General features: G+C 45.9%; 3 protein-coding genes across 4 annotated transcripts in view; all 3 read left to right on the top strand.

Moving 5' to 3' along the window:
* Window positions 1-15,622, top strand: part of LOC133123350 (sodium/potassium-transporting ATPase subunit alpha-1) — a 25,685-nt gene extending 10,063 nt beyond the window's left edge. For both annotated transcript variants that reach the window (XM_061233741.1, XM_061233740.1), the window contains exons 4-22: window positions 1,598-1,801; window positions 1,889-2,002; window positions 3,169-3,303; window positions 3,399-3,516; window positions 3,778-4,046; window positions 4,710-5,018; window positions 5,299-5,433; window positions 5,963-6,155; window positions 6,807-6,982; window positions 7,075-7,211; window positions 8,130-8,280; window positions 8,561-8,729; window positions 8,822-8,976; window positions 9,070-9,193; window positions 9,298-9,443; window positions 9,539-9,669; window positions 9,950-10,051; window positions 14,478-14,569; window positions 15,439-15,622. In XM_061233741.1, coding sequence (XP_061089725.1) covers window positions 1,598-1,801; window positions 1,889-2,002; window positions 3,169-3,303; window positions 3,399-3,516; window positions 3,778-4,046; window positions 4,710-5,018; window positions 5,299-5,433; window positions 5,963-6,155; window positions 6,807-6,982; window positions 7,075-7,211; window positions 8,130-8,280; window positions 8,561-8,729; window positions 8,822-8,976; window positions 9,070-9,193; window positions 9,298-9,443; window positions 9,539-9,669; window positions 9,950-10,051; window positions 14,478-14,569; window positions 15,439-15,467 — 2,889 coding nt within the window. In that variant the 3' untranslated portion in view covers window positions 15,468-15,622. The remainder of the gene's footprint in view (window positions 1-1,597; window positions 1,802-1,888; window positions 2,003-3,168; window positions 3,304-3,398; window positions 3,517-3,777; window positions 4,047-4,709; window positions 5,019-5,298; window positions 5,434-5,962; window positions 6,156-6,806; window positions 6,983-7,074; window positions 7,212-8,129; window positions 8,281-8,560; window positions 8,730-8,821; window positions 8,977-9,069; window positions 9,194-9,297; window positions 9,444-9,538; window positions 9,670-9,949; window positions 10,052-14,477; window positions 14,570-15,438) is intronic.
* Window positions 15,623-21,911: 6,289 nt separating this feature from the next.
* Window positions 21,912-45,507, top strand: LOC133123699 (sodium/potassium-transporting ATPase subunit alpha-1-like). Its single transcript, XM_061234177.1, has 21 exons — window positions 21,912-21,938; window positions 29,131-29,241; window positions 29,699-29,758; window positions 35,398-35,445; window positions 35,580-35,714; window positions 35,810-35,927; window positions 36,159-36,427; window positions 36,732-37,040; window positions 37,321-37,455; window positions 37,985-38,177; window positions 38,839-39,014; window positions 39,095-39,231; window positions 39,887-40,037; window positions 40,337-40,505; window positions 40,598-40,752; window positions 40,846-40,969; window positions 41,074-41,219; window positions 41,315-41,445; window positions 41,726-41,827; window positions 43,333-43,424; window positions 45,324-45,507. Exons 1-21 carry the CDS (start codon window positions 21,927-21,929, stop codon window positions 45,350-45,352), a joined length of 2,802 nt encoding a protein of 933 aa, XP_061090161.1. The 5' UTR covers window positions 21,912-21,926; the 3' UTR covers window positions 45,353-45,507.
* Window positions 45,508-51,300: 5,793 nt separating this feature from the next.
* On the top strand, window positions 51,301-67,093 carry LOC133123311 (sodium/potassium-transporting ATPase subunit alpha-1-like). The gene is made up of 22 exons (XM_061233668.1): window positions 51,301-51,452; window positions 56,821-56,931; window positions 57,395-57,454; window positions 58,775-58,978; window positions 59,182-59,295; window positions 60,004-60,138; window positions 60,234-60,351; window positions 60,583-60,851; window positions 61,174-61,482; window positions 62,642-62,776; window positions 62,870-63,062; window positions 63,333-63,508; window positions 63,601-63,737; window positions 64,086-64,236; window positions 64,722-64,890; window positions 64,983-65,137; window positions 65,231-65,354; window positions 65,459-65,604; window positions 65,700-65,830; window positions 65,923-66,024; window positions 66,329-66,420; window positions 66,532-67,093. Exons 1-22 carry the CDS (start codon window positions 51,441-51,443, stop codon window positions 66,558-66,560), a joined length of 3,072 nt encoding a protein of 1,023 aa, XP_061089652.1. The 5' UTR covers window positions 51,301-51,440; the 3' UTR covers window positions 66,561-67,093.
* Window positions 67,094-70,700: the final 3,607 nt, after the last annotated feature.

Here is a 70,700-nt window from a genome sequence, read left to right as displayed (position 1 = left end):
CAGATCTAAACAGACTCAATGAGTTCAATATGTCATACTAGGCCAATGTGGAGGCTTTGGTCTCTCCAGATCTAGCTCCAGTGAACTTTCCTAGCATACTCGATGACAGATTTAAAAATGTCCTTCTCTATGTACCTCAAGGCCTATGTACCTGTGCCAGGACATTCAGAGCAGTTAGGAGTAGCTGCTGCAGGGAAACTTACTGAAACTCACCGAAGATAATGCCTTTCAACCGCATTTCCCTAGCAAATTTACTTTATACATTTTAATCTACATCTCTACTGTAGCAATGTTTTCATCCAAGTGTATCTTTGTTAGGTCTAGTAGACCAATGAGCACCCGCCCTAGAAACCACCTGACCACCTGAGAGCAGAGACCTGGAAGAACAGAACAGGGAAAGCCCACATTAGATTATAGAGTATAGGTTCTGCAGCAAAGCCAGAACAAGGAAACTGCACATTAGATTATAGAGTATAGGTTCTGCAGCAAAGCCAGAACAAGGAAACTGCACATTAGATTATAGAGTATAGGTTCTGCAGCAAAGCCAGAACAAGGAAACTGCACTTTAGATTATAGAGTATAGGTTCTGCAGCAAAGCCAGAACAAGGAAACTGCACTTTAGATTATAGAGTATAGGTTCTGCAGCAAAGCCAGAACAAGGAAACTGCACTTTAGATTATAGAGTATAGGTTCTGCAGCAAAGCCAGAACAAGGAAACTGCACTTTAGATTATAGAGTATAGGTTCTGCAGCAAAGCCGCAGTGTATAACGTGTGAGAACATTCATTTTGGTACAAGTGCACAATAGATCAATTCCATAATGAATTGAATCCAAAATTATTTTGTTTCATGACAGGAAAGGTTTTATGTTGTAATCGATATCCATTACAGATGGCAATGAGCCATTTAATTTGTGAATCCAGGAGGTTTTAATTTGTAATGAAACATTTTCAATAAAATCACCACATCTCCTTGGAGTTTTCACGAAATTGTGAAATGTTCAACACCAAACCATCTGAAACCATCCATGAACTTGAGTCCCTTACCCTGGATCCTAATACTGCTCCTTCTGTCTTAAGACAACTAAATAACAGGATCATAGTCATAGATCACACTCTCCATAGAGCATGTGACACATCCCACGGATTATAATTCAATTATAGTAACAGAGATATTACATTACTGCGTGAAATCATTACTTCTAATTTAAGGAATGAGTCTGGAAAATGTTTTCTAAAACATCTGTTTGTTCTTTCAAACAGAAATGATAGAATGTGTTCCTTGCTGTAAAATCCAGCTATGACCAGTTTAAATTGACCAGCTTCCAGCTGTTTCAAAACCTAGCTTGAGCTGGTCAAACCATGTTGAGCATGGAGCTGGGCTGAACTGGTCAATCATCTACCACCTGTTTCAAAACCTCCCTTTTAAGCAGGGCTGTGCAGAGAAGCAGAACTGTCTCATTGGAGCAGTTAATCATATATTCAATCATATGAATCGCTTTAAAGGAAATGAAAGTTGGGAATGGTTTTGAAATAGTGTTTTTTTGCAGCTCAATACCCAACAGCCACTGGTTATGCCAACATTGTCTCCTGTTTTAGGGACTGTCTTCCTCGCGCGCTGCGGAGATCCTGGCGCGCGACGGTCCGAACGCCCTGACCCCTCCGCCCACCACCCCAGAATGGGTGAAGTTCTGCAGGCAGCTGTTTGGTGGCTTCTCCATGCTGCTGTGGATAGGAGCCATCCTCTGCTTCCTGGCCTATGGCATCCAGGCTGCCGCAGAAGATGAGCCGGCCAACGACAATGTGAGATAAAGGATCAGATGCCACCTTTTTTCTGTCTGCTTTATTTATTTTAGTAAGGCCTCATTAACTGTACGCACCTGTGTGCAGCTGTACCTGGGTGTGGTGCTTTCCGCTGTCGTCATCATCACCGGCTGCTTCTCCTACTACCAAGAAGCCAAGAGCTCCAGGATCATGGACTCCTTCAAGAACCTTGTCCCTCAGGTAAGAAAAAAGGATTTGGTTTTGCACAGCAGGTTTTAACAGTTCAAATTAGTATGAACAGACAACCAGAAATCTCCCTGGCATTGATGATGTATCACTGATCCACATTAGTCATACTATAAGGGCGGATGATTATTCCTTAGTGTCGTAGTAAACAGATTTGTTTGATACTCTGATGAGAAAAGTAAATACAAATTAGCTTTTCCCCTTTGTGGGTGCACTTACCTGTGAAAATACCTGCACGTATTTATACTGTATGTTCATGACAGACCACAAAATCTCCTTAATATCCAACCTAGTTTAATATCATGCCTTTGCTTCTTAGCAATTTAATTTCCATTTGCTCTGTATCATTTGTCTTCAACTTTTATGAGGGTGTGTCTAAGGTCCACTGCTTCTAAGTAGCATTCTTTATGCAATCATGGTAGTTTTTATTTTGGCCAGAATTCTACTTTAAATTCAACGGGGCGACATGGCTCAGGCAGTAAGAGCAGTCGTCTGGCAGTCAGAGGGTTGCCGGTTCGATCCTCCGCCCAGGCTGTGTCAAAGTGTCCCTGAGCAAGACACCAAACCCCCAACACCCCCAACCCCTCACCGACTCCACAAGTGCTAACTACCCCCTCCCCAACACCCACAACCCCTCACCGACTCCACAAGCGCTAACTACCCCCTCCCCAACACCCACAACCCCTCACCGATTCCACAAGCGCTAACTACCCCCTCCCCAACACCCCCAACCCCTCACTGATTCCACAAGCGCTAACTACCCCCTCCCCAACACCCACAACCCCTCACCGACTCCACAAGCGCTAATTACCCCCTCCCCAACACCCACAACCCCTCACCGACTCCACAAGCGCTAACTACCCCCTCCCCAACACCCACAACCCCTCACCGATTCCACAAGCGCTAACTACCCCCTCCCCAACACCCCCAACCCCTCACTGATTCCACAAGCGCTAACTACCCCCTCCCCAACACCCCCAACCCCTCACCAACTCCACAAGCGCTAAATACCCCCTGGGTCAAAAATCGCTGCCCTCACCCCCCCGGCCCAGCCGAGGGAAGCAAAAAGGCCAGAGCCTTGCCTGTGCTAAGATTGCAGTTTCCGTCTTCAGAGTGTATTTTTGCTGAATGGTCTTGTTGTTGTCGATTGCCTCTGCTAGCAAGCGCTGGTTATCCGTGACGGTGAGAAGAACAGCATCAATGCTGAGGATGTGGTAGTAGGAGATCTAGTGGAAGTGAAGGGAGGGGACAGGATCCCAGCTGATCTGCGCATCATCTCTGCACACGGATGCAAGGTGAGACCTCCATACTCCTCTCGAAGGATCCCCAGCCCTTCAGCAGAGCCCCATGCTCAGTGTAGGGCTCACGGTGCTTTCTGTCTGTCCCACAGGTGGACAACTCCTCCCTGACTGGAGAATCAGAACCCCAGACTCGCTCCCCTGATTTCTCCAACGATAACCCCCTGGAGACCAGGAACATCGCCTTCTTCTCCACAAACTGTGTTGAAGGTAAAGGAGAACTCTTAGGGGCACAAAGTGGCAGGTTTATAGAAGACTTCCTACACACCAGGAAGTACTTAATTATGTCTTTGCAAACAAAAAACTGAGTGGGTTTTTTAAAGATGCCAAAGTTAAGCAAAAAATATTTTTTAGCTGGCAAAAATAGTGCCTGGAGAAAAAAAAACAAAACTGAATGATCTTTGATTTATAGGCTGGGAAACCTCAAAGCAAATCTTTTTCAAAAATCATGCTATGTGTTCCTCCTGCCAGGCACTGCCCGTGGTGTTGTGATCAATACCGGTGATCGCACAGTGATGGGACGAATTGCTACACTCGCCTCCAGCTTGGAAGTGGGACGCACACCCATCTCCATCGAGATCGAGCACTTCATCCACATCATCACGGGCGTGGCTGTCTTCCTGGGCGTGTCGTTCTTCATCCTGTCCCTCATCCTGGGATACGCCTGGCTGGAAGCCGTCATCTTCCTCATCGGAATCATCGTCGCCAACGTGCCCGAGGGACTGCTGGCCACTGTTACTGTGAGTATAAAAATTTACTGAAATTAAAGTTGAGTGCTGGGAATGCCAGGGTCTATACCAGGGTTATTGAGGGCCAGCGTGTCATACTGCCTGATCATTATTAAGTGAAATCAGGTTGTGTAGTGTGTCTGGAGCAAACATCTGCAGCCACTGCAGGCTTGGTCTATGCCAGTGTAAAGTGTGTTTTCTGGGTCCAAGCGCAGAAGAACATTTCCTAAAGTACAGAATAAATCACAGAGTGACATAAAGGCCTGCTTGGTTTCAGAAGAGTCATGCAGCAGAAGTGGAGTGGAAGGCATTTTAGAGTACAATGCAACTTCCTGAATATGACTAATGTGGTTAATGTAGAAGAATTACTATTGTTAAGGAGGGGCATGACTCCAATAAACCAGATTATGTTGTCAGTTGCTGAACGAATTCCAGGCAAAAGGTCACACACAGATACAGTAACTAGAGGACTGAATGAAAGGTAACTGTTGTCTTTCATACAGGTCACTTTTATTTATCCGTAGCATAATGCACAGAACACAGCCGACTCCAGGTGATGATATTCCAGTGGAAGGTGGCTGATACTTTAGTCCTAGTTATGGAGTATGAAATAACAAACCTGGAGGGTGTTGATGCAGCAGTGGATCAGAGCGGTGTCCTTTGCCCCTTCCTCAGGTGTGTCTGACACTGACTGCCAAGCGCATGGCCAAGAAGAACTGCCTGGTGAAGAACCTGGAGGCTGTGGAGACCCTGGGCTCCACCTCCACCATCTGCTCCGATAAGACCGGCACCCTGACCCAGAACCGCATGACCGTGGCCCACATGTGGTTCGACAACCAGATCCACGAGGCCGACACCACCGAGAACCAGAGCGGAACCTCGTTCGACAGGAGCTCTGCCACCTGGGCGGCTCTGGCCCGTATCGCCGGCCTGTGCAACCGAGCCGTCTTCCTGGCTGAACAAAGCCACGTGCCCATCCTCAAGGTCTGTCCTGCTGGATCTGTTCATAACCCCAGTCCTCTTCATAACCCCCATCCCATTCATGACCCCATAAGTCCTAGTCATAACCCCAGTCATACGCATTGCCCAATTCTATTCATGAACCCTCATCCTATTCATAACCCCAGTCCTCTCCATAACCTCATTCATAACCCCAGTTCCATTCATTGCCCAAGTCTTATTTCTTACCTGACCTGGATGGAGGTGCAGGTGAGAGACAGACTAATTCCCAGGCTTATGGCTCCTCCCCTTTTCTCCTTCACAGAGAGATGTTGCAGGAGACGCCTCTGAGTCCGCCCTGCTGAAGTGTATTGAGCTGTGCTGTGGCTCTGTGCAGGAGATGAGAGAGAAGCATTCCAAGATTTCAGAAATCCCTTTCAACTCCACCAACAAGTACCAGGTACATGCGTAATGGGAGGAGATCAGCTGTAGCTTCGGACTCCTAGCCCACACTGCACAACAGTAAATATAATTATACCATAGAGCAAAAGATCCAGGCTCCCAGCGAAGGGCACAAGCCTGTTACTGCTTCTCAAGAGTTGACTCCAGACTGTAACAGACATTCACATCCTAACTCATGTCTCTGAACCCATGGACCATACAGTGAGGTAAAGATTATAGTGAACGAATTGAGTTATCCTTTTACAAACAACCATTTCAAATTGTATCACACTTCCATAGGCTAGCGTTTAAGTCAGGAAGAACAAAGCTAATTTGTGTATGAATTTAGAATGGTGATTAAACTTGTCCTGGACTACCTGAGATATGTTGAATGATTAAACAGTTTAATGAACATGTACCAAATCCAATCAAAATCAGGTATTCACCCAGACGATAGTATGCATTTTTGTATCCCCCTTTACATGGAAAAGGTTAAAATCAACAGAAATCAGAATCTAGATTTGATCATCTCTTTGTCTTCCTCGTAGCTGTCCATCCACAAGAACTCTAACACCGCAGAGACTAAGCACCTCCTGGTGATGAAAGGTGCTCCAGAGAGGATTCTGGACCGCTGTTCCACGATCATGATCCACGGCAAAGAGCAGCCCCTGGATGATGAGATGAAGGATGCCTTCCAGAACTCCTATGTGGAGCTGGGAGGCCTGGGAGAGAGAGTGCTGGGTGAGACAAGATCCCATGATCCAATGGGACAAACCATCTAAACATCTATTCTGGCCCTTGAAGCAGTTTTGTTCAACTATAAACCATTTTAAACAGTTCAATAGTTGCCATTTAACACACGACTCCTCTTTTTACAATATTATATTAGAAGACAACTGCTTTTGCTCAAAATACAGAATCTTACCACATACATGAAGATTGTAAAAAGCTTGTGAAATTTTAAATCTGGAGCAAAGAATACAGTATGGCTGGGAATGTGGTCACACATTCCTCTCGTGATAGCCGAGCAAAAACACCCGATGACCACCCACATTCTACGACACTTATTCAATTCTTTAAAAAATGTAGTGATGAAAGTACTTAAATTAAAATGCCATACTTGGAACATGGAGGCATTCCAGACTGTTGACATTTAGAAAAAAGTAAATGAAAGGTTACAGGTAAAAGAACAAAGAAGTGATACCTTGTGATACTTAGCTGTAATGTATACAGAATTTGCAAGGGAATTGTTTGGTTAGAGACGTGGATATTGCACATTTAACATGAAAGAAAACATTTTTGTAAGTCCCCTCAGTGAGTAATTTAGGGTTTCTTGGGAAAAAACACCTTGTTTCTAGATCTCATGAAGTTCTCCTTCTGTCTGCTGTGCAGGATTTTGTCAGTTCTTCCTCCCGGATGACCAGTTTGCTGACGACTTCCAGTTTGACACGGACGAGGTCAACTTCCCCACGGAGAACCTGTGCTTCATTGGGCTCATGTCCATGATCGACCCGCCCCGTGCAGCTGTGCCCGACGCTGTGGGCAAGTGCAGAAGCGCTGGAATTAAGGTGTGTCCATCGCCTTCTCCCTAACACGGCCAACAGGCAAACTAAAGCAGTGCTCAACACCATAAACTCAACTTTCTCTTCCCTTATTTCAGGTTATCATGGTAACTGGTGATCATCCAATCACTGCCAAGGCCATCGCCAAGGGTGTGGGTATCATCTCTGAGGGCAACGAGACCGTAGAAGACATTGCTGCTCGTCTGAACATCCCAGTTACTGAAGTCAACCCTAGGTATGAATATACCACTTACTGAAGTCAACCCCAGGTATGAACATACCACTTACTGAAGTCAACCCCAGGTATGAACATACCACTTATTGAAGTAGGGCAGCCTGTAGTGTAGTGGTTAGGGTAAATAACTGAGACTCGCAAGGTCGGTGGTTCTAATCCCGGTGTAGCCACAATAAGATCCGCACAGCCATTGGGCCCTTGAGCAAGGCCCTTAACCCTGCATTGCTCCAGGGGAGGATTGTCTCCTGCTTAGTCTAATCAACTGTACGTCGCTCTGGATAAGAGCGTCTGCCAAATGCCAATAATGCAATGTAATGTAATTAAGTCAACCCAAGGTATCATGTGATGAGTAGATTAGTCCAGTAAAACACCACATTTGAGAAAGAAGAACATCGGATGAGAAAGCCAGAGATGTCAGTTAGGAGGAATCAGAGATTATTTCTTTGGTCAGTCATGAGATCAAAACAGTACAAGATCAAAAATCTAAATCGCAAAAAAACACTTTCATATGTGTGTAAGGTCAGGGCACGGTTTCAGCATGTGTTCATGAGCTCTAGGGCTGTGCATTGAGGTGCTGGGTGTTGGCACTCTCCCTAAGGGTAGACAACAGGAAATGAAGGGTATTAACCATGATTTACAATGAAGTGAATAATATATCCTGGGGAGGTGCAATCCACTGCCCTGGTTTAGGTCAGTATGAACCAAATCCTCTTAGGAAATTCAGAGGGGAAAAAAAGACAGGTCGTGCCGGGACATTCCCTAGTACTCCCGCCATTCCTGGGAGGACCTTGCCCAGGATCAGGCATGTGACCTGCCTGGCTGTCCGCCATTCTTACAAGTATGACGGGCATTAGCAGGGTTTGGCTGAATGAAGGATTGTGGAGTCAGGAGTGAGACTTTATGCTTCCTTCTCTGCAGAGACGCCAAGGCTTGCGTGGTCCACGGTGGAGACCTGAAGGATCTGACCCCAGAACAGCTAGATGATATTCTGAAGCACCACACTGAGATTGTGTTCGCCAGAACCTCACCTCAACAGAAGCTCATCATTGTGGAAGGCTGCCAGAGACAGGTAATGATGATAATAATAATATTAATCATCAGCATCATCAATCAAACAAATCACCTCTGCCACCACCAATCGTTTTGTGACAATCTTATATTATTTGAGAAAATGTTTTCTCCAAAAAAACAAACATATGCCGTAAATAATGAGAATTTCAATGGTATTCATTGTGTTCTAGAAGTGAATGTAGTAATTTATTGTAAAAAATCTGTAATTTTGATTTGAAAAGCTAACGGCATTATGACGACTCATGTGTGTGTGTGTGTGTGTGTGTGTTTAAACTCAGGGTGCCATCGTGGCTGTGACTGGCGATGGTGTAAACGACTCCCCCGCTCTGAAGAAGGCTGACATCGGTGTTGCTATGGGCATCGCTGGATCCGACGTCTCCAAGCAAGCCGCCGACATGATCCTCCTGGACGACAACTTTGCCTCAATCGTGACGGGAGTGGAAGAAGGTAAACGCACCTTGCTCACTCTGGCGCCATTTTAACAGCCGGTTTCTCCAGAGCACACCATAATGTTGGGCCTCTGTGAATGTTCCCTCCAGGCCGTCTGATCTTCGACAACCTGAAGAAATCCATCGCCTACACCCTGACCAGCAATATTCCCGAGATATCCCCCTTCCTCCTGTTCATTATCGCCAACATCCCCCTGCCCCTTGGCACAGTCACCATCCTCTGTATCGACTTGGGCACTGACATGGTAGGAGCACCAACCGTTCTGCTGGAGATTCATTCACTCAAGATGTGGTGTGAGTTTGACTGCTAACACTGGACTCCTCTTATGATCTGCAAGGTCCCGGCTATTTCACTGGCTTATGAAGCAGCTGAGAGTGACATCATGAAGAGACAGCCCAGAAATCCCAAAACAGATAAGCTGGTGAACGAGAGGCTGATCAGCATTGCCTATGGTCAGATCGGTAAGAGTCCAGGCTTTTTAGTTTAGTCAGGTGTTGAGTGAGAGGGTGGATGTATGTTGGTTTTGTGGAGGTCTCTGAGCTCCTCATGCTCTCCATCTCCCCAGGAATGATGCAGGCTACTGCCGGGTTCTTCACCTACTTTGTCATCCTCGCTGAGAATGGCTTCCTACCCTCCACGCTGCTAGGAATCCGTGTGAAATGGGACGACAAGTACGTCAACGACCTGGAGGACAGCTACGGCCAGCAGTGGGTCAGTACACAGCACCAGGGACCTCAGAAAGACAACAGTGAGCAGAATCTAAGTTGAATGAAAAACTAAACCACTCTCTCTTTCTTGTATCTCAGACATACGAGCAGAGAAAGATTGTGGAATACACCTGCCACACTGCTTTCTTCGCCAGCATCGTGATTGTGCAGTGGGCTGACTTGATCATCTGCAAGACCAGGAGGAACTCCATCATCCAACAGGGGATGAAGTAAGTAGGACAAGCAGTAACTCCCTCATCTATCTCACCATGCCCCTGTCTGCTTAGCCCTGATTGGTGTGACAGGATTTCCTGATTTATTTTGAGCATGTTTGTGGAGCACCACCCTATGTGTTTGAAATGCACATCTCTATGTTCATGTCTTGTTATTTCAGTTTAGCACCAAATAAAAAAAAACATTATGTTTTCCTGTATGTTAATCTCAGCTGGAGAATTGTGTGTATTCAGAGATTTACATGAAGTTAAAATGTGTATATTTTTCCCACTTCAGGAATAAAATCCTCATCTTTGGGCTGTTTGAAGAAACCGCCCTGGCAGCCTTCCTGTCGTACTGCCCAGGAATGGACATCGCTCTGAGGATGTACCCTCTCAAGTGAGTCCTGCCTCTCCCTATAAGCCAATCAGCATACAGGAGAAGGGTCAGGGCTTGGTCTTACGAGCCAATGAGAAAGCAGGAGAAGGGTCAGGGCTTGGTCTTACGAGCCAATGAGAAAGCAGGAGAAGGGTCAGGGCTTGGTCTTACGAGCCAATGAGAAAGCAGGAGAAGGGTCAGGGCTTGGTCTTACGAGGCAATCAGCATGCTCAGGTTTGGCCTCATTGCAGTAGAAGGTCAAATATCCAATAGGCGTGCAAATGTGTGATCAGTCTAGGAATTACAGCCCTTTTTATACACAGTCTCCCCTAAACATAATTGGACACGTTAGCTAACTCTGAAATAAGTGTGTCATGCTTGTCAGGCCTGTACTGTATCCTGTTGGTTTCTGGGGCTTTTTGCCTTCAGTTCACTCTTCATCAATGAAATGGATGAATTGTTCAAATGGTTCATGATTCATAGTGTTATTGTCCTGCTGCAAGGTGGTAAATTTTCAAGCAATTAGTTGTATTTGAGCAAATAAGATGAAATATACTTCAGAATACATCCTCATGCTGCTATCAGCTGCTACGTGATCAACAAGGAGACAATAAGTCAATAGGTCCCAGGGGCTCCATGTTTCACAGAGGTGGTATGCTTTGGATCATGGGCAGTTCTTTCTTTCTCTATACTTAGAGAACCACATGGTAATCCTGTGCCTTCCCCTACTCCCTCCTCATCTTCACTTTCCTCTTTCCATCACAGTGGTTCATGCTGATACTTGTCTCATCTGTCCATAAGACACTGTTCCAGGGCTCGACAGTTTTTTAAATGTAGTGTTTAGTTTAACTCTAATTGGGCCATTCTGTTCTTGAGGCTTAACAGTGTTTTGCATCTTGCGGTGAACCCTCTGAGGTTATGCTGGCCTAATCCTCTCTTTATGGTAGCCTGTCACATCTATGCGTACATCCTGGAGAATGTTCTTCATCGGTTTAACAGTTGAAAAGGGTTTTTCTGCTGGGTAGCTCACTCCGTAGAAGCACCATTGTGGCACTTGAGTGAGCACTATGGTGTCGGATCAATCCACGCTATGCCGACTGTGGCCGCAACCTCAGGGGAGCAGTGTGCAATGTAATGACTTCACTCAGGAGAGCAGTGTGTAGTGACTTCACTCAGGAGAGCAGTGTGTAATGACTTCACTCAGGAGAGCAGTGTGTAATGTAGTGACTTCACTCAGGGGAGCAGTGTGTAATGACTTCACTCAGGAGAGCAGTGTGTAGTGACTTCACTCAGGAGAGCAGTGTGTAGTGACTTCACTCAGGAGAGCAGTGTGTAGTGACTTCACTCAGGAGAGCAGTGTGTAATGACTTCACTCAGGGGAGCAGTGTGTAGTGACTTCACTCAGGAGAGCAGTGTGTAATGACTTCACTCAGGAGAGCAGTGTGTAATGTAGTGACTTCACTCAGGAGAGCAGTGTGTAATGACTTCACTCAGGAGAGCAGTGTGTAATGACTTCACTCAGGAGAGCAGTGTGTAATGACTTCACTCAGGGGAGCAGTGTGTAGTGACTTCACTCAGGGGAGCAGTGTGTAATGACTTCACTCAGGGGAGCAGTGTGTAATGACTTCACTCAGGAGAGCAGTGTGTAATGACTTCACTCAGGGGAGCAGTGTGTAATGACTTCACTCAGGGGAGCAGTGTGTAATGACTTCACTCAGGGGAGCAGTGTGTAATGTAGTGACTTCACTCAGGAGAGCAGTGTGTAATGTAGTGACTTCGCTCAGGGGAGCAGTGTGTAATGTAGTGACTTCACTCAGGGGAGCAGTGTGTAATGACTTCACTCAGGAGAGCAGTGTGTAATGACTTCACTCAGGGGAGCAGTGTGTAATGACTTCACTCAGGGGAGCAGTGTGTAATGACTTCACTCAGGGGAGCAGTGTGTAATGACTTCACTCAGGGGAGCAGTGTGTAATGACTTCACTCAGGGGAGCAGTGTGTAATGACTTCACTCAGGGGAGCAGTGTGTAATGACTTCACTCAGGGGAGCAGTGTGTAATGTAGTGACTTCACTCAGGAGAGCAGTGTGTAATGACTTCACTCAGGGGAGCAGTGTGTAATGACTTCACTCAGGAGAGCAGTGTGTAATGTAGTGAATTCACTCAGGAGAGCAGTGTGTAATGTAGTGAATTCACTCAGGAGAGCAGTGTGTAATGACTTCACTCAGGGGAGCAGTGTGTAATGTAGTGACTTCACTCAGGAGAGCAGTGTGTAATGACTTCACTCAGGAGAGCAGTGTGTAATGTAGTGAATTCACTCAGGAGAGCAGTGTGTAATGACTTCACTCAGGGGAGCAGTGTGTAGTGACTTCACTCAGGAGAGCAGTGTGTAATGACTTCACTCAGGAGAGCAGTGTGTAATGTAGTGACTTCACTCAGGGGAGCAGTGTGTAATGACTTCACTCAGGAGAGCAGTGTGTAGTGACTTCACTCAGGAGAGCAGTGTGTAGTGACTTCACTCAGGGGAGCAGTGTGTAGTGACTTCACTCAGGAGAGCAGTGTGTAATGACTTCACTCAGGAGAGCAGTGTGTAATGACTTCACTCAGGAGAGCAGTGTGTAATGTAGTGACTTCACTCAGGGGAGCAGTGTGTAATGACTTCACTCAGGAGAGCAGTGTGTAATGTAGTGACTTCACTCAGGGGAGCAGTGTGTAATGACTTCACTCAGGAGAGCAGTGTGTAGTGAATTCACTCAGGAGAGCAGTGTGTAGTGACTTCACTCAGGGGAGCAGTGTGTAGTGACTTCACTCAGGAGAGCAGTGTGTAATGTAGTGACTTCACTCAGGAGAGCAGTGTGTAATGACTTCACTCAGGAGAGCAGTGTGTAGTGACTTCACTCAGGGGAGCAGTGTGTAGTGACTTCACTCAGGAGAGCAGTGTGTAATGACTTCACTCAGGGGAGCAGTGTGTAGTGACTTCACTCAGGAGAGCAGTGTGTAGTGACTTCACTCAGGGGAGCAGTGTGTAGTGACTTCACTCAGGGGAGCAGTGTGTAATGACTTCACTCAGGGGAGCAGTGTGTAATGTAGTGACTTCACTCAGGAGAGCAGTGTGTAGTGACTTCACTCAGGAGAGCAGTGTGTAATGACTTCACTCAGGGGAGCAGTGTGTAATGTAGTGACTTCACTCAGGGGAGCAGTGTGTAATGACTTCACTCAGGAGAGCAGTGTGTAATGACTTCACTCAGGAGAGCAGTGTGTAATGACTTCACTCAGGAGAGCAGTGTGTAATGACTTCACTCAGGGGAGCAGTGTGTAATGACTTCACTCAGAAGAGCAGTGTGTAATGTAGTGACTTCACTCAGGAGAGCAGTGTGTAGTGACTTCACTCAGGGGAGCAGTGTGTAATGACTTCACTCAGGGGAGCAGTGTGTAATGACTTCACTCAGGGGAGCAGTGTGTAGTGACTTCACTCAGGAGAGCAGTGTGTAATGTAGTGACTTCACTCAGACTTCACTGTCTGAGCTACTCCTGCTGGCCATCCAGGCGCCTGTTGTTTGGTTACCTGCATGAATGGGTTTAATCAGGTCCTTCTGTGTGTGCTAGGTTTGCAACTATGGTGTGAAGAGAAGCTGTTGGTGACAGGCATGTGTTCTGGAGGAGGCAGCAGGGTCCGATATCAGCCAGCTTGCACATAGCTTGTGAATTGGACTTTGCAGATTTGGGTGGCATTGGAGAGATATATATATATAATATAAAAGGCTGTTTTTCTTCACAATTCAGAGTATTCATTGGTCGTCCACTACTTCTGCAGTCTACCAGGTTGTTTGTAATTGCTGAGCTCACCAGTGTGCCTAGGAGTGCGCCACACATTTGATTGTGGCACACCCAATGTTTTGCCGATGTCTACATTTCAGCCTCATTGGGGTCTCATTGGCATTAAGATTTATTTGGTCCTCATGTTGAGAGACTCCAGCAACAGACTCCAAATGCAAAGGCCACACCTACAATCAGCTCTCGGGCTCTTGTTCGCTTTCTGGTGCTAATGATGCAAAGTTGCAGCTGTGCAGCCAGTTGTCCCATTACTATTGCTCCCCTAAAATGGGGGTCTACGTAAAAAATCTATGCAATATTTCCTACGCAGATCACCTGATATGGATGTGAATACCCTCAAATTTAAACTGACAGTTTGCATTTTCAGCTCATATTCATTGTTTTATTTAGAATTGCTGGAGTACAGAGCCAAAACAACAAAATGTGGCATTGGATTTAACTGTATATTCGGGAAGTACTGGTGATCTAATGACTAATGGCAGCTGTAGTCCTGTGCAACTTTATAATAACTTCATGCATTTCTAATCATGATTATTTGATTTCCTGATGGATGACATGATTATTTGTTTGTGTTTTTTGAATGTATGCTGAATGGCTGGATACGTTTTGTGTTTTAGGCCCTCATGGTGGTTCTGTGCCTTCCCCTACTCTCTGCTCATCTTCCTGTACGATGAAGCCCGGAGATTCATCCTGCGGCGCAATCCGGACGGTAAGCTGCTGAGATTCCATCCACCGATCCGCACACAATCGAGATCAGCTGATCCGCACACAATCGAGATCAGCTGATCCGCACACAATCGACATCAGCTGATCCGCACACAATCGAGATCAGCTGATCCGCACACAATCGAGATCAGCTGATCCGCACACAATCGAGATCAGCTGATCCGCATACGATAGAGGTCATACATCAGCTGATCCGCACACGATAGAGATCATACATCAGCCAATCCACATACGATAGAGATCAGCTGATCCGCATACGATAGAGATCAGCAACACAGAGATTTTTGAGACAGTAGCTAACCCGTATACACACTGTCTGTAGAGCTTTTATTCCCAAAGCAGAACTGCTGTCTGGCTATGCACCTTATGCTTATACACACACACACACACACACACACACACACACACACACCCCGCTTCACACAAAAGCATCACTGTGCTTCCATGTGGTTTTTTTTGTGTAGTTTTTTTTTCATGCGAGGCATTTTAAAGCTTATGCATGTCACACACTGGATTTCTATTTGGCTAATTAGCACAGAACATTCTGTGTAGATTTTAATATGGATCTGAATGTACTGTGTAGATTTTAGTATGGATCTGAATGTACTGTGTAAATTTTAGTATGGATTTGAAAGTAGCGTGTAGATTTGGGTATCGATATGGAAGTGGTTTAGTGATTTTGGTATAGATGTGCTTTTAGTATGGATGTCAAAGTGCTGTGGAGATTTTAGTATGGATGTGATTTTAGTACGGAAAGTGCTAGACTAGACTTTAGTATGAACCTGAAAGTGCTGTGTACAGACCTGCAGGGCAGAGAATGCGTTTCCTGAAGCCATTATTTCTCTGTTGCAGGTTGGGTGGAACGGGAGACATACTACTGAAGCGTTCTGCCTGCCCCACACATTCTGCCCCACGCGTTCTGCCCCACGCGTTCTGCATGGTTGTCTTGCTGCTCGGAGATTTCACTGCAAGCCCTTGGGTTCTATATGCACGTTTTTAACAATGTGATTTTAAATAAATGGTTTGCTGGGTTTGATTTTGGTGTCCGGTCTTTATTTCGATCAGTATTCAAAGTGTAATGTAGCCCATAGTCTTCCTCACCTTAGAGAAAGCGACCTGGATTTGGAACTTATCGAGACACGGCATCGCATTTGTCCTAGATTGGGTGACCTCTTTTTCTGTCCCCAAACAAAGACATATGCGAGGGGCTTTTGGAATGACTGACCAGAACAGTGGTATGTGTTGTTGTTTTGTTGTTGGCTTGTATGAGGAAAGGTGTGCTAAAGAGAAAACAGCTGTATTTTGCGGTTGTGGAGGTGGAATGAGTAGCGATGAGGGACTGGACTGGAGGAGGGCTCTGAAACAGGTTTCAGCTGCTCCACCACAGCACTGAGAGACGCCGGGCTGAACTATTACTCACCAAATGCGACCAAATCGGTGGGAAAAATAGGAAGCACAGAACTCTGATTGGATGGTGCAGGCGAGGATAAATTTAGTCACAGGCAACTTTCATCGCTCAGTGGCTCATGTTGCTGGCCGTCGCTCAGCTTCATAGAAAATGAATGGACTTCTGGCAACTGGTCACCCAAACCCAAACCCTTACCCCCTAACCCCCTTACCCCCTAACCCCCTAACCCTAACCCCCTAACCCCCTAACCCCCTAGCCCTAACCCTAACCCTAACCCCCTAGCCCTAACCCCCTAACCCCCTAGCCCTAACCCCCTAGCCCTAACCCTAACCCCCTAACCCTAACCCTAACCCTAACCCCCTAGCCCTAACCCTAACCCTAACCCCCTAACCCTAACCCTAACCCCCTAGCCCTAACCCTAACCCCCTAGCCCTAACCCTAACCCCCTAGCCCTAACCCCCTAGCCCTAACCCTAACCACTGACTGTGTAGGAGCAGGGTGTTCCAGGCGAGCGAGTAGAATTACTAACCATGAGTGACATTTCTGATATTTTAATGAATAAGCAGGAAGAACTCTCTCTTCAGCAAATGATAAAAAACCTAAACACCAGCCACCCCTACCCCCCAAACCAAATACCATTTGCTGTCTTAACTGCTTAAAGAATCCAGGCCAGGAATGCACACCTGTCTGCCTGGCAAACAAACATGATGGATTGGCTATGCCAATGGCACACAGCCTTGTGTTAGGAAACAAATAATCCAGAAAAGTATGAGTTGTGATAATTCACGTTAATCGTTAACTCAGCAGCTGTTCGTAATGTAGTTCACATGTTGGCAGTGGCTCAGACAAATGCAGTTGGACACTTTACATAAAAGTGCACAAACCAGACGACCAGACTCACTCTGCACCGGAAGGAGTGATGAACTAACACAAAAAGGTTTTTCTCGCCTCACACCTGCTGGGTGTCAGCTGAGAGGCGTACTCTGATGTGGCTTTGGGTTTGCAGCTGTTTAGGAGATATGCAGAGACTCTCAGAAGTACTTAATGAATGTAAACAACCCACAACCTTTGCACTGTGAAATGCCCAGTGTTAATTCAACTTAGTTCAGTAGTGATTATATTTACTCTACAAGAGGTGATTTACACTTTTCACGGTGCGTTAACTATGCTATCAGTACACAGCTAACACAAAACCTTCTCACATTGCTGCTGCCATGTATAACATTGACAAAACATTTCAGTAACATTGTGAAAACATTTTGTGTTAGATGGGATAGCGGGGTGTTTGCAGGGAAAATGGTATAATTAGGAATTCTAAAATAAGAGTGATGAATGTTAATGACAGTTTAAATAAAATTTTTATTTCAGGTTCTAATCACTGATTAAATGGGATTATGGTCAGGTGTTAAACAGTCTATTCAGGCATTGATTAAAGATTCCTTGTAACAACATTTACATTTGGTAAATGTTTGTGCATTGAGAGAATTGGTGAACCAGTGGTTAGAACCAGTGACACGGCAGTGCATTTGCAATTGTCCAGCTATATCTTCACACCACTGAGGTTCAAATCTGGAATACAGAAATATGAGTTGACTGACAGTGTGGCTTATCATCAGAGTCCCTGCATCTGCATAAATGTTCTGACAGGTTGGTGCTTCCTTGTTCTGTTGTTGCTGTGTGTCTGCTGAGCCAGCACACAATATTCATTTAGCATCTGAACTGAGTAACTCACGGCACCGCCCAGCAGCGAGGGAAACTACCACAACATATCCATGAAGAATAAAATACACAAAATATAACTGCCTGTCCCAGCTCATTACAATTATAATCACTTGTTATTTGGCTGAATCTTTTATGGTGAATGGTAAATGGTTGGCATTTATATAGCGCCTTTATCCAAAGCGCTGTACAATTGATGCTTCTCATTCACCCATTCATACACACATTCACACACCGACGGCGATTGGCTGCCATGCAAGGCGCCGACCAGCTCGTCAGGAGCATTTGGGGGTTAGGTGTCTTGCTCAGGGACACTTTGACACAGCCCGGGCGGGGGATCAAACTGGCAACCCTCCGACTGCCAGACGACTGCTCTTACTGCCTGAGCCATGTCGCCCCCTACATGTTGTCCCCTTTTATCCAAAGCAACTTATATTTGATTAGACTAAGCAGGAGACAATGCCCCAAAGCAGGTGTTGTGGTAAGACCTGTGTTGAAATAGTATTTGTTTTGGATTCCAATAATTATCTGTGCTCTATTGATCTTGCCTGGTGCAGTTGAGCCTGCTAGAAGGAGCAGATGGGTGGGGTTGGATCATTTAATTTGTTACAATACTCCAGGAAAGCTGAGCAAAATACAGAAAAGTATTTGAATTATTCCAAAACACATACTGTTTGAACCCAGGTCATTTTCCTCACTGCAAGGTCTCATGAGAAATCTGCTCACTGCAAAATTAAAGATGCATATTACATGACATGAATTTATATAATTGATTTCCTATAATTGTTTCAAATGCTTCACATTCTATAAAAACTGCTGACCACAGAAACTAAGCAGATGAGTCTGGCAATCCACTGAGCTGTGTTACTGTTGTGAGTTTATGGAGCAGAATGCATGGTTCTGCTGTGTATGACTATTTAAAATAATCATGTGGTTCCGCTGTGCTTACCAAACCTAAAGCATCCGAAGCAGAAACCTTGTTTTCTGGTTGTCTTTCTCTTTCTGAAGCGATCTAACCTGCAAGCGTTCCTCCCTCACTCATCTCATGGCACTATGAACCGCGCTGGCACGCGCACGTTAGCACGTTAGCGGTGCTGAGGCTGCAGGATGGCTGCTGGAGTGTAAGGCAGTCGTTTGGGCAGTAAAGAGATTTGGCATTCCCTCCCCTGGTGGGGGAGGGGGGGGGGCGAGGGGGGGCGAGGGCTTCTTGCATTTGTACTGCAGCATTCTTGCCTTGGCTGTGCGAGATGATTGTGTGTGTGTTTGTGTGTGTAGAGTGTGTGAGTGTGTGTGTGTGTGGATGCGTGTGTGTAAGTGTGCATGCGTGAGTGTAAGTGTGTGTGTGGGTGAGTGTGTGTGTGAGTGTGTGTGTGTTTGTGTTGGGTGAGTGTGTGTGTGTGTGTGTGAGTGTGTGTGTGTGTTGGGTGAGTGTGTGTGTGTGTTGGGTGAGTGTGTGTGTGTGTGTGTTGGGTGAGTGTGTGTGTGTGTGTTGGGTGAGTGTGTGTGTGAGTGTGTGTGTTGGGTGAGTGTGTGTGTGTGTGTGAGTGTGTGTGTTGGGTGAGTGTGTGTGTGTGTGTGTGTTGGGTGTGTTGGGTGAGTGTGTGTGTGTGTGTGTTGGGTGAGTGTGTGTGTGTGAATGTGTGAGTGTGTGTGTGTGTGTTGGGTGAGTGTGTGTGAGTGTGTGTGTGAGTGTTGGGTGAGTGTGTGTGAGTGTGTGTGTTGGGTGAGTGTGTGTGTGTGTGTGTGTGTTGGGTGAGTGTGTGTGTGTGTGAGTGTTGGGTGAGTGTGTGTGAGTGTGTGTGTGTTGGGTGAGTGTGTGTGTGTGTGTGTGTGTTGGGTGAGTGTGTGTGTGTATGTGTTGGGTGAGTGTGTGTGTGTGTGTGTGTTGGGTGAGTGTGTGTGTGTGTGTGTTGGGTAAGTGTGTGTGTGTGTGTGAGTGTGTGTGTTGGGTGAGTGTGTGTGAGTGTGTGTGTTGGGTGAGTGTGTGTGTGACTGTGTGTGTGAGTGTGTGTGTTGGGTGAGTGTGTGTGAGTGTGTGTGTGTGTGTGTGTGTGTGAGTGTTGGGTGAGTGTGTGTGAGTGTGTGTGTTGGGTGAGTGTGTGTGTGTGTGTGTGTGTGTGTGTGTGTTGGGTGAGTGTGTGTGTGAGTGTGTGTTGGGTGAGTGTGTGTGTGTGTGTGTTGGGTGAGGTGGGGATCCCTCTGTGGCTGCCTTTCTCTGCTGCAGTCAGAAAACCAAGTGTCATATTTAAAGCTCATTTTCTAGGGGTATATATTCTTGGGGATATTTTTACACCCTGACCCACAAAAACATGTCTCTCCTCCCATTCTGCTCTCCCCTCATTTGACATTTCAATATTACTTTAATTCTGGTGTTTATGTTCAGGTCAGAATTGTTGCTGTAAATGTATTTCTGTGGTCTCACACAAGGTACTTCAGTAAGTTGCTGTTTGAAATATAATTTATTGTTGTTTCACCAATCTTTTTTGTCTCCAGGATTTTTTATCTTAATTGGACGTTTACCTGGCTAAACAAAGGCTTAATAAAAAAAATAATGACATAAATAATTGTGTGTGCAAGAAAGTGTTTGGAAAAGGTGTGTTTGGTGAAATAGAGTTTTAATAATCCATGAGGATTTCGCTGCAGTGGGATCGTTATCTGCCGTGTTTTAGCGCGCGCGCGTGAGAACCGGCCGAACTCGCGTGGAGAAGCGCAGCGCGAGCTCTCCCCGGCAGCGCGAGGCTTCCAGCAGGGGCGCTGCTGCAGAACAGAAACTCTGCAGCCGAGCAGAAGCTTCGGGGAGGGTTATTGTTACACGGCTGTTTCCATGGCAACACATTCAATCCACACAGTTTAAAGAAAATGGTGGGAATTTTTAGCCATCAAATTTTAATATAGGGCGGCACTGCTGGAGGTCCTGGGTTTGAATCCCCATTGGCCGGGGCCTCTCTGTGCGGAGTTTGCAGGTTCTCCCGTGTCTGCGTGGGTTTCCTCCCCCTACCCCGCGTGGGTCCTCTGGTTTCGTAATGTAATGTAATGTAATGTTTCCTCCCTCAGTCCAAAGACATGCAGGTTAGGCTGATTGGAGTGTCCAGGGTGTATTCCTGCCTTTCGCCCAATGTATGCTGGGATAGGCTCCAGCTCCCCTGGGACCCTAACCCGAGGATAAGCAGATGGATGGATATTTATGGATATGGATATTTTAATATCCACACTGCACACACTCGGCCGGGAGCACTCCATTCAAAGAGAGTGTTACTCTAAATGTGCAGCAGGCTTATTGAACTGTTCTGTGGCCGCACTCTCATGCAGTCATGGTCTGTGAGCCGGTACTTGTGATCGCACTCATCAGCAGCTGCTGGCTGTGCTCACAGGGCCATGCTGGATACACTCACAGTACAGTCAACAAGGAAAGTAAGAAAATAGTTAATAGTTAAACAAATAGCAACATTGGCAATGGAGAAAGCTGTGTATTTGGACAAGAAGTAAACATTTGACGGGAAATGAATGTATGCTGGCTGGAATAAAGCAAAACAACATGGCGAGACTAGACTAACATAATGCGTGACATGACAATAACATAACTAAGACAATGACTAAACATGAAACATGACAGTATGCTGGCTGGAATAAAGCATCAGTCATTTGTAAAGATGAAGCCGCTGAGCCTCCACACGTGACGTATCACTGATTTGGTGAAGGTCAAACTTACGATCGGCACAAGATGGGAGCGATGCTTCCCCTTGGAGTTTGAGATTTGAGAGACTCAGATCACACAAGAAACTGGCTTTATGCCAGGGCGTGCACGTGTGTGCTGAAAAAAACAAAAAACAAATCAAGTCATATTCCTGAAGCCAGACTGCGATAAGACACACTTCAGGGCTTTAGGAGATGAGCTATTTTAATTATGCTCCAATGCCAGAACCTTGCAGATTGAATGGCAATATTTGAAGGCTCCTGGTCAAAGTATTCTCGCACACAATAAAGAGATGGTCGATTATTGCAAGAGCCGATAGTAATAAGCCGTTCGACAGCAAAGAAATTAAAAAATAAGAAACCCTCCCCCTGCCCATGGTTACCATGGCAAAAGGAGCAGACGTCACGAGCGAAGGCAGGCTCGCAGAACACACACATTTTAAAGGGAAATATTTATTTTTTAAATTTGTTGAATGAATACTTTGCGGATCAAGAAGACTGTTACACAAAGACGGCAAAGATGGGACTCGGAGTAAGTGGTGGATCATAAAAAGAGAAAATATCAAATCTGTTTCCGAAATTGCGTTTAATATCGATAAATAATAACAGCAATATTAAAAAGGCTGTCTTTAATGAGTGACTGCTTCACTTCCGCATTGCTGCAAAAAAGTTCCCATCTAGAGATTTTACTTTTAATCATTATCTCTTAAGTTATGAAAGTGTTATCTTGTGTGCAATGTACTTTTATGGAATCATCCCAATTGTTCAAATAGACTCGCAGTATTTTGTTCTGTATCAATACATGCCGTGATGAAATGGTTGCGCCAGAGAACATGGCAACAAGCTTACTGAAAGAGCGAGTTAACTTCCTCCCGAAACGGCCACACAAGGACATTGTGCGTGTCGCCGGCTCTCAACGAGAAAGTGATCTTGTGACTGAACTTTTCAGAGAACTATCGCGATGGCTTGTGAAAACAGGTAGCCTACCAGGTAGAGGCTTGTTGTAGATTTACATTTTCTGATCTGAAATTGGGGGGGGGGGCGAGGTCAGAAGCGCATTGTCACTGCAGTCCGCTTCCAAACTATAGGTGAACGCCCGGTAGGATAACTAAAGGAACTAAGAGGTGCGTTTTTAGACGTATTCATGCATGTTTAAACCTGACACCAGAGATTTACTGCCCGCCGAATCGTTGAAATGTTCAGTTCTGGGTTCCGCCTTTTCACTGTCTGGAGTCTGGAGCTGGGAGGTTGCGCATGCGCTGTGCCAATAAAACAGTCCCAATGCGTGTCTTCTGATGTTTTTTACGCGGCTCCTCACGAGGAGGATATATGGCTGTGACTATTCATTGTTTTTCTTAACATAATTGCTTATTCATTGCAAATGGTGTAGTTTATATTTACAATGCAAGCTTAATTCACACTACATATTTTAAAGAGTTTTCCCTAGCTGGTAGCGATAGTAAAATCTAAAGGCCCATACCTGCCTATGCGTAGGCCACTCCCAAATTTTACTGTGAAATTACATTATTGGCATTTGGCAGACGCTCTTATCCAGAGCGACGTACAACAAAGTGCATACCCATAACCAGGGCTAAGTGCGCTGAAAGACCCTAGAGGGAAGTACAATTTCAATTGCTACCCGTACAACAAAGATAAGGACCAGGGCCTATTTTTATTTTATTTTATTTTATTTTTAAACAACAAATAAACAACAAAGCAAAAGTGACCAAACTTAACTATCCAAATACTGCTTACCTAGCCAACTAAAAATACCGAAACACTACGTAAATCACAAAGACAACAATTAAGGATCACAGGGAGGTAGGGAGGGATGGGGAGAGGTGCTGCTTGAAGAGGTGCGTCTTCAGTTTGCGCTTGAAGGTGGGGAGAGATTCTACAGTTCTGACCTCAACGGGGAGTTCGTTCCACCACCATGGAGCCAGAACAGACAGTAGTCGTGAGCGTGAGGTGGAGGTTCGGAGAGGGGGAGGTGCCAAGCGGCCTGTGGAGGCTGAACGAAGAGGTCTGGCAGGGGTGTAGGGTCTGATGATTTTTTGTAGATAAGCTGGGGAAGACCTTTTAACTGCTTGGAAGGCTAGCACCAATGTTTTGAATTTGATGCGAGCCATGACAGGCAGCCAGTGGAGGGAAGTAAGCAGGGGGGTGACGTGTGAGTATTTGGGAAGGTTGAAGACCAGACGAGCTGCTGCATTCTGGATAAGTTGGAGGGGTCTGATGGCGGACACTGGGAGGCCAGCCAAGAGGGAATTGCAGTAATCCAGGTGGGACAGTACCATCGCTTGGACCAGGAGCTGGGTCGAGTAGGGGGTGAGAAAGGGGCGGATTCTCCGTATGTTGTACAAAAAGAACCTGCATGACCAGGACACCGCCGCAATGTTCTCGGAGAGGGACAGTCTGCTGTCCATCACCACACCGAGGTTCCTTGCACTGTGACAAGCTGTTGGATTTATGTTCTATCGCTGCGATAATATACAAATTGTGAAGTTAATAATAGTAGCCTATCTGGGCCAATGTGGATGTTGACTGATTCTATAGCCTATTACATTTTTTAATGTAATTTTTGTTGATAAAGCCAACTAACAAAAATAGTTTTTAATTGTTATGTTTTTCAAATACTGTACTAGTGCTGTATGGGGTGTAAGTGCAGCTGTCCCTCCCGTTGCCCAGATACTGTACTAGTGCTGTATGGGGTGTAAGTGCAGCTGTCCCTCCCGTTGCCCAGATACTGTACTAGTGCTGTATGGGGTGTAGTGCAGCTGTCCCTCCCGTTGCCCAGATACTGTACTAGTGCTGTATGGGGTGTAAGTGCAGCTGTCCCTCCCGTTGCCCAGATACTGTACTAGTGCTGTATGGGGTGTAGTGCAGCTGTCCCTCCCGTTGCCCAGATACTGTACTAGTGCTGTATGGGGTGTAGTGCAGCTGTCCCTCCCGTTGCCCAGATACTGTACTAGTGCTGTATGGGGTGTAGTGCAGCTGTCCCTCCCGTTGCCCAGAGAATGCGGGCGGGCTAGCCTCTTTTTTATTTTCTTTTTCCGCCGGTCTATCAGGAAAGCGGTTTCTCTGGGGACCCCGTCTTCACGCAGTCCATAAAAGCTTAAAATAAAGATACCCACCCCACCCCAGCAGTGTCCCTTTCCCGTAACGTCTTGACTTTAAACTGTGAAGCTCTTGCGTGAAGCATTAGTCATATCGAGCTCTTCTCAGTTCGCGAGCTCTTCGCAGTGCGCGAGCTCTCCGCATTTCGCAGTGCAGCAGAGGAGCGGCCGTTTAGGAGTCCCTCTTTAAGGTGCGCTTGTTTTTGTGTTCAAAATAAAGACAAAGTGAATTTTTAGGACTGCTTTTTGTCAACAGATTAAACAAAACCGGGGCTGACAGGAACGGCGAGCCAGAGGTGTGGCTTTGTCACCATAGCAACAGGGCTGGGTCGGGATCTGGGAGTAGGGAAGAAAAAAAAAAAAAAAAAAAAACTCAATGAAGCTTTTTTTCTCAAATCTGCAACGAGCACTGAAGTATTGCATTTATATTACACATAATTTGGAGTGTGTAAGAATCATTCTTTTTCAAGTAATAATTTCAAATCCATGGCTCACTAGTGGCTACACAAATGCTCAATTTTTAAATGAAACCCTATAGTGATCTTTAAAAGGTGGTGAGCTTGACGATGCAAAATGTAAAGACTTTACAGTAAGTCCTCATCAGGAAGTTTACGGCCCCCTTTCCCACTGTAGAGCTGAACCAGGCTGGCTCATTATAGCCCTTTCCCACTGTAGAGCTGAACCAGGCTGGCTCATTATAGCCCTTTCCCACTGTAGAGCTGAACCAGGCTGGCTCATTATAGCCCTTTCCCACTGTAGAGCTGAACCAGGCTGGCTCATTATAGCCCTTTCCCACTGTATAGCTGAACCAGGCTGGCTCATTATAGCCCTTTCCCACTGTGGAGCTGAACCAGGCTGGCTCATTATAGCCCTTTCCCACTGTAGAGCTGAACCAGGCTGGCTCATTATAGCCCTTTCCCACTGTAGAGCTGAACCAGGCTGGCTCATTATAGCCCTTTCCCACTGTAGAGCTGAACCAGGCTGGCTCATTATAGCCCTTTCCCACTGTAGAGCTGAACCAGGCTGGCTCATTATAGCCCTTTCCCACTGTAGAGCTGAACCAGGCTGGCTCATTATAGCCCTTTCCCACTGTAGAGCTGAAAGCATCAATTAACCTCGTCAGTCTGTCAGAATGTGTCTCAGCCTAAATGTCCTCCCCTCTAGATGTTTTGATCCTGGCCTTTCTCACTGGGCAGCTTCAGTGTTTCTGATTGGCCTGGCCTTTCTCACTGGGCAGCTTCAGTGTTTCTGATTGGCCTGGCCTTTCTCACTGGGCAGCTTCAGTGTCTCTGATTGGCCTGTCCTTTCCCACTGGGCAGCTTCAGTGTTTCTGATTGGCTAGCAGACTGACTGACTGACAGCCCAGGGGTAACGGTAATGCATTGGTTTGGGGATGCAGTCAGTGCCTCTGAACCGTGGCCGTTGAGCTCAGTGCTTCAGCAGACATGCATGATGCACACAAGGAGATCCTGACACTTAAAACTGAATTGAATTAATCTGTACAGTGAGCACTGTCATAAATGCGCTTTACAGAGGAGCAGGAGCAGGAGGGCAAACCGCAAACTGGACCTCCAAAACAAAGCATGTGAGTTTCAGTGGGGGGAAATCTCAGGAGGAACTCGGCTATAGAGGGGGAGCCCTTCCTCTGCTGGCCAGCGAGGTGTAATAGAGCGATGTATGTAGCAGAAATGTGATCAGAAATCCATAACCGTGTTGGAGCAGAGCTGCAGGAGATGATTCTCTCTGCTCGCCTGGGGGAGAACCCTCCTGAGCCCTGGAGACCTCTGTAGAAAGGTCATGACCTTTTCATGGTGGTGGTGGAGGAGCTGTAGCCTACAGTGATGACCTCAGTGGTTCAGTGATTTGATTATAGTAGATTATACTGTTTATTACTTACAGCTTTAGAGCCTATTGTGCACTGGTGGCACAAGCCCTGGTGTAGCCACAGTAAGATCAGTCCAAACATTCATTTGGACTGAACAAACATTCACAAGGCCCTTAACCCCCGAGCAATGTGGGGTTAAGGGTCTTGCTCAAGGGCTCAACAGCTGCACTCATCTTATTGTGGCTACATCACCAACCATCACGCACCTTAGATCCTAGATTATTGGCCGCCCCCTCTTTGTGGCTGGAACATTGGTTGTCTCCCTCAGTTCCCTGGTCTGCTGTGATCTGATCTGCATCGTCAGGTATAAACGCAGGACACACAAACCACTACTCCAGCCTGTTTCAGACGAGGCTGACTGCTACAGAACTGAGACAGCTCATTAAATATGAATAGAGACATTTGTACAGCCTTTGTCTGCCGGGCATGGCCCCTCCCTCCCATTGGTGCTGAGAAGCCTCCCCTCCCTCCCATTGGTGCAGAGAAGCCTGCCCGTCCCTCCCATTGGTGCAGAGATGCCTGTGATATCTAGACAGAAAGGCGTGGTCCCTGTGGTTTCCCCTGCAGTCTGACCACCGGACGGATGCACCAGGACCTCATTGGCTGAGGAGCTCAGTGTGGACAGAGCTGGTGGCTCATTGGCTGAGGAGCTCGGTGCGGATGGAGCTGGTGGCTCATTGGCTGAGGAGCTCAGTGCAGACTGCCCACGCCGCAGTGTGGCAGTGGGATATATTTAGCCTGTTTATCACTGTCACTGCGAGTCTGAAGCACAGGGCTGCTTTTCGTATCTTACACGATGCAGGAACACCTCTTTACAGACAGTCTGCAAAATGCTATTCAAAGCGCTCCACAATGAATGCCTCACACAAAGTCACACACTCGCACTCCAACAGCAATAGAAGGCTGTCGTGTAAGGCACCAGTCGGCTCGTCGGAAGCGGTTGGGGGTTAGGTATCTTCCTCAGGGACACTTCGACACACCCAGGGTGGGGGATTGAGCCGGCAACACCGACTGCCAGACGACTGCTCTTACCTCCGGAGCTAATGCGCTCCCTGGAGAAGGAAACGCACTGCCATTGTGGGACTCTCTGGGGTCCTAACGCCTCGATACCGCTTGGCTGACTGCAGGAGAGTACACGCCGTATGATCATATCCTATTGGTTGCGTTCAGAGATGATCTCAGATTCCCTGTAATACTGTACTGTCTGAGGCACAAGCAGATCTGAAAGATGCTTTCAAAAATAATTTATAAATGTAAACAAATTACTATAAAGAGCAGCGAACAGTTGCAGTACTGTTTCATTTAGTTTTTATGTGCCATCTGTCATATCCGTAATAACCCATTATTAATTGTTGGATGGGGTTGGTGACTGGCTTTGGGATGATTTCGGCAGGTGAGCTGTGTTCAGGCCTTTGATCACTTTGAACCAAAGGCAACAGCACAGCTTTAATTTCGTCCATAAATCTGGTGGTGACTCCGTAAGATGACCTGCTGAGACTCAAGGTCTTCTTGCATCTTTTGCATCGTTTGTCTGGGGTTTATAGCTGTAATAAAGTTCAGCTGATCAATATTGTAGCGTTTTTTCTGGTAGACACACAATATGCTGCCTTATTTAGGCCTCGGAAAAAATAAAACAATGAAGACTAATTACTGGAATGTATTGGCTGTTTGAAGGAAATGAGTCTATTGAGCAGTCAGAGCTCCCTTATGGTGAGAGGGCAGGGCTGGAGTTCCTGTGTGTCTCTCCGTGTGTCTCTCCGTGTGTCTCTCCGTGTATCTCTCCGTGTGATTTATGTGTCTCTCCTGCCAATCTGCACTCACCCTGACCAAGCTCAAGCTTTATCTTTTCTTTCACAGCTGAACTTTGGTGACTTTGGCACTTTCAGCACTTTCTAGTGAATACTGTGGAATAAAGTCAAGTCAATGTGGACCTAAGTGATTTGGGTTCTCCTGGTTAGTTTTCTCCTCAGTGATGATGATAATTAATGTATTTTATCCAAAGTGACTTACAGGTGATTACACCAAGCAGGGGCCATTCTGCCCAGGAGCATTGTAGGGATGAGGGCCTTGCTCAAGGGCCCAGCAGCTGTGCAGATCTTATCACCAAACTTGCCGGTCATGTTTCCGGTCATGTACCTTAGCCATTTAGTTTATAATCTGAAATAACAACACGTCCCTCAAATCCACCTCGGATAAATTAAGGTCTGCCATATATGACGATAATTTGCCCTGGACAAACACTTGGAAGCGTTTAAGGATGGTGTGTGATGGTGACACATGGTGTGACATGGTGTGACATGGTGTGACATGGTGTGTGATGGTGTGACATGGTGTGACATGGTGTGACATGGTGTGTGATGGTGTGACATGGTGTGACATGGTGTGACATGGTGTGTGATGGTGTGACATGGTGTGACATGGTGTGTGATGGTGTGAGATGGTGACACATGGTGTGACATGGTGTGTGATGGTGTGACATGGTGTGACATGGTGTGACATGGTGTGACATGGTGTGTGATGGTGTGACATGGTGTGACATGGTGTGACATGGTGTGTGATGGTGTGACATGGTGTGACATGGTGTGTGATGGTGTGAGATGGTGACACATGGTGTGACATGGTGTGTGATGGTGTGACATGGTGTGACATGGTGTGACATGGTGTGACATGGTGTGACATGGTGTGACATGGTGTGTGATGGTGTGATTCTCCCGGCTCTGTAGGAAGGAAGGGATCAGTATGAGCCGGCGGCCACGTCAGACCAGGGCGGGAAGAAGGCCAAGTCCAAAAAGAAGGAAAGGGACATGGAGGAGCTGAAGAAAGAAGTGGATCTGGTGAGACTCACTTTTACACTCATGGGCTAATTAACCTCCAGTTGGTGTCCTGCAGGAAAAACCAGGCTTCAAAAAAGCAAACATTGCATTACTGAAAATGTGATTTTAATTTTCTACATGTACTGCAACAAAAGTTTGCCTTAACAAGTGTTTTAGTCTTGTAATGAGAAATATTTTTTTTCCCCCGAGCAGAACATATTAGTTTGCTTGAAGGAAGTGCACAAGTGGAATGTTCTTGCCGCATTAAGTTGACATGTCTGTCTCACCTATTTCTGTCTTGTTTAGTAAAAGAAGCCATAAATAAGATTCCAAGTCAATATAAAATGCATATTAAGCTGGTTTGTTTTTGTTTTTGCAGTGTGGCATCTGACTTGACAATGTTATAGTGTTGACATGAACAGTAATACATTAGGTTCTGTGTCGTGCATTTAAAGGATATTGTTCATTCCCTCTGCAGGATGACCATAAGCTCACTCTGGAGGAGCTCAACCGCAAGTATGGCACCGACCTGACCAGGGTGAGTCTGGACCTGCAAACGGGGGATTTGGTTCTCTGGGGACGTTATGAGTGGTGTCAGTCTTTCATTCTGCAGATCATAATGGTGCTCCAGTTTCATCCAGTGGTTCGATACTGGGCGGCACGGATGGTGCAGTGGGTAGCACTGCCGCCTCACAGCAAGGAGGTCCTGGGAATCCCCGTCGGCCGGGGCCTCTCTGTGCGGAGTTTGCATGTTCTCCCCGTGTCTGCGTGGGTTTCCTTCGGGTACTCCGGTTTCCTCCCACAGTCCAAACACATGCAGGTTAGGCTGATTGGAGAGTCTAAATTGCCCGTAGGTATGAGTGTGTGAGTGAATGGTGTGTGTGCCCTGTGATGGACTGGCGACCTGTCCAGGGTATATTCCTGCCTTTCGCCCAATGTATGCTGGGATGGGCTCCAGCCCCCCCTGCGACCCTGTTCAGGATAAGCGGGTTCAGATAATGGACGGATGGATGGATGGTTTGATACTGGAGAAATGCGGTAGGTGCAGTGTAAATCTAAACTGGTCAAATCTGAACCAGTCCTGGTGATCCTTGACGGGTCTAAATGGAGCTGTGATTTGGTCAAATGCTTCATTGTTTTGGAATCAAATCCTTTTCTATGCTTTACTGAGCTGAGTCTGGTGTGCTGGAACCTATGAAATGCACTCTAAAAGTGCAAACCCCGCCTTCTGGTCCTCTTGGATGGCTCAAATGCACCAGCCAAGATCAATCAAGTGTTTTGGAATAGTATAATCCAAAACCATTTCACATTTTACCCAGCTCTGGTTTCATCCTGTAGTTCACAGATCTGAACAGAGTCTATGATGATACTTTCATGCTGTTCTGGCTGCCACCCAGGAAGTAGTTATGTACAGTGGGAGCAATAATTATTTGATCCCCTGCTGATTTTGTAGGTTTGCCCACTTACAAAGAATGGAACTGTGTAGAATTTTAATCATAGGTACATTTTAACATTGAGAGACAGAATATCACAAAATAATCCACAATAACAACATCATATAAATTGTATAAGTTTATTATCATATTTTTGCATGAAATAAGTATTTGATCCCCTACCAATCAGCAATAATTCTGGCTCCCACAGACCAGTTAGTTTTCCGTTAACATTACATTACATTAAATTACGTGGCATTTAGCAGACGCTCTTATCCAGAGCGATGTACAACAAAGTGCAAATCAAACACAAGAACACGTGCAAAAGTGGACCTGAGAGGACAGTACAATTCCGAGTCCTAGTGTAAACATACAGAAATTCAGAACCCTTGAAGAGTACAATCAACTTTCAAACTAGCATACCACAGTTGGCAGCTAGAATACAACAATACAACAGCCAATAAAAACAACAATACCTATACAAGTAACGATATCTATACATAAGTGCCATTACGGTCTAAGGCTAATCACAGTGATTGTGAGTTGGGGAGGGAAAGGTGTAGCCTGAAGAGATGGGTCTTCAGTCTGCGCTTGAAGGAGGTCAGAGACTCTGCCGTTCTGACATCCACCAGGAGGTCATTCCACCACCGTGGGACCAGGACAGAGTCGTGAGCGTGAAGTGCAGGTGTGGCGAGGGGGAGGCGCCAGACGGCACAAAGTGGCAGAACGGAGGGGTCTTGTTGGTGTATAGGTCTTGATTAGTGATTGAATATATACCGGGGCTGATCCTTTAACTGCCTGGTATGCGAGCACCAAAGTTTTAAATTTGATGCGAGCCATAACAGGCAGGCAGTGGAGGTTGCGGAGCAGGGGGGTGACAGGTGAATGTCTGGGAACATTGAATACCAGACGGGCTGCAGCATTCTGGATGAGTTGTAGGGGTCTGATGGCAGATGCTGGAAGGCCAGCCAGCAGAGAATTGCAATAGTCCAGGCGGGACAGGACCATTGCTTGAACAAGGAGCTGAGTGGAGTAGGTGGTGAGAAAGGGTTGGATTCTCCAGATGTTGTACAGGAAGAACCTGCACGCCCGGGTCACCGTAGCGATGTTAGCGATGCGATGTGATAAGATTGGATCCACTCTAAGGCTGTGCCACAGATCCCTGTAGATGCCAGGGAGGCTAAGAGGATGGAGTGGTTGACCGTGTTGAACGTCGCAGAGAGGTCAAGAAGGATCAGGACAGAGGAGAGAGAGGTTGCTTGTGCAGTCTGAAGGGACTCGTTGACAGAGAGGAGTGCAGTCTCCGTCGAGTGGCCAGGTCTGAAGCCGGACTGGTGGGGGTCCAGCAGGTTATTCTGAGAGAGGAAGGAAGAGAGTTGGTTGGAGGCGGCTCGTTCAATGGATTTGGATAGAAAAGGAAGGAGAGATACCAGATGGTAGTTTTGAATGCAGGAGGGGTCTAGAGTGGGTTTCTTTAGGAGCGGGGTGATGTAGGCCCTCTTGAATGATGAGGGAAAGCAGCCAGAGGACAGAGAGGAGTTAACAAGGGAGGTGACAAACAGGTGATCTTTCAGGTGATTGCCTGAAAGAGGTTTGAGGGGATGGGGTCCAGGGCACAAGTAGTAGGGCGGTGGGAGAGCAGGAGGTGAGACACATCAGCATCTGTAAGGGGACAGAAAGAGGAGAAACAGGGGGCAGACACAGAAATGGAGGCAGGCATAGCAGTGGTGGTGGTCGCGAAGGTGCTGTGGATATCTGCAACCTTCTCGTCAAAAAATACAGCAAAGTCATCAGCAGTGAGCGAGGACTGAGATGGTCGGGGAGGTGTGCTGAGGAGAGAGGAGAAAATGGAGAACAGTTGACGAGGGTTAGAAGTGGAATTCTGGATTTTTGTTTGGTAGTAATTTCTTTTGGCAGTGGTGATAGCAGAGGAGAATTCCACCAGGAGAGACTGGTAGGAAGACAGGTCCGATGGGTCTTTTGATTTCCTCCACTTCCTCTCAGCTGCACGTAGGCTGGGCCTGGAGGAACGTAGAAGGTCAGAAACCCATGGGCTGGGAGGGGAGGGTCGAGCAGGCTGGGAGACAAGAGGACAGAGAGAGTCAAGGGATGAGAAGAGAGAGGAAAGCAGCACGGAAGATGCGGAATCAGTGGGTAGTTTGGAGAAGGTTTCATGAGGAGGGAGAGAAGCAGTGACTCTGGGGGCAAGGGAGGAGGGTGACAGAGAGCGGAGGTTACATCGGACAGAAACAGTGGGGGTGAGAGAAGGGGAGGGAGGCAGAGGAGCTAGGGGGATGGAGAAGGAAATTAAGTGGTGATCGGACTTGTGTAAAGGGGTAACAGTGGGGTTAGAAAAGGAGCAGTTCCTCAGAAAGATCAGGTCGAGAAGGTTTCCAGCCTTGTGAGTTGGGGGAGAGTGCTGCAGAGAGAGGTCAAAGGAGTGAAGTAGTGGTAAGAAGGCAGCAGACTGGGAGGCTTCCAGGTGGATGTTGAAATCTCCCAGGAGGATAAATGGGGTACCATCCTCAGGGAATGAGCTGAGTAGAGTTAAGAAGCACTCCTAATCTCAACTCATTACCCAAAACACCTGTGTCAACTCGTTACATCGTTATGTAGCTGTATGAAAGACACCTGTCCACACAATCAATCAGATTCCAACGTTTCCACCATGGGCAAGACAAAGGAGGACATCAGGGACAAAATTGTAGACCTGCACAAGGCTGGGATGGGCTACAAGAAAATAAGCAAGCAGCTTGGTGAGAAGTTAAGTTTGGTCACTTTTGCTTTGTTGTTTGTTTGTTTATTTGTTAAAAAAAAAATATATATATATATATATATATATATATATATATACACACATATATAGGCCCTGGTCCTTATCTTTGTTGTACGGGTAGCAATTGAAATTGTACTTCCTTCTAGGGTCTTTCAGCGCACTTATCCCTGGTTATGGGTATGCACTTTGTTGTACGTCGCTCTGGATAAGAGCGTCTGCCAAATGCCAATAATGTAATGTAATGTAAAAGTCAACAACTGTTGGAGCAATTTTTAGAAAATGGAAAAAACACAAAGTCACCACCAATCTCCCTCGGTCTGGGGCTCCACGCAAGATCTCACCTCGTGGGATATCAATGATCATGAGAAAGGTCAGGGATCAGCCCAGTACTATACAGGAGGAGCTTGTTAATGACCTGAAGCCAGTTGGGATCACAGTCACGAAGAGAACCATCAGTAACAGGATTAAAATCTTGTGTGCGCAAGGTTCCTCTGCTGAAGAAGGCACATGTACAGGCCCGTCTGAAGAAGAACACCTGGATGATCCAGAGGAGGCTTGGGAGAAGGTGATGTGGTCAGATGAGACCAAAATAGAGCTATTTGGCATCAACTCGACTCGCCGTGTTTGGAGGAAGAGAAATGCTGAGTACAACCCCAAGAACACCATCCCCACTGTGAAGCATGGAGGTGGAAACCTTATGCTTTGGGGGTGTTCTATGGGGACAGGACGACTTCACCGTATTGAGGGGAGGATGAATGGAGCCATGTACCAGGAAATTTTGGGTGACAACCTCCTTCCCTCAGTGAGAGCACTGAAAATGGGTTGTGGAAGGGACTTCCAACATGACAATGACCCAAAACATACGGCCAAGGCAACAAAGGAGTGGCTCAAAGGGAGCTGAAGCTTCGAGTTGCCAAGCGACAGCCTCGGAACCTTAAGGATTTGGAGAGGATCTGCAAAGAGGAGTGGACCAAAATCTAAAAAATCTTGTATATGATGTTGTTATTGTGGATTATTTTGTGATATTCTGTCTCCCAATGTTAAAATATACCTGTGATTAAAATTCTACAGTTCCATTCTTTGTAAGTGGGCAAACCTACAAAATCAGCAAGGGATCAAATAATTATTGCTCACAATAATTAATAAGAAAGGATTTTAACTAAAATCTGCCTGACCCGGCACGGATGGTGCAGTGGGTAGCACTGCCGCCTCACAGCAAGGAGGTCCTGGGTTCGAATCCCCGTCGGCCGGGGCCTCTCTGTGCGGAGTTTGCATGTTCTCCCCGTGTCTGCGTGGGTTTCCTCCGGGTACTCCGGTTTCCTCCCACAGTCCAAAGACATGCACGTTAGGCTGATTGGAGAGTCTAAATTGCCCGTAGGTATGAGTGTGTGAGTGAATGGTGTGTGTGCCCTGAGATAGACTGGCGACCTGTCCAGGGTGTATTCCTGCCTTTCGCCCAATGTATGCTGGGATAGGCTCCAGCCCCCCTGCGACCCTGATCAGGATAAGCGGGTTCAGATAATGGATGGATGGATGGATCTGCCTGACCGCACATATTATGTACCTCTGCGTACATGCACGTATGCTACTTTGGTATAACACAAGAATTTGAGTGAAGTTTGGCGCCACAGTTCACTACCTCTGAATAATTCACTACAGAAACTCGAGGATCTGAAATCTTTCATACGAAGAGCAGCCCTGTTTTTACTGCAACCGCTTGTTGCTTAGCAACAGCAAGAACCTAGATTCTCTCCTGTTCTCTGAACTTTTTTTTTTCCAAAAGTTTTCAACTTTTATTTCATCCCATTATATTAATTGGCATTTCTGAATGATTGTGCTTGCACATATTGACCTAGTGCAGGACATTTTTAGGGAATTAACAGGATGAGTCTTCAACACAAGTTGTCCATGTTGTCCATAAAAAAAAGAAGAAAAGAAAAAAACGATCGCCCTCTTTTTCCCCCACAGGGCCTAACGGGTGCCCGTGCTGCAGAGATCGTGGCGCGGGATGATTACTGATCAAAGTAAAAATAGTCATCCAACTTTAGGCTGGAAAGGGGAAGCTATGGGAACTATGGGAACTTGCCTGAAGTGAAGGTGGGTTATGAACTTGGAAGTAACCTGCCTGTTTTTCATGCTGCCTCTGCTAGCAAGCGCTGGTTATCCGTAACGGTGAGAAGAACAGCATCAATGCTGAGGATGTGGTAGTAGGAGATCTAGTGGAAGTGAAGGGAGGGGACAGGATCCCAGCTGATCTGCGGGTCATCTCTGCACACGGATGCAAGGTGAGACCTCCATACTCCTCTCGAAGGATCCCCAGCCCTTCAGCAGAGCCCCATGCTCAGTGTAGGGCTCACGGTGCTTTCTGTATGTCCCACAGGTGGACAACTCCTCCCTGACTGGAGAATCAGAACCCCAGACTCGCTCCCCTGATTTCTCCAACGATAACCCCCTGGAGACCAGGAACATTGCCTTCTTCTCCACAAACTGTGTTGAAGGTAAGGCTCAGGGAAAGGCATAGAAAAGCCATCCCTGGTCCTGGGGAACCTGGCCCTTGAGTGTTACCAAGTTGTCTGTCAGGATTGCACAGGGTTGTATATTCTGGTTAAACCCAGCTGTCCAAAGTTGTGTTGAAATTCTGCACAATTTCTGTACAGTTGGTGTGTTGTTTCCTAGACGATTGTCTCTGTTCATGATTCTGATCCTGCACTGGTGGGATCTTTCATCAGGCACTGCCCGTGGTATTGTGATCAATACCGGTGATCGCACAGTGATGGGACAAGTTTCTACACTCGCCTCTGGTTTGGAAATGGGACGCACACCCATCTCCATTGAGATCGAGCATTTCATCCACATCATCACAGGTGTGGCTGTCTTCCTGGGTGTGTGGTTATTCATCCTCTCGCTCATATTGGGGTATTCCTGGCTGGAAGGCATTATCTTCCTCATCGGAATCATTGTCGTCAACGTGCCTGAGGGACTTCTGGTCAGTATTACTGTGAGTATAAAAATGTACTGAAATTTCTCTAAAATGCATATTTTAAAGAGAAGATTAATTCGGGCTAATCTAGGACCTCGCAGCACAGGCAGGCTGCTGAAAAGATTCAGTGTCATCGAGATTCCTGAAATTCTTTTCAGTTCCTAAATTTCAAGGGTTCAGACTGCACTGCAGCCATCTGTGACCGTCCTGTCTGTCGAAATCGGTTATAGCCAGAAGCTGCATTTGGATTGAGCAAATCTCAATCAGGTGACCTGATCATCTCAACTAGAGGTTATGTGACCATCCTTTACCCCTTCCTCAGGTGTGTCTGACACTGACTGCCAAGCGCATGGCCAAGAAGAACTGCCTGGTGAAGAACCTGGAGGCTGTGGAGACCCTGGGCTCCACCTCCACCATCTGCTCCGATAAGACCGGCACCCTGACCCAGAACCGCATGACCGTGGCCCACATGTGGTTCGACAACCAGATCCACGAGGCCGACACCACCGAGAACCAGAGCGGAACCTCGTTCGACAGGAGCTCTGCCACCTGGGCGGCTCTGGCCCGTATCGCCGGCCTGTGCAACCGAGCCGTCTTCCTGGCTGAACAAAACCACGTGCCCATCCTCAAGGTCTGTCCTGCTGGATCTGTTCATAACCCCAGTCCTCTTCATAACCCCCATCCCATTCATGACCCCATAAGTCCTAGTCATAACCCCAGTCATACGCATTGCCCAATTCTATTCATGAACCCTCATCCTATTCATAACCCCAGTCCTCTCCATAACCTCATTCATAACCCCAGTTCCATTCATTGCCCAAGTCTTATTTCTTACCTGACCTGGATGGAGGTGCAGGTGAGAGACAGACTAATTCCCAGGCTTATGGCTCCTCCCCTTTCCTCCTTCACAGAGAGATGTTGCAGGAGACGCCTCTGAGTCCGCCCTGCTGAAGTGTATTGAGCTGTGCTGTGGCTCTGTGCAGGAGATGAGAGAGAAGCATTCCAAGATTTCAGAAATCCCTTTCAACTCCACCAACAAGTACCAGGTACATGCGTAATGGGAGGAAATCAGCTGTAGCTTCGGACTCCTAGCCCACACTGCACAACAGTAAATATAATTATACCATAGAGCAAAAGATCCAGGCTCCCAGCGAAGGGCACAAGCCTGTTACTGCTTCTCAAGAGTTGACTCCAGACTGTAACAGACATTCACATCCTAACTCATGTCTCTGAACCCATGGACCATACAGTGAGGTAAAGGTTATAGTGAACGAATTGAGTTATCCTTTTACAAACAACCATTTCAAATTGTATCACACTTCCATAGGCTAGCGTTTAAGTCAGGAAGAACAAAGCTAATTTGTGTATAAATTTAGAATGGTGATTAAACTTGTCCTGGACTACCTGAGATATGTTGAATGATTAAACAGTTTAATGAACATGTACCAAATCCAATCAAAATCAGGTATTCACCCAGACGATAGTATGCATTTTTGTATCCCCCTTTACATGGAAAAGGTTAAAATCAACAGAAATCAGAATCTAGATTTGATCATCTCTTTGTCTTCCTCGTAGCTGTCCATCCACAAGAACTCTAACACCGCAGAGACTAAGCACCTCCTGGTGATGAAAGGTGCTCCAGAGAGGATTCTGGACCGCTGTTCCACGATCATGATCCACGGCAAAGAGCAGCCCCTGGATGATGAGATGAAGGATGCCTTCCAGAACTCCTATGTGGAGCTGGGAGGCCTGGGAGAGAGAGTGCTGGGTGAGACAAGATCCCATGATCCAATGGGACAAACCATCTAAACATCTATTCTGGCCCTTGAAGCAGTTTTGTTCAACTATAAACCATTTTAAACAGTTCAATAGTTGCCATTTAACACACGACTCCTCTTTTTACAATATTATATTAGAAGACAATTGCTTATGCTACATGTAACTCAAAATACAGAATCTTACCACATACATGAAGATTGTAAAAAGCTTGTGAAATTTTAAATCTGGAGCAAAGAATACAGTATGGCTGGGAATGTGGTCACACATTCCTCTCGTGATAGCCGAGCAAAAACACCCGATGACCACCCACATTCTACGACACTTATTCAATTCTTTAAAAAATGTAGTGATGAAAGTACTTAAATTAAAATGCCATACTTGGAACATGGAGGCATTCCAGACTGTTGACATTTAGAAAAAAGTAAATGAAAGGTTACAGGTAAAAGAACAAAGAAGTGATACCTTGTGATACTTAGCTGTAATGTGTACAGAATTTGCAAGGGAATTGTCTGGTTGGAGACGTGGATATTGCACATCTAACATGAAATAAAACATTTTAGTAAGTCCCCTCAGTGAGTAATTTTGGGTTTCTTGGGAAAAAACACCTTGTTTCTGGATCTCATGAAGTTTTCCTTCTGTCTGCTGTGCAGGATTTTGTCAGTTCTTCCTCCCGGATGACCAGTTTGCTGACGACTTCCAGTTTGACACGGACGAGGTCAACTTCCCCACGGAGAACCTGTGCTTCATTGGGCTCATGTCCATGATCGACCCGCCCCGTGCAGCTGTGCCCGACGCTGTGGGCAAGTGCAGAAGCGCTGGAATTAAGGTGTGTCCATCGCCTTCTCCCTAACACAGCCAACAGGCAAAATAAAGCAGTGCTCAACACTTTCTCTTCCCTTATTTGAGGTTATCATGGGAACTGGTGATCATCCAATCACTGCCAAGGCCATCGCCAGGGGGATGGGTATCATCTCTGAGGGCAACGAGACAGTGGAAGACATTGCTGCTTGTCTGAACATCCCAGTTCCTGAAGTCGACCCCAGGTATGAACATACCACTTACTGAAGTCAACCCCAGGTATGAACAAACCACTTACTGAAGTCAACCCAAGCTATCATCTGCAGATTGGGTAGATTAGTCCAGTAAAACATCACATTTGCGACAGAAGAACATCGGATGAGAAAGCCAGAGATGTTTGTTAGGAGGAATCAGAGATTATTTCTTTGGTCAGTCATGAGATCAAAACAGTACAAGGTCAAAAATCTAAATCACAAAAAAACACTTTCAAATGTGTGTAAGGTCAGGGCACGGTTTCAGCATGTATTCATGAGCTCTAGGGCTGTGCATTGAGGAGCTGGGTGTTGGCACTCTCCCTAGGGGTAGACAACAGGAAATGAAGGGTATTAACCATGATTTACAATGAAGTGAATACTATATCCTGGGGAGGTGCAATCCACTGCCCCGGTTTAGGTCAGTATGAACCAAATCCTCTTAGGAAATTCAGAGGGGAAAAAAAGACAGGTCGTGCCGGGACATTCCCTAGTACTCCCGCCATTCCTGGGAGGACCTTGCCCAGGATCAGGCATGTGACCTGCCTGGCTGTCCGCCATTCTTACAAGTATGACGGGCATTAGCAGGGTTTGACTGAATGAAGGTCTGTGGAGTCAGGAGTGAGACTTTATGCTTCCTTCTCTGCAGAGACGCCAAGGCTTGCGTGGTCCACGGTGGAGACCTGAAGGATCTGACCTCAGAACAGCTGGATGACATTCTGAAGCACCACACTGAGATTGTGTTCGCCAGAACCTCACCTCAGCAGAAGCTCATCATTGTGGAAGGCTACCAGAGACAGGTAATGATGATAATAATAATACTAATCATCATCATCAGCATCAGCATCAATCAAACAAATCACCTCTGCCACCACCAATCATTTTGTGACAATCTTATATATTATTTGAGAAAATGTTTTCTCCAAAAAAACAAACATATGTTGTAAATAATGAGAATGTCAATGGTATTCATTGTGTTCTAGAAGTGAATGTAGTAATTGATTGTAAACAATCTGTAATTTTGATTTGAAAAGCTAACAGCAGGCATTATGACGACTCGTGTGTGTGTGTGTGTGTGTGTGTGTGTGTTTAAACTCAGGGTGCCATCGTGGCTGTGATTGGCGATGGTGTAAACGACTCCCCCGCTCTGAAGAAGGCTGACATCGGTGTTGCTATGGGCATCGCTGGATCCGACGTCTCCAAGCAAGCCGCCGACATGATCCTCCTGGACGACAACTTTGCCTCAATCGTGACAGGAGTGGAAGAAGGTAAACGCACCTTGCTCACTCTGGCGCCATTTTAACAGCCGGTTTTTCCAGAGCACACCATAATGTTGGGCCTCTGTGAATGTTCCCTCCAGGCCGTCTGATCTTCGACAACCTGAAGAAATCCATCGCCTACACCCTGACCAGCAACATTCCTGAAATTACCCCCTTCCTCCTCTTCATCATCGCCAACATCCCCCTGCCCCTTGGCACAGTCACCATCCTCTGTATCGACTTGGGCACTGACATGGTAGGAGCACCAACCATTCTGCTGGAGATTCATTCACTCAAGATGTGGTGTGAGTTTGACTGCTAACACTGGACTCCTCTTATGATCTGCAAGGTCCCGGCTATTTCACTGGCTTATGAAGCAGCTGAGAGTGACATCATGAAGAGACAGCCCAGAAATCCCAAAACGGATAAGCTGGTGAACGAGAGGCTGATCAGCATTGCCTATGGTCAGATCGGTAAGAGTCCAGGCTTCTTAGTTTAGTCAGGTGTTGAGTGAGAGGGTGGATGTATGTTGGTTTTGTGGAGGTCTCTGAGCTCCTCATGCTCTCCATCTCCCCAGGAATGATGCAGGCTACTGCCGGGTTCTTCACCTACTTTGTCATCCTCGCTGAGAATGGCTTCCTACCCTCCACGCTGCTAGGAATCCGTGTGAAATGGGACGACAAGTACGTCAACGACCTGGAGGACAGCTACGGCCAGCAGTGGGTCAGTACACAGCACCAGGGACCTCAGAAAGACAACAGTGAGCAGAATCTAAGTTGAATGAAAAACTAAACCACTCTCTCTTTCTTGTATCTCAGACATACGAGCAGAGAAAGATTGTGGAATACACCTGCCACACTGCTTTCTTCGCCAGCATCGTGATTGTGCAGTGGGCTGACTTGATCATCTGCAAGACCAGGAGGAACTCCATCATCCAACAGGGGATGAAGTAAGTAGGACAAGCAGTAACTCCCTCATCTATCTCACCATGCCCCTGTCTGCTTAGCCCTGATTGGTGTCACAGGATTTCCTGATTTATTTTGAGCATGTTTTTGGAGCACCACCCTATGTGTTTGAAATGCACATCTCTATGTTCATGTCTTGTTATTTCAGTTTAGCACCAAATAAAAAAAAACATTATGTTTTCCTGTATGTTAATCTCAGCTGGAGAATTGTGTGTATTCAGAGATTTACATGAAGTTAAAATGTGTATATTTTTCCCACTTCAGGAATAAAATCCTCATCTTTGGGCTGTTTGAAGAAACCGCCCTGGCAGCCTTCCTGTCGTACTGCCCAGGAATGGACATCGCTCTGAGGATGTACCCTCTCAAGTGAGTCCTGCCTCTCCCTATAAGCCAATCAGCATGCAGGGCTTGGTCTTACGAGCCAATGAGAAAGCAAGAGAAGGGTCAGGGCTTGGTCTTACGAGGCAATCAGCATGCTCAGGTTTGGCCTCATTGCAGTAGAAGGTAAAATATCCAATAGGCGTGCAAATGTGTGATCAGTCTAGGAACTACAGCCGTTTTTATACACAGTCTCCCCTAAACATAATTGGACACGTTAGCTAACTCTGAAATAAATGAGGGTTGTTGTCCTGCTGCAAGGTGAAGTTAATTTTCAAGCAATTAATTGTATTTGAGCAAATAAGATGAAATATACTTCAGAATACATCCTCATGCTGCTATCAGCTGCTACGTGATCAACAAGGAGACAATAAGTCAATAGGTCCCAGGGGCTCCATGTTTCACAGAGGTGGTATGCTTTGGATCATGGGCAGTTCTTTCTTTCTCTATACTTAGAGAACCACATGGTAATCCTGTGCCTTCCCCTACTCCCTCCTCATCTTCACTTTCCTCTTTCCATCACAGTGGTTCATGCTGATACTTGTCTCATCTGTCCATAAGACACTGTTCCAGGGCTCGACAGTTTTTTAAATGTAGTGTTTAGTTTAACTCTAATTGGGCCATTCTGTTCTTGAGGCTTGTGTTTTGCATCTTGCGGTGAACCCTCTGAGGTTATGCTGGCCTAATCCTCTCTTTATGGTAGCCTGTCACATCTATGCGTACATCCTGGAGAATGTTCTTCATCGGTTTGACAGTTGAAAAGGGTTTTTCTGCTGGGTAGCCAGCTTGCACATAGCTTGTGAATTGGACTTTGCAGATTTGGGTGGCATTGGAGAGATATATACAATATAAAATACAATTCATAGTATTCATTGGTCGTCCACTACTTCTGCAGTCTACCAGGTTGTTTGTAATTGCTGAGCTCACCAGTGTGCCTAGGAGTGCGTCACACATTTGATTGTGGCACACCCAATGTTTTGCCGATGTCTACATTTCAGCCTCATTGGGGTCTCATTGGCATTAAGATTTATTTGGTCCTCATGTTGAGAGACTCCAGCAACAGACTCCAAATGCAAAGGCCACACCTACAATCAGCTCTCGGGCTCTTGTTCGCTTTCTGGTGCTAATGATGCAAAGTTGCAGCTGTGCAGCCAGTTGTCCCATTACTATTGCTCCCCTAAAATGGGGGTCTATGTAAAAAAGGCAATATTTCCTACTCAGATCACCTGATATGGATGTGAATACCCTTTAGAATTGCTGGAGTACAGAGCCAAAACAACAAAATGTGGCATTGTCCCAATACTTTTGTATTTAACTGTATATTCGGGAAGTACTGGTGATCTAATGACTAATGGCAGCTGTAGTCCTGTGCAACTTTATAATAACTTCATGCATTTCTAATCATGATTATTTGATTTCCTGATGGATGACATGATTATTTGTTTGTGTTTTTTGAATGTATGCTGAATGGCTGGATACGTTTTGTGTTTTAGGCCCTCATGGTGGTTCTGTGCCTTCCCCTACTCTCTGCTCATCTTCCTGTACGATGAAGCCCGGAGATTCATCCTGCGGCGCAATCCGGACGGTAAGCTGCTGAGATTCCAGATGAACCGATCCGCACACAATCGAGATCAGCTGATCCACATACGATAGAGGTCATACATCAGCCGATCCATACACGATAGAGATCATACATCAGCTAATCCGCACACAATCGAGATCAGCTGATCCACATACAATAGAGGTCATACATCAGCCGATCCATACACGATAGAGATCATACATCAGCTAATCCGCACACAATCGAGATCAGCTGATCCACATACGATAGAGGTCATACATCAGCCGATCCATACACGATAGAGATCATACATCAGCTAATCCGCACACAATCGAGATCAGCTGATCCACAAACGATAGAGGTCATACATCAGCCGATCCATAGACGATAGAGATCATACATCAGTTAATCCGCATACGATAGAGATCATACATCAGCCGATCCACATACGATAGAGATCAGCCGATCCACATATGATAGAGATCATACCTCAGCCAGTCCACATACAATAGAGATCATACATCAGCTGATCCACATACGATAGAGATCATACATCAGCTGATCCACATACAATAGAGATCATACATTAGCCGATCTGCGTACGATAGAGATCATACATCAACCGATCCACACACGATAGAGATCATACATCAACCGATCCACACACGATAGAGATCATACATCAGCCGATCCGCATACGATAGAGATCATACATCAGCCAATCCGCATACGATAGAGATCAGCCGATCCACACACGATAGAGATCATACATCAGCTGATCCACATACAATAGAGATCATACATTAGCCGATCTGCGTACGATAGAGATCATACATCAACCGATCCACACACGATAGAGATCATACATCAGCCAATCCGCATATGATAGAGATCATACATCAGCCAATCCACATACGATAGAGATCATACATCAGCCAATCCGCATATGATAGAGATCATACATCAGCCAGTCCACATACGATAGAGATCATACATCAGCCGATCCACACACGATAGAGATCAGCCGATCCACATACGATAGAGATCATATATCAGCCGATCCACATACGATAGAGATCATACATCAGCCGATCCGCATACGATAGAGATCAGCCGATCCACATACGATAGAGATCATACATCAGCCAATCCGCATATGATAGAGATCATACATCAGCCAGTCCACATACGATAGAGATCATACATCAGCCGATCCGCATATGATAGAGATCATACATCAGCCAATCCACATACGATAGAGATCATACATCAGCCAATCCGCATATGATAGAGATCATACATCAGCCAATCCACATACGATAGAGATCATACATCAGCCAATCCGCATACGATAGCGATCAGCCGATCCGCACACGATAGAGATCATACATCAGCTGATCCGCATACGATAGAGATCAGCAACATAGAGAGTTTTGAGACAGTAGCTAACCCGTATACACACTGTCGGTAGAGCTTTTATTCCCAAAGCAGAACTGTTGTCTGGCTATGTACCTTATGCTTATACACACACACACACACACACACCCCACTTCACACAATAGCATCGCTGTGCTTCCATGTGGTTTTTTTTGTATAGTTTTTCATGCGAGACATTTTAAAGCTTACTCATGTCACACTATATATGGATTTCTATTTGGCTAATTAGCACAGAACATTCTGTGTAAATTTTAGTATGGATTTGAAAGTAGCGTGTAGATTTGGGTATCGATATGGAAGTGGTTTAGTGATTTTGGTATAGATGTGATTCTAGTATGGATGTCAAAGTGCTGTGGAGATTTTAGTATGGATGTGATTTTAGTATGGAAAGTGCTAGACTAGACTTTAGTATGAACCTGAAAGTGCTGTGTACAGACCTGCAGGGCAGAGAATGCGTTTCCTGAAGCCATTATTTCTCTGTTGCAGGTTGGGTGGAACGGGAGACATACTACTGAAGCGTTCTGCCTGCCCCACACATTCTGCCCCACGCGTTCTGCCCCACGCGTTCTGCATGGTTGTCTTGCTGCTCGGAGATTTCACTGCAAGCCCTTGGGTTCTATATGCACGTTTTTAACAGTGTGATTTTAAATAAATGGTTTGCTGGGTTTGATTTTGGTGTCCGGTTTTTATTTCAATCAGTATTCTAAGTGTAATGTAGCCCATAGTCTTCCTCACCTTAGAGAAAGCGACCTGGATTTGGAACTTATCGAGACACGGCATCGCATTTGTCCTAGATTGGGTGACCTCTTTTTCTGTCCCCAAACAAAGACATATGCGAGGGGCTTTTGGAATGACTGACCAGAATAAATGGAATTTGGAGCACCAGTAAACAGTGGTATGTGTTGTTGTTTTGTTGTTGGCTTGTATGAGGAAAGGTGTGCTAAAGAGAAAACAGCTGTATTTTGCGGTTGTGGAGGTGGAATGAGTAGCGATGAGGGACTGGACTGGAGGAGGGCTCTGAAACAGGTTTCAGCTGCTCCACCACAGCACTGAGAGACGCCGGGCTGAACTATTACTCACCAAATGCGACCAAATCGGTGGGAAAAATAGGAAGCACAGAACTCTGATTGGATGGTGCAGGCGAGGATAAATTTAGTCACAGGCAACTTTCATCGCTCAGTGGCTCATGTTGCTGGCCGTCGCTCAGCTTCATAGAAAATGAATGGACTTCTGGGAACTGGTCACCCAAACCCAAACCCTTACCCCCTAACCCCCTTACCCCCTAACCCCCTAACCCTAACCCCCTAACCCCCTAACCCCCTAGCCCTAACCCTAACCCTAACCCCCTAGCCCTAACCCTAACCCCCTAACCCCCTAACCCTAACCCCCTAACCCCCTAGCCCTAACCCTAACCCCCTAGCCCTAACCCTAACCCCCTAGCCCTAACCCCCTAACCCCCTAGCCCTAACCCTAACCACTGACTGTGTAGGAGCAGGGTGTTCCAGGCGAGCGAGTAGAATTACTAACCATGAGTGACATTTCTGATATTTTAATGAATAAGCAGGAAGAACTCTCTCTTCAGCAAATGATAAAAAACCTAAACACCAGCCACCCCTACCCCCCAAACCAAATACCATTTGCCATCTTAACTGCTTAAAGAATCCAGGCCAGGAATGCACACCTGTCTGCCTGGCAAACAAACATGATGGATTGGCTATGCCAATGGCACACAGCCTTGTGTTAGGAAACAAATAATCCAGAAAAGTATGAGTTGTGATAATTCACGTTAATCGTTAACTCAGCAGCTGTTCGTAATGTAGTTCACATGTTGGCAGTGGCTCAGACAAATGCAGTTGGACACTTTACATAAAAGTGCACAAACCAGACGACCAGACTCACTCTGCACCGGAAGTGATGAACTAACACAAAAAGGTTTTTCTCGCCTCACACCTGCTGGGTGTCAGCTGAGAGGCGTACTCTGATGTGGCTTTGGGTTTGCAGCTGTTTAGGAGATATGCAGAGACTCTCAGAAGTACTTAATGAATGTAAACAACCCACAACCTTTGCACTGTGAAATGCCCAGTGTTAATTCAACTTAGTTCAGTAGTGATGATATTTACTCTACAAGAGGTGATTTACACTTTTCACGGTGCGTTAACTATGCTATCAGTACACAGCTAACACAAAACCTTCTCACATTGCTGCTGCCATGTATAACATTGACAAAACATTTCAGTAACATTGTGAAAACATTTTGTGTTAGATGGGATAGCGGGGTGTTTGCAGGGAAAATTGTATAATTAGGAATTCTAAAATAAGAGTGATGAATGTTAATGACACAGTTTAAATAAAAATTTTATTTCAGGTTCTAATCACTGATTAAATGAGATTATGGTCAGGTGTTAAACAGTCTATTCAGGCATTGATTAAAGATTCCTTGTAACAACATTTACATTTGGTAAATGTTTGTGCATTGAGAGAATTGGTGAACCAGTGGTTAGAACCAGTGACACGGCAGTGCATTTGCAATTGTCCAGCTATATCTTCACACCACTGAGGTTGAAATCTGGAATACAGAAATATGAGTTGACTGACAGTGTGGCTTATCATCAGAGTCCCTGCATCTGCATAAATGTTCTGACAGGTTGGTGCTTCCTTGTTCTGTTGTTGCTGTGTGTCTGCTGAGCCAGCACACAATATTCATTTAGCATCTGAACTGAGTAACTCACGGCACCGCCCAGCAGCGAGGGAAACTACCACAACATATCCATGAAGAATAAAATACACAAAATATAACTGCCTGTCCCAGCTCATTACAATTATAATCACTTGTTATTTGGCTGAATCTTTTATGGTGAATGGTAAATGGTTGGCATTTATATAGCGCCTTTATCCAAAGCGCTGTACAATTGATGCTTCTCATTCACCCATTCATACACACATTCACACACCGACGGCGATTGGCTGCCATGCAAGGCGCCGACCAGCTCGTCAGGAGCATTTGGGGGTTAGGTGTCTTGCTCAGGGACACTTTGACACAGCCCGGGCGGGGGATCAAACTGGCAACCCTCCGACTGCCAGACGACTGCTCTTACTGCCTGAGCCATGTCGCCCCCTACATGTTGCCCCCTTTTATCCAAAGCAACTTATATTTGATTAGACTAAGCAGGAGACAATGCCCCAAAGCAGGTGTTGTGGTAAGACCTGTGTTGAAATAGTATTTGTTTTGGATTCCAATAATTATCTGTGCTCTATTGATCTTGCCTGGTGCAGTTGAGCCTGCTAGAAGGAGCAGATGGGTGGGGTTGGATCATTTAATTTGTTACAATACTCCAGGAAAGCTGAGCAAAATACAGAAAAGTATTTGAATTATTCCAAAACACATACTGTTTGAACCCAGGTCATTTTCCTCACTGCAAGGTCTCATGAGAAATCTGCTCACTGCAAAATTAAAGATGCATATTACATGACATGAATTTATATAATTGATTTCCTATAATTGTTTCAAATGCTTCACATTCTATAAAAACTGCTGACCACAGAAACTAAGCAGATGAGTCAGGCAATCCACTGAGCTGTGTTACTGTTGTGAGTTTATGGAGCAGAATGCATGGTTCTGCTGTGTATGACTATTTAAAATAATCATGTGGTTCCGCTGTGCTTACCAAACCTAAAGCATCCGAAGCAGAAACCTTGTTTTCTGGTTGTCTTTCTCTTTCTGAAGCGATCTAACCTGCAGCGTTCCTCCCTCACTCATCTCATGGCACTATGAACCGCGCTGGCACGCGCACGTTAGCACGTTAGCGGTGCTGAGGCTGCAGGATGGCTGCTGGAGTGTAAGGCAGTCGTTTGGGCAGTAAAGAGATTTGGCATTCCCTCCCCTGGTGGGGGGGGGCGAGGGGGGGCGAGGGCTTCTTGCATTTGTACTGCAGCATTCTTGCCTTGGCTGTGCGAGATGATTGTGTGTGTGTTTGTGTGTGTAGAGTGTGTGTTGTGTGTAGATGCGTGTGTGGGCATGCGCATGCATGTGTGTGTGTGAGTGTGTGTGTGTGTGTGTGTGTGTGTAGATGCGGGTGTGGGCGTGTGCATGCCTGTGTGTGTGTGCATGCGTGTGCGTGTGCGTGTGTGTGTGTGAGTGTGTGTGTGCATGCGTGTGCGTGTGTGTGTGTGAGTGTGTGTGTGTGTGTGTGTGAGTGTGAGTGTGAGTGTGTTGGGTGAGTGTGTGTGTTGGGTGAGTGTGTGAGTGTGTTGGGTGAGTGTGTGTGAGTGTGTGTGTTGGGTGAGTGTGTGTGTGTGTGTGTGTTGGGTGAGTGTGTGTGTGAGTGTGTGTGTGTTGGGTGAGTGTGTGTGTGTGTGTGTGTGTGTGTGTGTGAGTGTTGGGTGAGTGTGTGTGAGTGTTGGGTGAGTGTGTGTATGTGTGTTGGGTGAGTGTGTGTGTGTGTGTGTTGGGTGAGTGTGTGTGTGAGTGTGTGTGTTGGGTGAGTGTGTGTGTGAGTGTGTGTTGGGTGAGTGTGTGTGTGTGTGTTGGGTGAGTGTGTGTGTGAGTGTGTGTGTGTGTTGGGTGAGGTGGGGATCCCTCTGTGACTTCCTTCCTATGCTGCAGTCAGAAAACCAAGTGTCATATTTAAAGCTCATTTTCTAGGGGTATATATTCTTGGGGATATTTTTACACCCTGACCCACAAAAACATGTCTCTCCTCCCATTCTGCTCTCCCCTCATTTGACATTTCAATATTACTTTAATTCTGGTGTTTATGTTCAGGTCAGAATTGTTGCTGTAAATGTATTTCTGTGGTCTCACACAAGGTACTTCAGTAAGTTGCTGTTTGAAATATAATTTATTGTCGTTTCACCAATCTTTTTTGTCTCCAGGATTTTTTATCTTAATTGGACGTTTACCTGGCTAAACAAAGGCTTAATAAAAAAAATAATGAGATAAATAATTGTGTGTGCAAGAAAGTGTTTGGAAAAGGTGTGTTTGGTGAAATAGAGTTTTAATAATTCATGAGGATTTCGCTGCAGTGGGATCGTTATCTGCCGTGTTTTAGCGAGCGCGCGTGAGAACCGGCCGAACTCGCGTGGAGAAGCGCAGCGCGAGCTCTCCCCGGCAGCGCGAGGCTTCCAGCAGGGGCGCTGCTGCAGAACAGAAACTCTGCAGCCGAGCAGAAGCTTCGGGGAGGGTTATTGTTACACGGCTGTTTCCATGGCAACACATTCAATCCGCACAGTTTAAAGAAAATGGTGGGAATTTTTAGCCATCATATTTTAATATACACACTTATCTGGGAGCACTCCATACAATTTCGCAAAGACATGACATGAAACTGAGCTTTATATGCAGGTGTAGACAATTAGCTTGAGAGCAGCATGTGAATAGAAATCAGGTGTGGAGGATTGACCAGTTAACAAGATAATTAGTAATCGTTAGTAATAAACCTATCCTGCTCTAGCGTTAGTAAATTAGTAAATGACATGCACATGAAATGTAAGGAAACATAAACACATGGTTAGAATATTAGTATTACCCAATCCTGATCTAAAGCTAGTAGATTAGTAAGAAGACAAGGGAAATTGAAACAATTAGGGTGTGAGTGACAGAAAGGGAGAGAGAGAAAGCAGGAATGCAAGGTTTGCAGAAAGACACAAAAAAGTGTATGCTAAACACTGAACTGTACCACATAACATGAAACAAACATAAATTGTGACATAACAAGTTTGTAACTGTGACATGAATAAACTACAAGACGTGACATGACAAGACAAACAATTAAATCATACCAACGAAACATGAAACGTAACATGACATGAAAATTAAATGTAACAAGAAATAAAGCATAACAACATGGCGAGACTAGACTAACATAATGCGTGACATGACAATAACATAACTAAGACAATGACTAAACATGAAACATGACAGTATGCTGGCTGGAATAAAGCATCAGTCATTTGTAAAGATGAAGCCACTGAGCCTCCACACGTGACGTATCACTGATTTGGTGAAGGTCAAACTTACAATCGGCACAAGATGGGAGCGATGCTTCCCCTTGGAGTTTGAGATTTGAGAGACTCAGATCACACAAGAAACTGGCTTTATGCCAGGGCGTGCACGTGTGTGCTGAAAAAAACAAAAAACAAATCAAGTCATATTCCTGAAGCCAGACTGCGATAAGACACACTTCAGGGCTTTAGGAGATGAGCTATTTTAAGTATGCTCCAATGCCAGAACCTTGCAGATTGAATGGCAATATTTGAAGGCTCCTGATCAAAGTATTCTCGCACAGAATAAAGAGATGGTCGATTATTGCAAGAGCCGATAGTAATAAGCCGTTTGACAGCAAAAAAAAAAAAAAAAAAAAAAACCTCCCACTGCCCATGGTTACCATGGCAAAAGGAGCAGACGTCACGAGCGAAGGAACGGAGTATAAAAGAATTTGAACCTCGGATTGACTGCAAGGGAGGTTCTGTGCGTGTCGGAGGAGTGACACGTGTGGACGGGCAGGCGCGCAGAACACACACATTTTAAAGGGAAATATTTATTTTTTAAATTTGTTTAATTAATACTTTGCGGATCAAGAAGACTGTTACACAAAGACGGCAAAGATGGGACTCGGAGTAAGTTATCATTTCATTTGGCGTTTCATCGTTTAAAATTAATTATTTTGGGTTAGCCTGCTGTGATACCACCTGTGTTTAGTGTTCTGTTTGAGACCGAGTTTAAAGTGTTTTCCACACACTGGTGGATCATAAAAAGAGAAAATGTCAAACTTGTTTCCGAAATTGCGTTTGATATCGATAAATAATAACAACAATATTAAAAAGGCTGTCTTAAATGAGTGACTGCTTCACTTCCGCATTGCTGCAAAAAAGTTCCCATCTAGAGATTTTACTTTTAATTATGATCTCTTAAGTTATGAAAGTGTTATCTTGTGTGCAATGTACTTTTATGGAATCATCCCAATTGTTCAAATAGACTCGCAGTATTTTGTTCTGTATCAATACATGCCGTGATGAAATGGTTGCGCCAGAGAACATGGCAACAAGATTACTGAAAGGAGCGAGTTCACTTCCTCCCGAAACGGCCACACAACGGCATGGCGCGTGTCGCCGGCTCTCAGAGAAAGTGATCTTGTGACTGAACTTTTCAGAGAACTATCGCGATTAACTCTGAATATGTGTAGACAAGAATGCTGCGTACAAAGTTCCATTCGCACAATCCAAACTAGTTACAGGGGATGCAATGGACGTGTGTGGGATCCCTAAAATCTGTTCTAAAATGGCTTTCTTTACGTGTGTAAACAGGTAGCCTACCAGGTAGAGGCTTGTTGTAGATTTACATTTTCTGATCTGAAATTGAGGGGGGGCGGGGGCGGGGTGAGAAGCGCATTGTCACTGCAGTCCGCTTCCAAACTATAGTGCAGGAACAAACCCATCCACGGTGAACGCCCGGTAGGATAAGTAAAGGAACTAAGAGGTGCGTTTCTAGACGTATTCGTGCATGTTTCAACCTGACACCAGAGATTTACTGCCCGCCGAATCGTTGAAATGTTCAGTTCTGGGTTCCGCCTTTTCACTGTCTGGAGTCTGGAGCTGGGAGGTTGCGCATGCGCTGTGCCAATAAAACAGTCCCAATGCGTGTCTTCTGATGTTTTTTACGCGGCTCCTCACGAGGATATATGGCTGTGACTATTCATTGTTTTTCTTAACATAATTGCTTATTCATTGCAAATGGTGTAGTTTATATTTACAATGCAAGCTTAATTCACACTACATATTTTAAAGAGTTTTCCCTAGCTGGTATCCGTACCGAGGAAGCGATAGTAAAATCCAAAGGCCCATAACTGCCTATGCGTAGGCCACTCCCAAATTTTACTGTGACAAGCTGTTGGATTTATATTCAATCGCCGCGATAATATACAAATTGTGAAGTTAATAATAGTAGCCTATCTGGGCCTATTAAATTGTTTTAATGCCCCCCCTTGTTGATAAAGCAAACTAACAAAAATAGTTTTTATTTATTATTATTATTATTATTATTATTATTATTATTATTATTATTTATTACTGTAATAGTGCTGTATCGGGTGTAAGTGCAGCTGTTCCTCCCGTTGCCCAGAGAATGCGGGCGGGCTAGTCTCCACTGTCCTTTTACAGACGGCAGATGGGCTAGATTTTTTTTTTTTTTTTTTTTTTCGCCGGTGTATCAGGAAACCTGTTTCTCTGGGGACCCCGTCTTCACGCAGTCCATAAAAGCTTAAAATAAAGATACCCACCCCACCCCAGCAGTGTCCCTTTCCCGTAACGTCTTGACTTTTAACTGTGAAGCTCTTGCGTGAAGCATTAGTCATATCGAGCTCTTCTCAGTTCGCGAGCTCTTCGCAGTGCGCGAGCTCTCCGCATTTCGCAGTGCAGCAGAGGAGCGGCCGTTTAGGAGTCCCTCTTTAAGGTGCGCTTGTTTTTGTGTTCAAAATAAAGACAAAGTGAATTTTTAGCTTGTGAAATACAAGCGTGGGCTTGTATTTAAAGGACTGCTTTATGTCAACAGATTAAACAAAACCGGGGCTGACAGGAACGGCGAGCCAGAGGTGTGGCTTTGTCACCATAGCAACAGGGCTGGGTCGGGATCTGGGAGTAGGGAAGAGAAGAAAAAAAAAAAAAAAATAAATAAAAAAATAAAAAACTCAATGAAGCTTTTTTTCTCAAATCTGCAACGAGCACTGAAGTATTGCATTTATATTACACATAATTTGGAGTGTGTAAGAATCATTCTTTTTCAAGTAATAATTTCAAATCCATGGCTCACTAGTGGCTACACAAATGCTCAATTTTTAAATGAAACCCTATAGTGATCTTTAAAAGGTGGTGAGCTTGACGATGCAAAATGTAAAGACTTTACAGTAAGTCATCAGGAGGTTTACGGCCCCCTTTCCCACTGTAGAGCTGAACCAGGCTGGCTCATTATAGCCCTTTCCCACTGTAGAGCTGAAAGCATCAATTAACCTTGTCAGTCTGTCAGAATGTGTCTCAGCCTAAATGTCCTCCCCTCTAGATGTTTTGATCCTGGCCTTTCTCACTGGGCAGCTTCAGTGTTTCTGATTGGCCTGGCCTTTCTCACTGGGCAGCTTCAGTGTCTCTGATTGGCTAGCAGACAGACTGACTGACAGCCCAGGGGTAACGGTAATGCATTGATTTGGGGATGCAGTCAGTGCCTCTGAACCGTGGCCGTTGAGCTCAGTGCTTCAGCAGACATGCATGATGCACACAAGGAGATCCTGACTCTTAAAACTGAATTGAATTAATCTGTACAGTGAGCACTGTCATAAATGCAGGAGCAGGAGGGCAAACCGCAAACTGGACCCCCAAAACAAAGCATGTGAGTTTCAGTGGGGGGAAATCTCAGGAGGAACCCGGCTATAGAGGGGGAGCCCTTCCTCTGCTGGCCAGCGAGGTGTAATAGAGCGATGTATGTAGCAGAAATGTGATCAGAAATCCATAACCGTGTTGGAGCAGAGCTGCAGGAGATGATTCTCTCTGCTCGCCTGGGGGAGAACCCTCCTGAGCCCTGGAGACCTCTGTAGAAAGGTCATGACCTTTTCATGGTGGTGGTGGAGGAGCTGTAGCCTACAGTGATGACCTCAGTGGTTCAGTGAGTTGATTATAGTAGATTATACCGTTTATTACTTACAGCTTTAGAGCCTATTGTGCACTGGTGGCGCAAGCCCTGGTGTAGCCACAGTAAGATCAGTCCAAACATTCATTTGGACTGAACAAACATTCACAAGGCCCTTAACCCCCGAGCAATGTGGGGTTAAGGGCCTTGCTCAAGGGCTCAACAGCTGCACTCATCTTATTGTGGCTACATCACCAACCTTCCCGGTCCCAGTCAAGCACCTTCGATCCTAGATTATTGGCCGCCCCCTCTGTGGCTGGAACATTGGTGGTCTCCCTCAGTTCCCTGGTCTGCTGTGAGCCGATCTGCATCGTCAGGTATAAACGCAGGACACGCAAACCACTACTCCAGCCCGTTTCAGACGAGGCTGACCGCTACAGAACTGAGACAGCTCATTAAATATGAATAGAGACATTTGTACAGCCTTTGTCTGCCGGGCATGGACCCTCCCTCCCATTGGTGCAGAGAAGCCTGCCCCTCCCTCCCATTGGTGCAGAGAAGCCTGCCCCTCCCTCCCATTGGTGCAGAGATGCCTGTGATATCTAGACAGAAAGGCGTGGTCCCTGTGGTTTCCCCTGCAGTCTGACCACCGGACGGATGCACCGGGACCTCATTGGCTGAGGAGCTCAGTGTGGACAGAGCTGGTGGCTCATTGGCTGAGGAGCTCGGTGCGGATGGAGCTGGTGGCTCATTGGCTGAGGAGCTCAGTGCAGACTGCCCACGCCGCAGTGTGGCAGTGGGATATATTTAGCCTGTTTATCACTGTCACTGCGAGTCTGAAGCACAGGGCTGCTTTTCGTATCTTACACGATGCAGGAACACCTCTTTACAGGCAGTCTGCGAAATACTATCCAAAGCGCTTCACAATGAATGCCTCACACAAAGTCACACACTCGCACTCCAACAGCAATAGAAGGCTGTCGTGTAAGGCACCAGTCGGCTCATCGGAAGCGGTTGGGGGTTAGGTATCTTCCTCAGGGACACTTCGACACACCCAGGGTGGGGGATTGAGCCGGCAACACCGACTGCCAGACGACTGCTCTTACCTCCGGAGCTAATGCGCTCCCTGGAGAAGAAAACGCACTGCCATTGTGGGGACTCTCTGGGGTCCTAACGCCTCGATACCGCTTGGCTGACTGTAGGAGAGTACACGCCGTATGATCATATCCTATTGGTTGCGTTCAGAGATGATCTCAGATTCCCCTTGTAATACTGTACTGTCTGAGGCACAAGCGGATCTGAAAGATGCTTTCAAAAATAATTTCTAAATGTAAACAAATTACTATAAAGAGCAGCGAACAGTTGCAGCACTGTTTCATTTAGTTTTTATGTGCCATCTGTCATATCCGTAATAACCCATTATTAATTGTTGGATGGGGTTGGTGACTGGCTTTGGGATGATTTCGGCAGGTGAGCTGTGTTCAGGCCTTTGATCACTTTGAACCAAAGGCAACAGCACAGCTTTAATTTCGTCCATAAATCTGGTGGTGACTCCGTAAGATGACCTGCTGAGACTCAAGGTCTTCTTGCATCTTTTGCATCGTTTGTCTGGGGTTTATAGCTGCAATAAAGTTCAGCTGATCAATATTGTAGCGTTTTTTTCTGGTAGACACACAATATGCTGCCTTATTTAGGCCTCGGAAAAAATAAAACAATGAAGACTAATTACTGGAATGTATTGGCTGTTTGAAGGAAATGAGTCTATTGAGCAGTCAGAGCTCCCTTATGGTGAGAGGGCAGGGCTGGAGTTCCTGTGTGTCTCTCCGTGTGTCTCTCCGTGTATCTCTCCGTGTGATTTATGTGTCTCTCCTGCCAATCTGCACTCACCCTGACCAAGCTCAAGCTTTATCTTTTCTTTCACAGCTGAACTTTGGTGACTGGCACTTTCAGCACTTTCTAGTGAATACTGTGGAATAAAGTCAAGTCAAGTGATTTGGGTTCTCCTGGTTAGTTTTCTCCTCAGTGATGATGATAATTAATGTATTTTATCCAAAGTGACTTCCAGTTTACACCAAGCAGGGGCCATTCTGCCCAGGAGCATTGTAGGGATGAGGGCCTTGCTCAAGGGCCCAGCAGCTGTGCAGATCTTATCACCAAACTTGCCGGTCATGTTTCCGGTCATGTACCTTAGCCATTTAGTTTATAATCTGAAATAACAACACGTCCCTCAAATCCACCTCGGATAAATTAAGGTCTGCCATATATGACGATAATTTGCCCTGGACAAACACTTGGAAGCGTTTAAGGATTGTGTGAGATGGTGACACATGGTGTGACATGGTGTGTGATGGTGTGATTCTCCCGGCTCTGTAGGAAGGAAGGGATCAGTATGAGCCGGCAGCCACGTCAGACCAGGGCGGGAAGAAGGCCAAGTCCAAAAAGAAGGAAAGGGACATGGAGGAGCTGAAGAAAGAAGTGGATCTGGTGAGACTCACTTTTACACTCATGGGCTAATTAACCTCCAGTTGGTGTCCTGCAGGAAAAACCAGGCTTCAAAAAAGCAAACATTGCATTACTGAAAATGTGATTTTAATTTTCTACATGTACTGCAACAAAAGTTTGCCTTAACAAGTGTTTTAGTCTTGTAATGAGACTTCAAATATTTTTTTTCCCCCGAGCAGAACATATTAGTTTGCTTGAAGGAAGTGCACAAGTGGAATGTTCTTGCCACATTAAGTTGACATGTCTGTCTCACCTATTTCTGTCTTGTTTAGTAAAAGAAGCCATAAATAAGATTCCAAGTCAATATAAAATGCATATTAAGCTGGTTTGTTTTTTGTTTTTGCAGTGTGGCATCTGACTTGACAATGTTATAGTGTTGACATGAACAGTAATACATTAGGTTCTGTGTCGTGCATTTAAAGGGTATTGTTCATTCCCTCTGCAGGATGACCATAAGCTCACTCTGGAGGAGCTCAACCGCAAGTATGGCACCGACCTGACCAGGGTGAGTCTGGACCTGCAAACGGGGGATTTGGTTCTCTGGGGACATTATGAGTGGTGTCAGTCTTTCATTCTGCAGATCATAATGGTGCTCCAGTTTCATCCAGTGGTTCGATACTGGGCGGCACGGATGGTTTAGTGGGTAGCACTGCCGCCTCACAGCAAGGAGGTCCTGGGAATCCCCGTCAGCCGGGGCCTCTCTGTGCGGAGTTTGCATGTTCTCACCGTGTCTGCGTGGGTTTCCTTCGGGTACTCCGGTTTCCTCCCACAGTCCAAAGACATGCAGGTTAGGCTGATTGGAGAGTCTAAATTGCCCGTAGGTATGAGTGTGTGAGTGAATGGTGTGTGTGCCCTGTGATGGACTGGCTCAATGTATGCTGGGATGGGCTCCAGCCCCCCCTGCGACCCTGTTCAGGATAAGCGGGTTCAGATAATGGACGGATGGATGGATGGTTTGATACTGGAGAAATGCGGTAGGTGCAGTGTAAATCTAAACTGGTCAAATCTGAACCAGTCCTGGTGATCCTTGACGGGTCTAAATGGAGTTGTGATTTGGTCAAATGCTTCATTGTTTTGGAATCAAATCCTTTTCTATGCTTTACTGAGCTGAGTCTGGTGTGCTGGAACCTATGAAATGCACTCTAAAAGTGCAAACCCCGCCTTCTGGTCCTCTTGGATGGCTCAAGTGCACCAGCCAAGATCAATCAAGTGTTTTGGAATAGTATAATCCAAAACCATTTCGCATTTCACCCAGCTCTGGTTTCATCCTGTAGTTCACAGATCTGAACAGAGTCTATGATGATACTTTTATGCTGTCCTGGCTGCCACTGAGGAAGTAGTTATGTATTAATAAGAAAGGATTTTAACTAAAATTGGTCATCTACCTGACCGCACATATTATGTACATGCACGTGTGCTACTTTGGTATAACACAAGAATTTGAGTGAAGTTTGGCGCCACAGTTCACTACCTCTGAATAATTCACTACAGAAACTCGAGGATCTGAACTCTTTCATACGAAGAGCAGCCCTGTTTTTACTGCAACCGCTTGTTGCTTAGCAACAGCAAGAACCTAGATTCTCTCCTGTTCTCTGAACTTTTTTTTTTTTTTTCTCCAAAAGTTTTCAACTTTGTATTTTCTTGCTTTGTCTGTACTTAAGGTTTTATTTCATCCCATTATATGAATTGGCATTTCTGAATGATTGTGCTTGCACATATTGACCTAGTGCAGGATATTTTTAGGGAATTAACAGGAGTCTTCAACAAAAGCTGTCCATGTTGTCCAAAAAAGAAAAAAAAACGATCTCCCTCTTTTCCCCCACAGGGCCTAACGGGTGCCCGTGCTGCAGAGATCCTGGCGCGGGATGGCCCCAACGCCCTGACCCCTCCCCCCACCACCCCCGAATGGGTGAAGTTCTGTAAGCAGATGTTTGGTGGCTTCTCCATGCTGCTGTGGACAGGAGCCATCCTCTGCTTCCTGGCCTATGGCATCCAGGCTGCCATGGAGGACGAGCCGGCCAACGACAATGTGAGGACCCTCTCTGTAATGCACCACTGCAGGAGTCGGGCCTTTCCACTGCCCAGGATGACATGACATGACATGACATGACATGACATTGAAAACAGCAACCATTCCGCCCAGCAACACTCATCTTTTCCTACTACTAAAGTGCGCTTCCTAATTATCTTCCTAATTACCTTTGTTAATTTCCACTCTGTAATGTCCCACAGCTGTACCTGGGCATTGTGCTTTCTGCTGTTGTGATCATCACCGGCTGCTTCTCCTACTACCAAGAAGCCAAGAGCTCCAGGATCATGGACTCCTTCAAGAACCTTGTCCCTCAGGTAAGGAAAGGGATTTCAGGTTTTGTTTATGTATAGCAGGGCTGTCCAAACCTGTTCCTGGACCATCCTGTATTCATTTCAACCCGCAGGTTTGAAGAAAATGTATTTCAGGTTTTATTTTGTACAGTATGACACCTGGGCTTTATGAGTTCAGATGAGTATGAACAGATGACCATCTTCTAGTCTTCTAGTGTAGTATTGAGGCTTAATCTCATTTTCTACTTATTGGCTTATTTTATGTTGCGTTTTGCTTGACAAGGGAGATTTTCTTACCCCAATTGACAAATCCTGAAATTAGTCAACTGTCTCACCCAATTGCCATTTTGTCTTATTTAGCTATGTAATAGAAATAGAAATTTTGTACCTAAATATAAGACTAAAATACTTGTAAAGAGTGTTTGCAGTGCTTGGCTGTTTCCAACAAGTAGCAAACACCAGCTAAATCATCAATAGAGGCCCTTCTCTTTAGGGAGTGCAAGTTAACATGTCTGTTCTGATTCATTCACATGTTAAATGCCTAAAATAAAGTCAGCAGTCTGCCTCATTTAGTACTTTACAACAGTCACTGGCGCAATCAGATTACTGATCAAAGTAAAAAAACTTTAGGCTTGAAAGGGGAAGCTCTGGGAACTATGGGAACTTGCCTGAAGTGAAGGTGGGTTATGAACTTGGAAGTAACCTGCCTGTTTTTCATGCTGCCTCTGCTAGCAAGCGCTGGTTATCCGTGACGGTGAGAAGAACAGCATCAATGCTGAGGAGGTGGTAGTAGGAGATCTAGTGGAAGTGAAGGGAGGGGACAGGATCCCAGCTGATCTGCGGGTCATCTCTGCACACGGATGCAAGGTGAGACCTCCATACTCCTCTCGAAGGATCCCCAGCCCTTCAGCAGAGCCCCATGCTCAGTGTAGGGCTCACGGTGCTTTCTGTATGTCCCACAGGTGGACAACTCCTCCCTGACTGGAGAATCAGAACCCCAGACTCGCTCCCCTGATTTCTCCAACGATAACCCCCTGGAGACCAGGAACATTGCCTTCTTCTCCACAAACTGTGTTGAAGGTAAGGCTCAGGGAAAGGCATAGAAAAGCCATCCCTGGTCCTGGGGAACCTGGCCCTTGAGTGTTACCAAGTTGTCTGTCAGGATTGCACAGGGTTGTATATTCTGGTTAAACCCAGCTGTCCAAAGTTGTGTTGAAATTCTGCACAATTTCTGTACAGTTGGTGTGTTGTTTCCTAGACGATTGTCTCTGTTCATGATTCTGATCCTGCACTGGTGGGATCTTTCATCAGGCACTGCCCGTGGTATTGTGATCAATACTGGTGATCACACAGTGATGGGACGAATTGCTACACTCGCCTCTGGTTTGGAAGTGGGACGCACACCCATCTCCATCGAGATCGAGCACTTCATCCACATCATCACGGGCGTGGCTGTCTTCCTGGGCGTGTCGTTCTTCATCCTCTCAATCATATTGGGGTATTCCTGGCTGGAAGCCGTCATCTTCCTCATCGGAATCATTGTCGCCAATGTGCCTGAGGGACTGCTGGCCACTGTTACTGTGAGTATAAAAATGTACTGAAATTTCTCTAAAATGCATATTTTAAAGAGAAGACTCATTCAGGCTAATCTTGGACCTCGGAGCACAGGCAGGCTGTTGAAAAGATTCAGTGTCATCGAGATTCTGAAATTCTTTTCAGTTCCTAAATTTCAAGGGTTCAGACTGCACTGCAGCTGTCTGTGACCGTCCTGCCTGTCGAAATCGGTTCTAGCCAGAAGCTGCATTTGGATTGAGCAAATCATCATCGGCCCCTCTGACTGAGATCAGGTGACCTGATCATCCCAACTAGAGGTTATGTGACCATCCTTTACCCCTTCCTCAGGTGTGTCTGACACTGACTGCCAAGCGCATGGCCAAGAAGAACTGCCTGGTGAAGAACCTGGAGGCTGTGGAGACCCTGGGCTCCACCTCCACCATCTGCTCCGATAAGACCGGCACCCTGACCCAGAACCGCATGACCGTGGCCCACATGTGGTTCGACAACCAGATCCACGAGGCCGACACCACCGAGAACCAGAGCGGAACCTCGTTCGACAGGAGCTCTGCCACCTGGGCGGCTCTGGCCCGTATCGCCGGCCTGTGCAACCGAGCCGTCTTCCTGGCTGAACAAAACCAAGTGCCCATCCTCAAGGTCTGTCCTGCTAAATATCCTTGCACCTATTCATACCATGACGTCAAGTCAATTTTATTTGTGGTGTGAGTGTTTTTGTTTTTTGTTTTTTGTGTTGCAAAAAAATTGCAAACGCCATGCCTCAACCCATAAATGGTAAGCACATGAGGTAAAAACCAGTCACTTACCCTAATATAGTCTAGATAAGCTTCCGATTTCTATTTTGCATTGCCATTGGGAGGTAAGAATTAGGGTGTAACAGATTTCAGAGTCACAAGCTGCCACAGATTATTGGGGATTTTGTTGTGTAATTATAGCCTGTGACTGCATGGAGGCGGATGTTTAGCACTTCGTAGCATCTGTAGGTTCAGGCTGTTTGTTCATTAAGACTTGGGTGCGTCATTAAGACTTGGCTGTTTCTGCGGCATCTGGTTATGCTCGGGGCTCTCCGTCTCTCTGAAACGCTCTGTCCAATGGGGCTCTCTGTCTCTCTGTAACGCTCTGTCCAATGGGGCTCTCTGTCTCTCTGTAACGCTCTGTCCAATGGGGCTCTCTGTCTCTCTGTAACGCTCTGTCCTGTCCAATGGGGCTCTCTGTCTCACTGTTTGCTCAAGACCTCTTGGGTAAAGGAGGCCTGGTTCTCTGGCTAAACTGAAGTTGGAGGAAATTCTGTGATGTGTTGCACTTCACTTGTGTCCTTTTAAGTCATGTAAAGGCCTTCTCCTGAAGCACCATGTCCATGTGCTGTTCCAGTCCTTAGGATCTAAACTCTTCCTGATTCACTTCATACCCTTTGCTTGCTGCATGTATTGGGGCATTATCATAATCCTGTTCGATTCAATTTCACAACATCTGGTCAACATGCCTTTTGACCAGAGGTACATAAATTGCAAACTTAACATTTCTAGCTCACTAGGCAAAATGAACACATTATAGAGACAAGGTGGAAACAACTGAATAATCAGGAGGAGATGCAAGTGGATTTCTGCTGAACAGGACTCTAGGAGCAGCCATTGATCTCCTGACATTCCCCCAGGAGGGGCATAGGGGCATCACATAGGAGCTGTTGCTATGGAAACCCCCCTGAGTGCAGCTGGTGATGTACGGGGTTTGAGTATTCCCGAGTGCCCATTCCTCATTGTTCATTCCCCAGTGGATCCTCCCCTTTTCTCCTTCACAGAGAGATGTTGCAGGAGACGCCTCTGAGTCCGCCCTGCTGAAGTGTATTGAGCTGTGCTGTGGCTCTGTGAGGGCCATGAGAGAACAGTACACCAAGATTGCAGAAATCCCATTTAACTCCACCAACAAGTACCAGGTACATGGACCATAGATGGCCTTTTTCCCACTCTTGTATGTGCAAAGGTTCAAACATGATTTCATTGCATCTCTTGATCTACCGTCCTCACAGCTGTCCATCCACAAGAACTCTAACACCGCAGAGACTAAGCACCTCCTGGTGATGAAAGGTGCTCCAGAGAGGATTCTGGACCGCTGTTCCACGATCCTGATGCACGGCAAAGAGCAGCCCCTGGATGATGAGATGAGGGATGCCTTCCAGAACGCCTACATGGAGCTTGGTGGCCTGGGAGAGAGAGTGCTGGGTGAGCCATGCACCCCCACAATGCAATGGGGCGACCCTAGGGCTAAAATAAGCTCACAGCTCAGCACAGCAGGCTGGTTAATAACATGGATGTGATTTGGATGGATGTGACTTGTTTCTCTGGGTGACTCATTTTATGTCACTGTTTTGTTTTCATACCTTGTTGAACAGCGAGTCTCATTGACTGGGGAGTGCCTCTTCATACAGAGGAGTGGAGTGGCAGATTGGCTGCTGAATATTCAGTGAGTCACAGTTTTCCTCTCTCCGGCAGGATTTTGTCATTTCTTCCTCCCGGATGACCAGTTTGCTGACGACTTCCAGTTTGACACGGACGAGGTCAACTTCCCCACGGAGAACCTGTGCTTCATTGGGCTCATGTCCATGATCGACCCGCCCCGTGCAGCTGTGCCCGACGCTGTGGGCAAGTGCAGAAGCGCTGGAATTAAGGTGTGTCCATCGCCTTCTCCCTAACACGGCCAACAGGCAAACTAAAGCAGTGCTCAACACCATAAACTCAACCTTCTCTTCCCTTATTTCAGGTTATCATGGTAACTGGTGATCATCCAATCACTGCCAAGGCCATCGCCAAGGGTGTGGGTATCATCTCTGAGGGCAACGAGACCGTAGAAGACATTGCTGCTCGTCTGAACATCCCAGTTACTGAAGTCAACCCCAGGTATGAACATCCCAGTTACTGAAGTCAACCCCAGGTAATGCCTACCGCTCCTGGAGAAGTGATGGTACTGAGCAGCCTGGAAAGGCATCTCTCTTGCATGGGTATTTAGTAAGTTTGACAAACCAAAGTTCAAATCCACCCTTTTAACGAGTCTTTTTCTATCAGCATGTAACCAGATTTCTTAAGTCTTGGTAGCTTGATAACTACAAACAAAATGGTGCATTAAACCTGAAAGGCCTTAGAATATCAATTTTGAATCTGATGCTAATTTTGGACTGACAGCAGACTTGTCATAACCAGTGCTGCTGTTCTGGACCTGAGCAAGGCTTCATATTGAACCTGTTACAGAGACGCCAAGGCTTGCGTGGTCCACGGTGGAGACCTGAAGGATCTGTCCTCGGAACAGCTGGATGACGTTCTGAAGTACCACACTGAGATTGTGTTCGCCAGAACCTCACCTCAGCAGAAGCTCATCATTGTGGAGGGCTGCCAGAGACAGGTACACACACACGTCGTTCACATGCTATATCCAAACGCTGTATCGTGCAACTTCCACACCACACTCCACTCTCCACATTCCTCAAATTTTACCCATGCTCAATACCAGCGGAGGGTTTCAACCTGTTTTCATTCATTTTCTTTGATTATCAAGCCTGACAATGATCTGACTAATCAATTGGCAAGTAACACAGTCTCATCACTGTGTTAAGGGAAGTACCCATGCCTATTCTTCTGTATACTGTATGTGCAAGCAGGGATGTCTTTGAACTAATACGAAATGTGTTGAGACGTGTTCATCCCACAATGTATGATTGCATTTGGGATGATGCTGTACTCCATTTTATACCATACACCATATAGGGAAAAATTAAAGTTAGTGATCTGTGATCTGATTTGCATATGCTGATTTAAGTGGATGATCTTGCAGTAGTCTCATCGCTGTCTCCTGAGCGGAGGTCTGACTGATTGTGTGTTTAAACTCAGGGTGCCATCGTGGCTGTGACTGGCGATGGTGTAAACGACTCCCCCGCTCTGAAGAAGGCTGACATCGGTGTTGCTATGGGCATCGCTGGATCCGACGTCTCCAAGCAAGCCGCCGACATGATCCTCCTGGACGACAACTTTGCCTCAATCGTGACGGGAGTGGAAGAAGGTAAACGCACCTTGCTCACTCTGGCGCCATTTTAACAGCCGGTTTCTCCAGAGCACACCATAATGTTGGGCCTCTGCGAATGTTCCCTCCAGGCCGTCTGATCTTCGACAACCTGAAGAAATCCATCGCCTACACCCTGACCAGCAACATTCCTGAAATTACCCCCTTCCTCCTCTTCATCATCGCCAACATCCCCCTGCCCCTTGGCACAGTCACCATCCTCTGTATCGACTTGGGCACTGACATGGTAGGAGCACCAACCGTTCTGCTGGAGATTAATTCACTCAAGATGTGGTGTGAGTTTGACTGCTAACACTGGACTCCTCTTATGATCTGCAAGGTCCCGGCTATTTCACTGGCTTATGAAGCAGCTGAGAGTGACATCATGAAGAGACAGCCCAGAAATCCCAAAACGGATAAGCTGGTGAACGAGAGGCTGATCAGCATTGCCTATGGTCAGATCGGTAAGAGTCCAGGCTTCTTAGTTTAGTCAGGTGTTGAGTGAGAGGGTGGATGTATGTTGGTTTTGTGGAGGTCTCTGAGCTCCTCATGCTCTCCATCTCCCCAGGAATGATGCAGGCTACTGCCGGGTTCTTCACCTACTTTGTCATCCTCGCTGAAAATGGCTTCCTACCCTCCACGCTGCTGGGAATCCGTGTGAAATGGGATGATAAGCAAGTCAACGACCTGGAGGACAGCTACGGCCAGCAGTGGGTCAGTACACAGCACCAGGGACCTCAGAAAGACAACAGTGAGCAGAATCTAAGTTGAATGAAAAACTAAACCACTCTCTCTTTCTTGTATCTCAGACATACGAGCAGAGAAAGATTGTGGAATACACCTGCCACACTGCTTTCTTCGCCAGCATCGTGATCGTGCAGTGGGCTGACTTGGTCATCTGCAAGACCAGGAGGAATTCTGTCTTTCAGCAGGGCATGAAGTAAGCACACTAGGCCAAATTCCCATGGACAGGCTAGCTCATGGGACAGCTCAACCAAACGGGTCTTATTTCTGTATTTCTGTCATCCTCAGGAATAAAATCCTCATCTTTGGGCTGTTTGAAGAAACCGCCCTGGCAGCCTTCCTGTCGTACTGCCCAGGAATGGACATCGCTCTGAGGATGTACCCTCTCAAGTGAGTCCTCCAGTCTGGCGTTGAACCAAAGGAGACCGCTCCCCCGTCTGCTCAGCCATAAGGCTCATCCACACCTGGAACTATCTATAAGCAAACCCTGTGATCATCCACACTAATGCAAGATATTGTTCAGTAAATGGTGGTTCCAAGTATTTTTGAATGTGACGCCCTGTAAATTTGAATGGATCTGGAGTGGCTGTCAGTGTTTCTATAGTTAATGCAGCTTTCTTTTTTTTTTTTGTAATGCATCATTTTTGATCTTGTTTAAGATTATAATTTTTAATATTTAAAATTTTTCCTTCAGACCCAGTTGGTGGTTCTGTGCCTTCCCCTACTCCCTCCTCATCTTCATCTACGATGAGATCCGAAAACTCATCATCCGCCGCAGCCCAGGAGGTACGGCTCAAGCATCGCTCCAAACATGGTTTAGATTTTGCTCTACTATGTGAACTGTCATGTGAACATTATTTCTGGTGAAGGTTCTGATTGGATGTTTATCTCTTGCAGGCTGGGTGGAGCGCGAGACCTACTATTGAAGCTTCCTTCCTGCATTCTGCAGTGTTTTTGCATGGTTGTCTTGCTGCTCTGAAAAATGTAACCTCAGTAACTTCTGGATGTGTTTTTATATAGAGAATGCCTGACACAACAACGGAGACCCTGAACCAAGAGATTGTGTGCCTTTGTTCTGGAGCAGGACACATTTTATACATATTTTTAAGAGTGTAATATAAAATAAACTCTCAGTCTGATTCAAGTCTGGTATTATATCTGTTTTGTTTTTTTTGTACTGGGAGATGGACAATGTTTGGATTTCATTAACCATTTCTGCATGTTCCATTTACAGGAGTATGTCATGCAGTAAACAAAATTTAGGTTTTTGCTGAAATATAATCATCTGTTACAAACTTATGAAATGAAATGTTGCACTCGCTGTGATGAAAATATGGTCTAGCCTTTCACAACAGACAACTTTGTTTTCCTTACTGTAGTCCCCTTGTTTTGCTCTTGATACAGTAAACTGAACTGTAAAAGTTTGAAAACCTGCAATAAAACGCTCCCAAAACCTGAAGTGTGTGTGTGTGTGTGGTGTGTGTCAACATCTTTGGGGACTCCGCACCAAAAAGCTGTGTTATGGTGTGACCGATATTGCTGCAGCTTAGAGTGTATGCTCTAGTGATTAATGCAGCCTTTTTTTACCTTCAGTGTTTGACCAGAGAAACTTTTCTAGGGCAGTGAGAGTGGTTTAATATTCCAGTTTTGGTGTGAGTTTTTTTTATTTTTTTTAAAGCGGGTTTGTAAAAGTACTGTATCCCATATGCTCTGCTGATGTGAGAGGTCCATCTAAGAGAACAAATGGCAACTCTGGCCAATGGGCATGTACATCAAACACATCTCCAGCCAATGGGCAGGCTTTCATTTTCTGCATTTTTTTTTTTGTTCAGAATTGTGGCACAGACTGTCTATTTTCCACAATTCATCATGTGCTATGGCAAAACACACACCTGCACATGTACACACGTGAGTGCGCACACACACCACACGCCTCAGTGACCCTAACACACACCCTAACCCCCATTCGAATCCCACCTGAAAGAGCTGCTAGTGGGAGGGCTACAGAGCTGAGACCCCACCTCCCAACATCTACCCTGCAAACATCGTCTCTGAGACCCCACCTCCCAACATCTACCCTGCAAACATCGTCTCTGAGACGCCACCTCCCAACATCTGAGCTGGTTGTGCCTTGCATGGCAGCCAATCACCGTTGGTGTGTGAGTGTGTGAATGGGTGAATGAGAAGCATCAATTTCACAGCACTTTGGATAAAGGCGCTATATAAATGGCAGGTGCTGCCTCAGGCCAGTATGTTTCTGCAGGTGCCGTGTCAGACCAGCCTGGACCGCAATTGTGTGCATTTACTGTGGTTATTATATCAGAAAGTGTATTTGTGTCAGGACAGTTGTATTATGTTGTGACGTGTATTTGATTCAGCTACTGTGTCGAGACAGGTGTGTTATGTCATGATGTGTGTATTTACTTCAGTACTGTGTCAGGACAGGCGTGTTATGTCATGACGTGTGTATTTAATTCAGGCACTGTGTCGGGACAGGTGTGTTATGTCATGACGTGTGTATTTAATTCAGGCACTGTGTCGGGACAGGTCCAGTATATCCGTGTGGTCGGGGATTGTAGGGGCTGCTGTGGCGTTGGCAGAGAACACAGGTGTGTGTGGATCCCCACCCCTTCCCTGGGGGGGTCATTAAGCAGCAGGAGGCTCCCTGCCCCCCAGGGGGCTGTTTCCATGGCAGCATTAACAGGCCTGACGTGCCCACAGGACTGGCCTATCCAGGGCCACTGTCATTGGCTGGCCTATCCAGGGCCACTGTCATTGGCTGGCCTATCCAGGGCCACTGTCATTGGCTGGCCTGTGCACACCCTGGGCTTTATCTCAATAAAAGACGCCAGATATTTGGGTTAATAACTGGTGCCCAATCACATTTTAAATTATGATACTAAAATGTTTTTTAAGTGTACAAAACCAGCGATTCCGCATCGCATGATTTCAGTGATCAGCCAGTTGATCGTCCCCATTTGTGACACCTATATGAAATAAAGTTCAGTGTTTGAACACCACTCCAATACAACTAATGAGAGGTTGCTGTATATTAGAGCATATGAGCGGTATATCACACTTTTTCCGCTGTTAGATGAGAAATGTGGCTGCTGCCTTTTTGCTCTGTGAGATTCTGTCAGCAGGTGACACACACCTCCTGTTTCTCTTGGGTTTGATCTGGTCTCTGTGTCTGAAAGGTGGGAGAGAGGAGAAGTCAACATTAATGATTCATGAACTAACCCCATTAGAGGCTCTCAGCCAGAGAGCGTCTGCTGAGAGGAAGCATCACTCTTAAATGTGCAGCTCAGATTTGCTTTATTATTCCATTACATAGCTTGGCCTCACCCCAGCTGGGCGAGTTTATAGATCAGTGCGGAGGCAGAGGTAGCTGCAGCTAACTGTCAGCTGTGAACAGCTGTGAATGAACTCAGGATTTTAGCACAAAGATCCTCCACCAGTGTCATGTTCAGGACACAGCCAATCACGTAGTCACAGAAAGTCATGTGATTAATGCAACAACATCTCCCCATCATGCAGTTCTTATCACATGAATATGAAGGGATTCCATTGGCTGTCTTCTCTGTCTGTTAAAGCTGCCCCTTTCGAAACGTCTGATGGTAGAAGGTCTGCTTCGTACCACCAGAGGTTACTCAGCACAAAGTGAAGCACAAATGTTCCAGTCAACCATGTTAGAGTATGGTATGTCTGTATGGTTTCTATTATTTGAATAGTCTTTATTTATACATGCTAGGTTGACTGCCCTGCTGGTTTTGAAACAGACAGTAGCTGGTTGATCAGCTCATACCCAGCTAGACCAGCTTTGCCATGCTGGTTGACCAGCTCATACCCAGCTAGATAACCTATCATACAGTAACATAATGTAATATAACATATATATTATATTATATTAGCAACAGCACAAGCATCACTACAGACACACACACACGTCACTACAGACACACACACGTCACTACAGACACACAAACATCACTACAGACACACACACGTCACTACAGACATACAAACATCACTACAGACACACACCTTTCAGTTGTAACACTGACACAAGGATCTGTGAAGCCCAGACATTACTAATCGATATCAATCACACTGTGACCTGCAGTTTCATCCCTGCCAGGCTGACAGCCAGGTGATGTAAGAATGGAGAGAAAAAGAGAGGGAGAGAGAGAAAGAGACAGAGAGATAGGGAGGGAGAGAGAGAGAAAAGGGGAGAGTAAGAGAGATAGAGAGAGAGAGCATGGACAGTAGTGATGAATAGGATCATCAGAGATTAATTTAAAGCTGCTTTTTGCACTGAACACCCTGGTAATCAATTACAATTTATAATCTATTTGAATTTTAAACAGATTGATTTGCCAATTAATTAATAGTTGTTTTTTTTAGAAAACAAAAATAATTAATTCATGACCATTGAAACAGTTCTAATCGCACAAACACTGTATGACGATTGAGCAGTTCCATTACACGCTACACGCTACACGCCACATGCCACATGCTTTGCTGTGTTCATCAGTGTAACCTGTTCATCAGTGTAACCTGTTCATCAGTATAACCTGTTCATTAGTATAACCTGTTCATCAGTATAACCTGTTCATCAGTGTAACCTGTTCATCAGTATAACCTGTTCATCAGTATAACCTGTTCATCAGTGTAACCTGCTCATCAGTGACAGTGGATGGTCTGGTCTTTTAAAATAAACAAATTAGGTCCCAGTTAAATGGATTTTTTTCTGCTTTGAGGCACTTTGTTGTTGCTGCAGTATGCGGCCTGGCAGGTCATTAGTGAAAATACGGGAAAAGCTAAACTGGCAGAAAAGCCCTGAAGCAGAGTAGGGCTCTATTGCTCCTCCCTGGAACAGGGGCTGCTAAAGTGGCCTTCTGTGCGAACTGTCACCAATCTATGATTGGGTAATTGCCTATTGGCAGCATTCAAATAATATGATTATAATATGGCTGCGTATCTAAAAGCAATAGCTGATTCAGGAATTTAGTCCGTTTGCTTTAGTGAGTGAGTTTTCAGCCCAAATTAAACCGTTTTTTTTTTTT

The sequence above is a fragment of the Conger conger genome, chromosome 3, assembly GCF_963514075.1.
Source record: "Conger conger chromosome 3, fConCon1.1, whole genome shotgun sequence".
NCBI classification, from domain to species: Eukaryota; Metazoa; Chordata; class Actinopteri; order Anguilliformes; family Congridae; genus Conger; species Conger conger.
This window is presented reverse-complemented; position numbering and strand designations above follow the sequence as displayed.

Bases quoted from the DNA above. Each gene is read 5' to 3' on its own strand.
- LOC133123699 (XM_061234177.1), top strand. The intron at 37,456-37,984 runs GTACATGCGTAA...TCTTCCTCGTAG, and splicing joins ACTCCACCAACAAGTACCAG to CTGTCCATCCACAAGAACTC. The intron at 39,015-39,094 runs GTGTGTCCATCG...CCCTTATTTGAG, and splicing joins GCAGAAGCGCTGGAATTAAG to GTTATCATGGGAACTGGTGA.
- LOC133123311 (XM_061233668.1), top strand. The intron at 65,355-65,458 runs GTAAGAGTCCAG...CCATCTCCCCAG, and splicing joins CATTGCCTATGGTCAGATCG to GAATGATGCAGGCTACTGCC. The intron at 65,605-65,699 runs GTCAGTACACAG...CTTGTATCTCAG, and splicing joins ACAGCTACGGCCAGCAGTGG to ACATACGAGCAGAGAAAGAT.